This window comes from Maylandia zebra, linkage group LG16 (genome assembly GCF_041146795.1).
Source record: "Maylandia zebra isolate NMK-2024a linkage group LG16, Mzebra_GT3a, whole genome shotgun sequence".
In the NCBI taxonomy this organism is placed as follows: Eukaryota; Metazoa; Chordata; class Actinopteri; order Cichliformes; family Cichlidae; genus Maylandia; species Maylandia zebra.
This window is the reverse complement of record NC_135182.1, coordinates 19,044,160-19,115,542: the sequence shown is the minus strand read 5'-3', so window position 1 is coordinate 19,115,542 and position 71,383 is coordinate 19,044,160. Positions and strand designations below refer to the sequence as shown.

General features: G+C 39.5%; 4 protein-coding genes and 1 long non-coding RNA gene across 7 annotated transcripts; 3 read left to right on the top strand and 2 right to left on the bottom strand.

Annotated features, from left to right (window-relative positions):
- The first annotated feature begins 18,709 nt into the window (after window positions 1–18,709).
- On the top strand, window positions 18,710–22,630 carry pcdh8.2 (protocadherin 8, tandem duplication 2). 2 transcript variants are annotated; one of them, XM_004557829.2, is made up of 3 exons: window positions 18,710–21,315; window positions 21,422–21,620; window positions 21,915–22,630. In XM_004557829.2, exons 1-3 carry the CDS (start codon window positions 18,850–18,852, stop codon window positions 22,226–22,228), a joined length of 2,979 nt encoding a protein of 992 aa, XP_004557886.1. In that variant the 5' UTR covers window positions 18,710–18,849; the 3' UTR covers window positions 22,229–22,630. The 2 variants fall into 2 exon arrangements, with proteins under 2 accessions (XP_004557886.1, XP_076731070.1); XM_076874955.1 differs by lacking the exon at window positions 21,915–22,630 and having other exon boundaries at window positions 18,710–21,332; window positions 21,422–21,601.
- A 2,594-nt stretch (window positions 22,631–25,224) lies between these two features.
- Window positions 25,225–28,442, top strand: cnmd (chondromodulin). The gene is made up of 5 exons (XM_004557906.2): window positions 25,225–25,317; window positions 25,435–25,548; window positions 25,681–25,834; window positions 26,246–26,436; window positions 26,995–28,442. The coding sequence occupies exons 1-5, from the start codon at window positions 25,231–25,233 to the stop codon at window positions 27,220–27,222; spliced, it is 774 nt and encodes a 257-aa protein (XP_004557963.2). The 5' UTR covers window positions 25,225–25,230; the 3' UTR covers window positions 27,223–28,442.
- An 8,095-nt stretch (window positions 28,443–36,537) lies between these two features.
- Window positions 36,538–41,673, bottom strand: ednrbb (endothelin receptor type Bb). The gene is made up of 8 exons (XM_004557907.3): window positions 40,527–41,673; window positions 39,923–40,374; window positions 39,685–39,797; window positions 39,294–39,498; window positions 38,946–39,086; window positions 38,724–38,857; window positions 38,405–38,513; window positions 36,538–37,694 (listed from the first exon to the last, which is right to left on the bottom strand). Exons 1-8 carry the CDS (start codon window positions 40,681–40,683, stop codon window positions 37,527–37,529), a joined length of 1,479 nt encoding a protein of 492 aa, XP_004557964.2. The 5' UTR covers window positions 40,684–41,673; the 3' UTR covers window positions 36,538–37,526.
- An 8,767-nt stretch (window positions 41,674–50,440) lies between these two features.
- LOC143412966 (uncharacterized) lies at window positions 50,441–54,083 on the top strand. Its single transcript, XR_013093500.1, has 4 exons — window positions 50,441–50,655; window positions 51,335–51,472; window positions 51,696–51,889; window positions 53,754–54,083. It is a non-coding gene; the product is annotated as an uncharacterized LOC143412966 (long non-coding RNA).
- A 1,445-nt stretch (window positions 54,084–55,528) lies between these two features.
- Window positions 55,529–71,004, bottom strand: cog3 (component of oligomeric golgi complex 3). Of its 2 annotated transcripts, XM_004557835.3 has the most exons (23): window positions 70,776–71,004; window positions 70,386–70,532; window positions 70,223–70,284; window positions 68,227–68,392; window positions 67,113–67,187; window positions 66,700–66,792; window positions 65,574–65,699; window positions 65,392–65,472; window positions 65,262–65,305; window positions 65,014–65,140; window positions 64,290–64,381; window positions 63,878–64,017; window positions 61,682–61,842; window positions 59,693–59,801; window positions 59,482–59,600; window positions 59,279–59,368; window positions 58,544–58,664; window positions 58,156–58,244; window positions 57,896–58,030; window positions 57,380–57,455; window positions 57,143–57,270; window positions 56,560–56,658; window positions 55,529–56,393 (listed from the first exon to the last, which is right to left on the bottom strand). In XM_004557835.3, exons 1-23 carry the CDS (start codon window positions 70,941–70,943, stop codon window positions 56,364–56,366), a joined length of 2,478 nt encoding a protein of 825 aa, XP_004557892.1. In that variant the 5' UTR covers window positions 70,944–71,004; the 3' UTR covers window positions 55,529–56,363. The 2 variants fall into 2 exon arrangements, with proteins under 2 accessions (XP_004557892.1, XP_012776358.1); XM_012920904.3 differs by lacking the exon at window positions 70,386–70,532.
- Between the last annotated feature and the right edge of the window lie 379 nt (window positions 71,005–71,383).

Genomic DNA, 71,383 nt, shown 5'->3' with positions numbered 1-71,383 from the left:
CACTGTTTCACAAATCCGGAAATGTAGGTATATTCATGATTTGTTTTTCTGAAATCTGATTTAAACGTCGGACATGTTTACATTTCAAATACCGCACGAGAGCAATATCTGCATCGCATCGTTTTCCTCCAAGCAATCAATGTGCCTGCCATACAGAAGCTGAATGTGGAGGCTTTGAGGCTGTGAGTTATAGATGTTACTACCATACAGGGTAAAGTACGGGCCATGGACAAACAGCAGAGCCGGTTTACAATTTTCATGTGTAAACCCAGAAACAGTGCAGTAGATAAACATTGGAGTACATTTTTGGTGCTTCAGGAGCAGGAAATGAACTATTGTTAGCTTTTCCATTGTGAGTTATGCAACGGAAAATAAACTAGAGGAGCTTGCGAGAGCAAAACTGAAACGAGCATCTTTGCAAAGCACAATAAATATTTAATTCAACCCTAAGATTAGGTTAACACTGAATGTTTTGTCCTTGGCCATAAACTGAGCCCTGAAGATATTTGTTCAAAAGAAAGAACCATAAGCTGTGCGTGAGCTAATTCTGTTCACCTTATCAAGGAGAACTCTGAACCGTGCCCCTCTCTTCAATCATAAACTTTAGATTTTTATGCACCTGCTATCAGCACAGTCAGCCAGCCCACATGAATATATTCAACATCGCACAGAGACAGTGAACAGAGGGAGATCTGTTTTATGTTTTGAGTACAGGCAGAAATGTACTTTAATATTTAAACCACCTTCCACAGTCGGTAGCTCTCAGTATACTACTCACCCTGCCTTGTCGACTCCTCCTTGGTTTCAATGACACCCAGTAAGTTGAATGGTCATGACATGACAATCAATTGGACAGACACATGAGAAAGGCTATTGACTTCCATACATAATGCATATAAATCCTGCTTCGATTATCCAGTGTTTTATACTTGAAACAGAATGCATGCATTGTAGAATTTATAATCCTCATTTATTCTGGTTTTGCTGCACATACCGTGTAAATCTTAATCCAATAACCCCAGCTAGAGATACAGAGATAGGTTAACAGCAACATGCATGAACGAACAAAAGAATTACTTAGATTTTAGAGTACTATTAAATCAGTTGTGCAGTGGAGAACAGCATGGTTCATATTTCTGGAGAAAATCTGACATTTGGAGGCTGCCTCAATCTTTGCTGGGAGATGGTGGTCTTGGGTTAAAGCTGTATGGCCAGCAGGGCACAGACTGTGCTAAGGAAAGAGCCACCAGCAATCCAGCAGGTCAGCAAAGCACACCTGTGCCTAATTATGTTTTGTGCATGTGTGTCTGTTTGTGTAGAAACACACACAGAGACCTATATATCACCACTAACACAAAATATTAAACCCTAAGATCTGCAAGAGTAATTTTTTAAGTAATTCAGTAATTTAAGATACAATGGTATAATTAGTACTAGTTAGGAACCATTAGTGGCCAGAGAACCATTAGCCTTTTTGCAATTAAAAATACCAATTGGAGGGTTGCTACAAGCAAATTTACTGATTAGTTGAAAGTAAAAAATGTACTTCGAGAAAACTGGTTTAAAAAGAGTGACTCTGACAGGGAGTGTACCTACCACTACAAATCAAAACACTCATCTGTATGTGACCCATATTTACTACCAAACACTTCTCAGTAAATGCATGTGCAAGACATAAAATGGAAGCTGTCTCTAGAGCAACCACAATCTGCCACCAGGAAACCTAACAGAAGAACTGGCCTTAAAATATTAAAAACCACAGTGCCAAAAAACAATCTAGCAGATAATGATCTGCGCCTGACTGGAAATAAAAGACACTGACAGTTAGACAGAAGTACAGCATGAAAGTAAATTATTTCGCATGCCCTCTGGCTTGTACATACTGTCTGTTTCACAGATATTCACCCAGCAGAGGCAGCCACAGGTCTGCATGTCCTCAAGGCACAGCTCCGGTCTTCACAAATCACTATAGAAGAAGCAAAATAGTAAACCAACCAACACTTCATATTTGCAACATACTTCCGCGTATAGGCTAGATTGATTTTAGATTTTTATTACGGGTTAACACAGCCTGTTAAACAGCTATTATTATCTTTAAGAAGCTGCTGCAGGGATAATTAGCTTTTAATTCAGTTCAGTTTTAATTTTGTTTATGGCATCAATTCACAGCAACAATTGTCTTGAGGCACTATATTGTAAAGTAAAGCTCCTACAGTAATAGAGCGAAAACAAATACAAGTACAGAAAATTCCCTAAGAGAAACAGTGGGGAGGAAGAACTCTAGTTTAACAGGAAGAAACTAGACCACAAAAAACAAACAAGAAAACACAAACTATGTGAAAAAGTAAAAAGTCCATGACATGCAGTAATGGCATTTACAGTAAGTGAAAATACAGAAGTAGAAGAAGCAGCCCGAGCCTATGACAGGAGGGGAGTTTGATAAGCTCACGGCTCTGCCCTCCAGTCTGCTTTCGGAAAGTGCTGGAAAGCCTCTTTCTGAGAGCAAAGTGCTCTACTAGGATAACAGGTTGCTATGAGATCTTTAAGGTTTTATGAGGCCTCATCACTCTGAATTCTTTATGTTAGAAGAAATATTTGAAACCAAATTCTGCAAAGTCAATGCAGAGTACTTAATATGGAATAAATAGGATGTCTCTTTCTTGAGGCACCATCAATAATTACTTGGGACTCACTATGTGAAATCGGCAGCTTTCCTGTTGGGAATATGATACAAAGGATTTCTACTCATGCAGCATCATTTTTCTTGACTTGCAAGAAAACAGGTCTTCTTGACCTAAGCTTTGCTTTTACAGCTGTACTGAATCACTACCTCACTTCATCTTGTAGGTCTTGGATTGGTATTGATGTTTTTTTAATCTTTGGATAGTTATGGGTTGGCCTGAATAACATGCAAAGGGCACCAAAAATGCTCTAAAGGTGCTGTTGATATGAAATTCTCACCAGATGGTTGGTAACAACACTTCAATCCACACAAAGAAATCAAAACTGTAGATGTACATAAATTAGTTACTGATTACTGATCTTAGTTATGTGTAATAATGAGACAGGGTGAACGTATTGAACACTCTTGTTGAAATTGATCTAAAACTTCGTACAAAGGCCTTTGTTGGTGAGGACAACTTCAAGACACTTCCTCCATGGAAAAAAATAGTCACATGTGTTGCTCAGGTGTGATTTTGGTCCATTCTTCCACACAAACAGTCTTCAAATCCTGAAGATTTTCTGGGTCCCTTCGACGAACTCTGACTTTTAGTTCTTTCCCTGAACTTTCAATTGGATTCAGGTCAGGTGATTGGCTGGGCCATTTCCAGCAACTTTATTTTTCCTTCTCTGAAACCAAATGAGCATTTCCTGTGGGTTTGGGATCATTGCTGAAACTTCCACCTTTGTTTCATCATCATGGTAAATGGCAGCCATTTTTTCCATCAATCCTTCCTCCAATTATACAAAGCATACCAGTGCAATATGCTGAAAAAAAGAGCCTCACACCATGATGTTCCCACCTCCACACTTCAGTGTTGGTCTGGTGTTTTTGGGGTGATATGCAGCACCTTTTGACCTCAAAACACAGTGTGCATTATGGCATCCAAAAATTTCAACTTTGCCCTCATCTGTCCCGACTATGTTCTCCCAGTATTTCATGGGCTTGTCTAAATGTTGGTGTTACGACCCGGCTCAAAAGCCGCAACATAAAAAAAAAGGAGATGAATAACAGAGTGTGGGTGAGAAGAGGTTTCATCCTAAAATGGAAAACCAGGTTGGCTAGAATGGCTGGTGCCACCAAGGCAAAGACTAGTGCACTGCCGGAAAGCTTGCCTCAGGTATGCTTTTATCCACACCTGACTAGGTGTGGCCAATTAGCACCAGCTGAAAACACTGAGACGATTAAAAGCTGCAGAGGGACGTAACACCTCCTCCCTTAAAAGGGTTCCTCTAGGACCCTTAAATTTATTAAAAGCCCCTCTGAAGCCTTCAGTTCCTTGACCCACAAACCTGGAATAAAAGTTAAAGCTAACAGAAGCAGTGTTCACGTTATAGTTGGCATCTAAGCATGGATGGGCATGAGGATTTGAAGTTGCCACACTGAACAGACAAAAAGTAACATGTGACCAACACAAAGGAGCACAACAGTCAAACCCAAAATGATTACCTGATCTGCTACGACACACAACCAAAAGTAGCAACAAATAATCACAACTAAGTGATCTGTTGTCTCCACCACACAAACAGTCACATACAAGTGGCCCTATACCACAACAAGTTACTTTAATCCAAAAAGTTCAGTAAATCAAGCGTACTAGTGACCAACCACAAACTGGAGAGCTATGGCCACACAATGATCACATCAAGGGTGGCTCAGCACCCCACAGTGTTATTGCCATCACCTGGCCAACAACACTCACAAGTGATCCAACAAAATAGCCATATTCCCCACAACACTAAAGGTCACAGCACAAAACACTCACCTCACAAGGATCTCATTAGCATCCATCCACACTGACATATGCACACACAGGGTGTGCACACAATGCCAACTTAAAAACAGCCTACCTGCCTCAGCTACAGACCATAATCAAGAATGGTCTCAAACCTCCTACCAAGTTTGGTGCCACTGATTTACTATGTGCAACTCCCAGCCTAAAACACTAAAAACAACAAAACCCTTACTTTTCCTACCCTAGTCTTCAGTGGTGTACCAGGCTCGAGGCAACTTTAAACGCAAACTCAAGGATAGGCAGCAGACCGGGGTACAGTCTCCCACCAAACCCTGAAGCGTACCCCCACCCAGGATAGCCACCAAACACAATAAACTAAAACAATAAAGCAAAACAACAAACAAGTGCTTCGATGGAAGGGCAGCACAGCCACCCAGCTGAAACACACTAAAGGGAGTTTGCTCAATTACAGTGAACACCATCACTCACCCACTTAAAAGCAAAACAAACTGACATTCAGTCTCCACTAAAATGTCCAAATATCCCGGACGAGCCACCACTTATGTTACGACCTGGCTCAAAAGCCGCAACATAAAAAAAAGGAGATGAATAACAGAGTGTGGGTGAGAAGAGGTTTCATCCTAAAATGGAAACCAGGTTGGCTAAAATGGCTGGTGCCACCAAGGCAAAGACTAGTGCACTGCCAGAAAGCTTGCCTCAGGTATGCTTTTATCCACACCTGACTAGGTGTGGCCAATTAGCACCAGCTGAAAACACTGAGACGATTAAAAGCTGCAGAGGGACGTAACAGTTGGTCAGCAAATATAAAATGTTCTTCAGAAATGGAGTCTTGAACGTGCATCCAGGTCACTGCAGTTAAATGCATTACTCATTGTTTTCTTTGACACAATTGTACCTGCTGAATCCAAGTCTTTCTGTAGCTCTCCACAAGTAGTCCTTGGCTTTTGGACAAGTCTTCAGATAATTCTTTTCAGCTCTGTCTGAAGACTTGTGGGGAGCACCTGGTCGAGGCCTCTTTATAGTGAAATGATATTCTTTCCACTTCTGGATTATGGTCCTTAAACTGTTCACTGGCACCTTCGATTGTTTATAAATTCTTGGGCAACCAATGGCATCAGTATGTTTTACAACAACAATAAGGTTGGACAGGTCCTGAGAGAGCTCATTGGTTTTACCCATCATGAGATTGTTGTGTTGTTGTGTGACACCTTGGTAATAACATCTTTTAATGGGCTATGAGTTCAGTCTGAACCAGCTGATATTATTTTGCACTAAGTGCCAAGATTGCTTTCTAATTAATTAAACAAATGAATGGCATGGCTGACAACTCCAAACAGTGTTTGGTTTTGCTCTTTCCACATGGTTGACTGACAAAAAAAAAAAAAAACAGCAACATAATCAGCCTCAAAGTAAGAAAATGTATTTATGAGGCGAACTAACCCTTTAAAGCACCACATAGTCTGCTCATGTTTATATTTGGCAAGGAGAGCGCTTTGTACAAATAGTCAAAGCAAATTTCTCCACAATTGTTTCCTGTACACTGTGAGCACTGTCACAGCCTGTCACCAAAAAATCAAGCAGAAAACGCTCTTGTCAACCTAAATCACTTTCTCCGATGCTCCCTCATGTTCAGCATCTCTCTCGGTTGCATGTTTCCATACAAACTGCTGTGCGCAGCTAGACACGATAAAATCTGTGTAGTTTGCTTAGGCTATGTGGACAAACTGTCAACAGTGATGCGCTGCATCAAAGTGACAGTTCAGACATTAAAAAAATACCCCAAGATTATATGGATGAAGGGCTGATCATCTTCGGTTCTAGTTGGCATAAACGTTGATAAAGAGCTCAATTCAGGCTGGAAGACTAGTTGTATAAACTCATATCTATGTGCTTCTCTCCAGTGTTTCAGATTTTTGAAGAGCATGCAAATCTTCTCAACACCACAAGACATTTCAAATAAATTCTTCATTGGCCTGTCAAAATCCCTTTTCCTCTCCCTTCAACACCAGCAAGAGACTACCGCGAACTACTATGAAATGGCCTCATTGTGCAGGGCATCAAGGATTCTAAGGCTCCATCTCCGGGTGTGCTCTGAACTGTGAATTTCAGATTCAGACATCTCAAGGCCCAAGGCCATGAGCCGCCAGCGCTGGTGAAGCACTCTGTTGCTTCACACATTGGAAATTGGCTGACATGTTTAAATTTGCCATACCTTTGCTCAAAGTTAGTGTGATTGCTCTGTGGAAAAGCCAAGTGACTCAAGACCTACATGTGTCAGAGCAATGAAGTTCTCCCTTCTCTTATTTTAGTCTGCATTTCCTGAACTGCCATACATGCACATTTTGATGAGATTTATGGTATATGCAGAGGGACTGTTAGTTACATCCGCATGTGACACGGTAATCTGAGAGAGGATATTTGACAGAATGTTTTCCATTCGGTCACAGGATCCCACAGTGCTGTAATCCTTTAATATCTCACCAATAACTATTAAGGATTTAATGTCACTTGCTCTCTGCCGGAGTGTTACTTGATTCACTCTCAGTTTTCCTGAACTCGGGACGCAGCTGAGATTGACTGAGCCCATGAAATCTTTAAAGTCTCCTCTCACGGGTCACAGACTCACTCTCTGCAGGAACAGGATGTTCAGAGCCCGAGTGAAAGGAAGTCAAGGTGACCATTTCGGCTCGAGTCGGTAGTGCATCCATGTCAAGTTAACCTTTTTCGACATGCTTTAATGGAACACGCGTCAATATTACAAAGCAAATAAAAAAAAAATGTCACAAAGCACATCAAAAGGATGACCTTAATATCTTGTGTGGAATAAGTGTCTTTTTTAACTCACTTTGCTGCAGATGCGCTGATTAAAGCAATGTCAGCCAAATTGTTTGTATTCATGCTCAGACTCACAGCAGCCAAGATAGATGAAAAAATACTCCATATTTTAAGTCTTCTCAAAAATCTTCCACTTAATTTTTCATGGCTGTACCTTTTAAGAGACATGTCAGTTTGATTTAATGTTCGGCTGACAGTTATTGGTTTTTGGTGTTTACCTCTTATCACTTCAGCAAACTGGAGAGGCCAATTTATACTCTGGATGCACATAAAGCAGCATCAAAAATTAAGATCTTGACGCCCAGGAAACATTATAAAAGCTTTCTATAATGCTGCTCTGTGTGTAATTGGCTCTTTTTGTGAGAGTGCATTAAGAGGATAGCAGGCTTTTTTTTTAAATTTATCACTATTTTCTCTATTCTGTGTTTAGACTGACATACTGTTACATACTGTAGAGCCATTTCTAAAACCACTCTTTTCCTTTTCTTCCAACAGCCTCATCTGCAGCTTCACTGTCTTCACTCTCTTGACTCTGGACAGCGTGCATCTGAATGATGGAAATGGAGCTTGGAAGTTGTTTCACTCTATTTACTGATTTTCCTCTGTCGAGTTGGAATTTTTTCACCGATAAAGAAAGCGGCCTGCGATAAGTGATCATTGACACATATGCTGCCCCATTTGATGAAGAAAATCTTTCAAAGGAGGGGCTTACATTTAAGAAATTGTCTCAAAAGATTCAAGGAATTTGAAGCGGAAGAAGAGAGGATTGATGTTTACGCTGCAAGCTCCTGAGTAGAACTGGCCCAGGGTCTAATCAGAGACCAACAACATACCCCTCCCCGGGCCCCCGCCTTCCACAGTGCCATAGGATTTTCTCTCACTATTCAGGGGCTGATAGATGAGCCTCTCTCTGTATTTCAGCCATGCACTTTCTTAAATCTGAAAAGCCAATTCATCTTGGGCAAACACATAAGAAGGAGGGAGAAAAAGAAAAATTTCAAAACTCTTTTTTTTTTCACTCCTTGCCAGCACTCGATTGTCATTCACAAGCTTTCAGAGCACTCCTTCATTAATTGTCTCAGGGCTTCACATATGTCACGTGCCTTGACGACAACCAAAGCTGAGGCGCAATGGTACCTTGGTTGTGCCCCACTGCACCATTCTCCGTGTTGATAAGTTCACAAAGATAAGTAATAGGTGGGTGAGATATCGCACAAAAAGGGGAGAAAATGTGTTTCTGTTTCCTTATAGACTGGATTAATCTTTCCCTTTCAGGTACACTGCTTTTCAGACATTCAAGCAAAGTAGTTTATCTACACATGCTGTCAAATAGAATTCAGGCATTTAGTGGGCCAGACAAATAACCAGTGTAATAAATCATCCATTTTTGTGTAGCAGGGCATCAGAGAGACTGCCTCACGGACAGGCTTTTTGAAGTTTAGGCACTTTCATTACACACATGTCAACAGCATGTACAAAGTTTAATGGTCCTGCCGTGAACTGGAGGGCAATTTTTTTTACACTTCAAGTAGCAAAATGAAAGCCTATTTTAGGGAGAAGATCATTTTTCAGACAGCAATACAATATACACCCCGGTATTTTTTTAATCCCACCGCGTCTCTCCGTGCCCATGTGTTGAAAGAGAAATGGTGTCAAGTTTAATTAGCAAATTCTCACAGCGAATGTGGACACCTTGTTGACACATCCATTCCACATGAGCTATTGCTGATTCCTTTGAATGCAATTTACATAATTATACCTCATCCAGGCCTGTGAAGCACATGCCTTAAACACTATGTTGCTCGCAGAAAAATTGCACGAGGAAATAAAGACATATTAACGCTTTTGGCAAGAAAACACTGAACGCCGAAGCGCCTTCCTTCATCTGCATTGTATGAGACATGATGGTTTTGTTACATTAAAGATGTGACCCCCCACCATCAGCGCTCTCCTCCCCATATGCGCACACACATGTGTAACCCCATCCTCTTAAAACATACACACACAAAGAGAGAGAAAAAAATTCACAATGCCCGGGAAAGATGACCTACATTTCTACAAAGCTTTGCAGTTAGTGTACATATTTAAGTTGATCCGTCTTCAATATGCAAAACCCAAAGAGCACCACCTCATTCCAAAACATAAATTCTCATTTAGATGCACAATATTGCAAAAAGAGACACGCCACCGGTGAGTCCATAAGCTCTCTGGTAATATTCAAAGTCAAACAACACCCATCTTCCCCAAAGAACAATGAAGCATGACAGTCTGAATTGCCAAAAGGTACTGTCAGAGGGCTCCTCCAAAGCTCCCAGCATTGAATCTCCCCAGAATCATGTCTTGCTCATCTAATAACTTTGTTTATGTCTGCTATGGGACATGTCTAGAGAGACACCTTGAACACTGGGATACAGCTCTCAGTCTAAACATAAAGATAGAAATGAAATATTCACTTGCCTTATTGTCTCCAAACTCTAGGAGAGGAATCAATAAAACATAAAACCGTCTCCACTCTGAGTTTAAGACTTCCAGTGGGGTTTGAAACCCCCATGTGACTTTGGAGGCTTTATTCTCGCATATGAAAACACTGGAGTTTTATTTTGATGTTTGAATTAATCAGCAGAGAGCATCTTCAGAACAAAAAGATCTGATGTTGCCTGTGGGATCTGCGGCCATCAGAGATTTCAAAGCCTGTATTTAAAAGCGTGTTTTGAAGAAACGCATTGAAGAAACAGCCCATAATAACCTAAGATGATCCATTGTGCCTCTCGCATGTGGTGTGCCAAACTCAGCCTGTCTTTTTTTCCCCCCGATTTTACATGCCACGTGTTTTAAATGTACTGATCTATTCCCTTGGTGGACAGAACTGACTGACCTCAGAGACTTAAAAAATTAGTGTTGACTGAAATAGCCTCACTGCATAGCATGTTAAAACATCACTTTCATGTGAAGGTTAAACTGTGAAGTGTGTCACTTCTTGTAATAGAATGAGGCCGATCAGGTCAACATATGTAGCTACTACTAGAAGACAAAGGGAAGAGCTCAATGGGAGGGGAGCGTGACCCCATTGCCAGTGTTATCTCAAGGCTATATAAAAAATATATATATAAGTTCGAGGAACAAAAAGGGTAAAGGAAAGAAAGAACTCAGGCTTCAGTCAGCAAAGTGTCAATTAAAATATTGTAAAGTGATAAATTGTCATGTTGGTAGACTTGTTTTTTTTTTTAAAGCTGTCTTACAGAGAATTAGTTTGGATGATTGATACCAGTCTCATTCTCAAACTGTGAAGCTACAGAAAAAAATACAGGAAAACTAGCCTTGCTCTAAAAAAAGATTCTTCAGCCAGCACATCTTAAGATCATGAATTTCTAATCTGCAGAAAAAAAAACAGTTTCTTGAGAGCTCATCCATCCATACATTCATTCCCAAACCTTTATCCAATTGTGGATGGACTAGGGTGACAGGGTGGGGTACTTCCTGGACAGGTCACCACCTGATCACAGAGCCAACAAACGAATGAGGTCAGACAGTATCTGTTTTTGCTCTTACGTGTGGAGTTGTTCATAACTGGATTTGGTATGGACAGAGCCTGGCTAGCTGTCTCCCCCAGCCTTTTTTTTCTGCCAAGATAAGCTAACCAGCTGCTGGCAATAGTGGTATCATCTTATGAGTTCCTTGGCAGGGAAATGAATTAGTGTATTTCCCAAAATGTCAAATGATTCTTTAAGCAAAAGGAGTTGGAGAAAGAGACATATTCAGAGGCAGAATAGAGTCTGGTTCTCAAAGACTTTGAATATTGAGTTCTTTAAGGCAAGCGATCTCCCACCAGAGCAATATTCAGTTGAAGCTGAGCTCCACCACAGTGTAATTTGCCTCTGATTTCTAATCTTTGTGAAAGAATGCGAAGCTAAACGCCTTCACAAAAATGCACGCTATCATGGCATTTCTTCGGGCACATTATGGACCAGAGTGATTAGAGAACTTAAAATGCACAGGCATCCCTTGAAACTGAATGCATTTACAATCCCATTAAATATGGAATTGTGTCTGTGGGCCAACAGTAATTTTGAAATATCTTTGCCTGCAACAGTTTTTTTTAATGCATTTTTCAGTTTGCTGCTTGCTTCCTTCACTCTCTTGGTGAATCTGTTTGAGGCTGTGAATAATCCGTCAGTAACTTTAATGGAAATAGCTACGCCCGACATAATTATATAACATCAATCACAAAATTGCTATCACGATTTTCCAATCAGCATCGTGCAGACATTTGTTATTACTGATGATTCTTGACACTTGAATTGCTTTTACTATGGATAAAAACAGAGCCATTTGTACAAAGAAGTAAAGTCAAATATTAATATAAAATGCAACAAGAATTCAGAGCCTTTCAGTGCAATCTTTCTGCAGCACTGACCTTTTACTCATGTATTAGGATATACTGTAAAATCTCATTCTGCTGCCTGGGTTATTAATATCTAACCCTAAGGCAGAAACTCACATATCAAGCTTGAACCAGTGACAGGTCATAATTAGCAGAAAAGCTAGCACTAAAAAGAATTTAACAAACTATATGTTGTCTTTTATGTTCCCTAGGAAATTCAATTAAATATAATATGCAAATGAAACAACAACAAACTGCAGAATATTCAAATCACAATGAATAACAACCATCTGCTAAATAACCTTTCACAGACGTAAACAACCAATTACTTATATAGTCACATAAACTCCTCCGCACGCCACTTCAAATAATGCTGTATTGTCGTGAAATAATCCATCTATCACAACAACAATTTGAACTGGTTTAATGAAATCCAAAGAGAATCGCCCACACTGAATCCACGGTCACCTCTGTTCTCATTAGAGTAAAAATCAGCCTGTCCAACATGTGCCTCTGAATTGAGCTGAGAGATGGAACGACTTTATCAGCAAGTTCAGTGAACAGTTTGTAGTTTTTCACTCTTTCCTTTCTTGTATTAAAAATGCATTACAATGTTATTTTTTGACAGTTAACATTAAAACTGTGGCATTCAAAGTAAGAGACTAAGATTTGATAGATAATGAAATATTGTAAAGGCTCCAGAGAGGATAATGTGAGTCCAGCGCTCTGTCAGTCAGTTTACCGTATTGGTCTAAACTTATAGGTCAGGTAATTATGGATTACAATTCATAACAATTACAATATTTATGCAAGTGTTTGTGGTGGATGCGTGGTGGTAGAGGATTACAAACTTGTAATCTATTGCAAAGAGGCTACGGCACTAAAAACCTCATTGTGTTTGCTTTGGTTGTTTGTAGATTGCTGTGGTCGTCCATAGTTTGCATCGAAGTTTCCAACTTGTCTACACACTTGTTAACTAACCACCAAGCAGTAGTAAAACTTGAAAAAGAAAAAAAAATAGCCTCAGTACTGCATCCCAGCATGTTTAAAAATTTGAAGGTGAACATTCTCCAGTTTGCATTGCACTTTTCTAAGTTTTACTAGCACTCTGTTATTAGTTAGTGAATAATATTTTTTTCTGAACAATTACTTCTATCACCAACCAACAACATCGTACAACTACAGGAGTGGAGCAGGTCATTTCTTTGGTGTTGGTGGTTCGATTCCTCATTGCTCCAGTCTGTCTGCCAAAGCATCCTTGGATGAGATACTGACTCCTAAGTTGCTTTCTGATGTGAATGTTAGATATAAAGCACTTAGGTAGGAGAAGGATAGAAAAAAGTGGGTGCATGATTGGATGTGAACGGGTTAATGAGGTATGTGATATAAAGTGCTTTGAGTGTTCAAGTAGAGTATGATCAGTCCATTTACCACTGACCATTTAATTGCCAGTTGGTCGGGGAAAACACATACACGGGGGTTATCAGTGGGTCACTGACTGGTATATTTGTCTGCGTGACTGGGGCTTTAATCAAGTAATCATTAAGGAATAAGTGATTGTGAGCAACCTCCAGCAAGCACTTGCATCTGGTTGGGAAATTTTTCTAAAACAACCAATGGTTGCCAACCACCAATTCATATACATTCAAGTAAATTCAAGCTAATTTAATCCTCTAAGCAAACATACACAGATTAGCCATTTTTCAACCTTCTTATGCAACTTAGTGCATGCAAAAAAAATTGTTTTTGTTTGTTTGTTTTTTTGCTTTTGTTCAATGAATTAAAAACATACATTGCAAAGGTGTGGGCACCTTACCCACTTGTGAAGTCTCAGACACCCTTTCTGCTTTAACAGACTCGACTAAAAAGAGGTGTCATCCTGGACATGTTGTGGCAAAGCGGAGCCTGAATATTGTACTGCCAGCTGTTGGAATGTTTCCATATTACTCACGGAAGGAATTCGTCATTGTTGTTACTGTCTGAAACCAGTGTAAATCAACACAGTGTTTGGTGTCCTCTATTATCACATGAAAAGGTTAACCAAATGACTGTGGCTGTTGTGAAGGGATGTGGAGCCCTACACCATACCATTTACTGGACATGCAGCTGAACCCTTTCTCTGACATGGTCTCTAACATATTTTTTTTTATAATAGTTTTTATAATAAATAGTTTTATAATATATAAATTAATCACTTTTTTCACTTTATTGGTTGCTGTAACACAGTAATTTCTTCTGCTTTAACTGACTTGTTATGACTTATAAAGCAAATCGAGAATTGAGGTTAGGAGCTGTCAATTACTGAAAACATATATTACAAAATTCATACATTTATGGAGTTGACTGAGCGTCTAAAAATATAGCTAACTGATGTCTCCAAAGCAGAGAAAGTCACTAAAAAAGCTTTCAAAGTTCTTCCAGGTAGCAATTTCCACTGTGCAAAATGTCATAAACAAATACCGGTTAAGGGCAAGTGTGGAAGCAAAGAAAGGACCTGGAAAGACCTTTAAAACTGCATGCATGTCTGTTGGGCAAGCAAACCTCCATAAAACCATGAAGGACCTGAGGGAAGGTTTAGCCAGTACAGAAGTAATGGTGCATCATGTAAGATTGGCCAGAAGAAAGCCTTACCTGTGACCTCATCAAAAAACTCAATGTATGAAGTCTGCAAAGCAACATCTGGATCAGCCAGTGTTGTTTAAAAGTAGCAAGGCAACAATGCGCTGTTGAAAAAACAAGGTAAAATTAGTTTTGGACCATATCCACGGCACAGGCAGGTTTATAGAAAAGAAGAAGAAGAAACAGCATTTCAAAATGAGGACCTTCCAATTGCTCAGCATTGTAGTTTAAAAAATCTATTTTGAGTCATTTTAACTGCTAATAATACAAAAAAAAAACCATTATGTATCTAGGAGGAAGAATAACTTCTATAAATTCTCACAGATTCTGGATTCAAATTTAATGGAGTGAGTCAATAAAAAGGACAGGACTGTCCTACAAGAGGACAGTTAACAAATGCACACCTCATAGTCATAGCCTTGCATTAATATCACTTCAGCAACCTATTGCATTAACACCATACAAAACTAATATGGCTAACTTGCCACATCCTGTCAAGAAAATAGTTGTGACCTTTCTTGTTTTCTGTTATCTTGTTTCCCACCATGACAAATATAAGGCCACATGCACTTCCCTTTTAAATCTAATTTTGTCTCTTCCTGAAGGAAGTATCTGCCTTGTTTAGGGGTGGTCGTGGCTCAAGAGTTGGGCGTTCGTCTTGTAATCGGAAGGTTGCCGGTTCGAGCCCCGGCTCCGACAGTCTCGGTCGTTGTGTCCTTGGGCGAGACACTTCACCCGTTGCCTACTGGTGGTGGTCAGAGGGCCCGGTGGCGCCAGTGTCCGGCAGCCTCGCCTCTGTCAGTGCGCCCCAGGGCGACTGTGGCTACATGTAGCTTGCCATCACCAGTGTGTGAATGTGTGTGTGTGTGAATGGGTTGTGTATAGTGTAAAGCGCTTTGGGGTCCTTAGGACCAAGTAAAGCGCTATACAAATACAGACCATTTACCATTTGTTGGGGGCGGTCTTAAAGATCGTCTCTAACGTTGGCTGTTCATTGTGTGTGTGTGTGTATTGTTTGTTAGTAAAAACTATTACCTGATGTGTGTAGAAATGACATTATGATGTCAGGTTAAAAAGAATACTGGCAGCCTTGGAGTGAATCTGATTAGAGGATGGAGAAGTAAATCAGCATCTGCATTTACTGCGGTCTTAATAGAACATCTACACCAAAGCATGATATAAGCCTGGTTTATTTTCCAGTGCCATCTGCCTTAAGAGCGAAAAACATTCTGTCACACTTGTTCTCCCTGTGTTGCAAAGCGTATAGTATGAAATTGCCCATCTATCATTATTATTTACTATAGCCGCAACTATTTAACTGTGTCTGTGTGGGCTCTTTGCAATGTCTCTGATCATTATTCACACTTTTAGCATTACTGTATAAGATTATATTATAAGGAGTTCAACCATAGCCACTTGTGGACTCCGTAGCTGACTGATGATTTGTTATAAGCATGAAGTGCTATAAATTGTCAGAGACTAATTGTAGTTGGATGTCTATCCAGATGCTGGATAATAGAACAGTTGCACTGTGTTTCCAAGGGATCCTCCAATCAATGTATCCTCTAAAGAAATGCAAGAACATAATTATACTGCAAAAATGCACTCTATCATTCTAATAATTAATAAGGTCCCACGGGAGCTGGGCAGAACACTGAAAAACAGTTAATATGGTTGCACACATACTTAATGGAAACTAAATCAAAGTCATAGTTTACAGACTCAATCATAAAAGCTGACGTTTGGGGTTAAACATTAAAGTGTTGTTGTACTGTGCAAAACATTAGCACTTAAAATACTTACATAGTTCACTTCATGTTTAAAAATATGTGGATACCTAAAGAAAGCATGTGAACATCATATCAACAAGTTACTCACGAACAGTGGGGAGGGGCACATTGATTTTAATATCATGCCTTTATCTCCCTCTGCTCATCTGGAAAGGCTATTCACAAGGCTTATGGATTTGTTCTCATTCAGCCACAAAGTTATCGCTGAGATGCGACACAGATAGTGAGTGATAAGGTCTGTCTCACACTCGGCATTCCACATTCACCCCGAAGATACTGGAAGGGTTTGAGATAAGGGCTCTGTGCAGTCCACTCAAGTGCTTCCATTTCAGACATAGAGAAACACTTGCTTAATGGTCAGAAATTTGTGCAGTCATCTTGAAAAATGGAAGTCCTTTTCCCAAATTGTGGCCATAATGTTTGTATTGCCTTGTGGTCTAAAATACCAGTGTATGCTATAGCAATAAAATTTCCATTAAGTAGAACTAAGGAGCTGCAGCCTGTGCCATGAAGAGCCACAAACCTAAATTGCACAGAAAGTACTGTCTACAGTTAACTCTGTCTTTGTGTTATTAGAGGGAAAGAAATGAATTTCAAACGATTATAGAAGCAGTAAAAAAAAAAGAAGAAGAAAATTGAAGCCCTATCTAAATTGTTTTCTCTGCTTTGTTTATGACTTTGTGGTTATGTCCACTAAAATGTTGTGTACCAGCTGAAAATGACAGCCACTCTTCTAAAAGCATCCAACTGGAAGCACATGAGGCTGAAATGCTTTAGTTGCAATTTTAAGGAACATCTGCAGAGGTAATGTGACGCAAGTACCTGAATGTAGCTGCTGGCTGCCTGCAGGGGAGACAAATGGAAAAATAAATATTCCCTCCAAAATTATTTTTTCATAGATGCAGACATCAGAAGTATTAACATTATGCTTTGTTGTTCAGCACTTACTTAAGTTTTAATATTTTATATAATCTCACTAATCACAAAAATAAATGATAATAGCTAGCTAACTAGATGCAGAATAGATGCTCATCTGGGCCGTTGCTGCTTTTAGCATAGTGTAAAGTAAAAATAGGTCTGTATAACTAAACAGTGTTCCCATACCAAACAACTTAACAGTTATGTTTGCCATTATTGTTTCTAATATTGTGTGGGATTACTGTAATGTTCAGTTTCGACAAATCCCTGAAAGCACTGGCAAAAATTCAACTCCGAGCCACGACAGAGCCTCCACTATGTTTTACAGATAGCAGTAGAAACTCATTATTGTATCTCTTTTCTGACCTCCTCTGTACATATTGATGATGTTTCAAAGCAAGACTTTCAAACTTGAATCCATCACTCAATAAAACTTGTTAACACTGATTTTCAGCCCAGTTGTTGTATAATTTGGCATATCTAAAGATTTTCTCTCTGGTTCCATTGCTTTAAAATGGCTTGTTGACAGCTGCCTTTCCACTGAGAACATTTCTGATGAGCTTTCAGGGAACAATAGATGGATCAACTAAAGGGGCAGATGCATCTCTCGAGTATTATGTCAGGTTTTTTAAGGACATGACTTTAGATATTGCTCATCTCTGTAGATATTTTTAGATGCGATGCAGATATGCTTTTATTTCCCATTTGTCCAGTTTCCTCTGTTTTTTTTTTATACACAGTGCACACCATGTTGATATATGCCCAAGATATGCCGCGTTTTGACCTAGCAGATCCTTGGGAGTCACCTTGTTGGTGCAAAAATAAAATTTTATCCCTGTCAAACGGTGCTATCTTTGGCATTTTTGTAGATCCAATTAAAGAAATTGGAACAAATGATGTGTTTTTCTGCTAGCAACAAAGTGCCTGTAGATACAATTTAAAATGCTTTTGTTTGTTTGTTTTTTTTTGCTAAGATGTCTTTCTGAAGCAACAGAAAGAAGACTAAAGACCCCTAAAATGTATACTGGTATCTTTTTATTGATTGATTTGACAAATTTGAGGGGTGCAGGCGGTTGTATATTCCTCTTTTCTTATTTTCCCTTATACAAGTAAGATATAAGAAAAAGATATTTCAGCTCCTGCCACACCAAGAGATCAATATAGCGCCACCCTTTACTCAGAGGGGAGACGTAGACAATTTAATGCGGATTTGTTTCTAGATAATTAAACTGTTCTCGTGTTAACTGAGCCCCGAAGAAAAACCTTGCTCAGTTCACCAAAAACAATTGAGCTGGTCTTGTGAGTGTATGCAGACATTTGTGTAAGAGCGCGCACACTTGCACATATCTGCTCGCGCACAGGCACGCTCAACAGAAATACACTAGACATCAAAAGAAAAAGAAATAGGCTTTCGCTGAATAAAACCATCACTCGGTAATGGCTGTAATAAGACGATAAACACTACAGGAACTATCTTCAAGGACTGCCATATCTCTCTGCCCTTATTTCTGTTTTGCAACTTCCTTCAGTGTGCACTCTGAAGAAGAAAAAAAGAAAAGGCTCAGAGCTTTTTTTTTTTTCCTTTTTCATAAGGGGGTATTTTTAATTCTAAAGCGAGGGATTGGTCACACTTCGTCTCATTAGCATCAGCAGCTGTATAAACCCCGCCACTGCAGAATTTTGAGCTGTTGAAGGCGAGGCAACAAGCGTATCTGACTGGCTGCGCGCAAGGAGCAAGCAACTTTCACTTTCAGCACACTTCAGTTCATAAAAGCGGGAGCTGTATGGAGAGCTCGCTCCAGAGGTGAACTGCTCTCTCCTGCACACAATGAGGCTGCTTACCGAGAGGAAGATTACTACGAAGATGATAGGGGGCAAATTTAAAACTTATTGGCACCGGTGGATTTTAATATTCTCAATCCATCAATTTTTATTTGCCTCGTGGGTTCGGTCCGAGGGAAATACTATCAGATATCAGACCAATGAGGAGAACGCACCAGGTACGGTCATCGGAAACCTTGCCAAGGACATGTCCTTGAGTCTGTCTCATTCCTCCAAGAGCAATTTCAGGATGATGAAACAATTCAACGATTCATTCATCAGGGTGAGAGAAAGCGACGGGGAACTCACTGTCGGAGAACGAGTTGACAGGGAGAGAATCTGCAGACATTCTCTACAGTGTCTGATTACTTTTGACGTGGTTAATTTCTCAAAAGATCGCTACAAATTGATTCACGTTGAGGTGGAAATAAAGGACATCAATGACAACTCTCCGGAGTTTCCAAGCAAGGAGTCTATAGTGGAAATCTCAGAGAATGCAGCTGTTGGGTCCCGCATCCCTTTAGACCCGGCTGTGGACGCTGATGTCGGGTCAAACTACATCCAAAGCTATCAAATTTCCGTAAACAGTCATTTTACCATTGATGTGCTCCTGAGAGCGGATGGGGTTAAATATGCGGAATTGGTACTAATGAAAGAGCTAGACAGGGAGACTCAATCATCATACACTGTAGAGCTGGTCGCCACAGACGGAGGAAATCCGTACCGATCGGGGTCAACAAAGATAACTATAAAAGTGACCGACTTTAATGACAACAGTCCAGTTTTCGACCAAAATAGTTTCTCAGTCAGTTTGCCAGAGGACGCGCCTGTCGGCACTGTTATACTGGACTTAAACGCAGTTGATGCTGATGAGGGCTTAAACGGAGAGGTCGTTTACGGGTTCGGAAAACAGGTTTCTCATGAGATCCGACAACTTTTCCAAGTGGATAACAAATCAGGTCGCCTCACTCTCAGGGGCCCCGTGGATTTTGAGGACAAAAGCACCTATGAGCTAGACGTGCAGGCGACTGATCTGGGACCCAACCCCACCCCCTCCGTGTGCAAAATCATAATTCACGTCACCGACGTTAATGACAATGCCCCAGAAATCAGCATCACCCCTATGACCTCCATTACAACTGGCATTGCATACATCAGCGAGGCGGCAGACAAGGACAGTCTGGTGGCGCTCATCAGCACCATGGACAGAGACTCTGGAGTTAACAGCCAAGTCTACTGCACGTTATACGGCCACGACCATTTCAAACTCCGACAGGCGTACGAGGACAGCTACATGATAGTTACAGCAGTAGCCCTAGACAGAGAGCGGATTAGTGAGTATAACTTGACAGTCATGGCTGAGGATTTCGGGTCACCCCCACTGAGAAAAATCACTCAGTACACCATAAGACTCACGGACGAGAATGACAACGCCCCTCACTTCGCTAAAGCTGTCTATGAAGTTTCAGTGGTAGAAAACAACGCTCCGGGTGCTTACATCACCACAGTTGAGGCCACCGACGCGGATCTGGGCAACAATGGGAAAATTACTTACAGGCTTGTGGAGAGCGTTATCATGGGATCCCCAGTGAACACATTTGTGTCTCTTAACTCAGTGTCTGGCTCTATATATGCACTCAGAAGCTTTAATTACGAAGTTATGAAACAGCTAGATGTACACATTCAAGCAAGTGATGGGGGGTCACCACAGCTTCAGAGCAGAGCTGTCATCAGATTAAAAATAGTTGATCAGAATGACAACCAGCCTTCTATCATAGAGCCCCCCCTTTACAAAGGATCTGCTGAAGTTTTCCTGCCTAAAGATGCACCTGCAGGTTATGTGGTAACCCAGATAAAGGCAACAGATGCTGATGAAGGCATAAATGCACAGCTGTCCTATAAAATCACCGAGGGGGGACACCTGGGTTTCTCTATCAACAAAGACACAGGCAAGGTGCATGTGAGTCGACAGCTGACGTATGATATCGCAGACAATGTCAAAGTCACAGTGTCAGTCGCTGACAATGGATCCCCCGCACTTACCTCCACAGCTACAATACATTTCAGTTTCGTAGAAGGTGCTCTACCAAGTTTACCTTCCTCAGCTCAAAATGGCAATGAGGAGCCCTTTGAATGGGACATGTCCGTAGCCATAATCATTGTCCTGGCAGGCAGTTGCTCTGTTCTCCTGGTGGCTATCATTCTCATCACAACCATTTGCAGCCGCCGGAAAAAGGAGACAGGGGATGGGGGAAGTGATGATAAAGAAGAAATTCCAAATGTGGAGAAAGTTGAAAGTGGACACATTGATTCATTAAATCAAAACCACAAAGGCAAAGTGTTTGATGCCCATCCATTTCCAGAGAATCCTCCATTGGCCAGCAGCAACACAATGGAGACAGGCTGCGAGGATGGCAGACAGACAGCAGGGATGTTTGATTCAAACAACAGGGTTATGGAGGGTAAATTAAAGGTATGTCCATTTAAAAGGTAATCTAATTTGTTTTCTTGTTTTGTTTTCTTTTGTTTTCTTTGTATTTAGACTCAAAATCTCCATGAATGTGTTTAAATCTCTGCAGGGATATTCTACACTACCAGGATATGGGAAAGAAACTGTCAGGCCGATAACAATATGGAAGGGCAATTCATTCACAACAATCTCAGCAAGAGATCCCCACATCAGCGGCAAGGACAGTGGAAAAGGAGACAGTGACTTCAATGACAGCGATTCTGATATAAGTGGAGATGTGCACAAAAAAGAGTCACCCCCAACGAACAGTAAGTGAAACATATATCTAGAGAGAAAATAAGTCAAATAACAGCATATGAGAGCAGTTTCTTGAGGTACAAAGAAAAAAAAGGAGATTATGTGGTTTATAACTGGATATAATAAAAACATAACCTCTCTACCACTTCACTGGTAACATTTTGACTGATTTAACTGTACACTGGATGCATTGTGACGAATCATTTGGACTTGAGCTGAGATCTTTCATTTATCAAACACACTCAACTAGGTGAGCCAGCAACTGTATTCATATCACATCCTGACAGCACCACTGTTTTTCACAGGTCTCTGGGCATGTACGAATGAGTGCAAAGTGCTGGGACACTCGGACCGATGCTGGAGCCCTTCAGCTACAAGACCAAACACGAGCCTGGCCTGCGGTCCCCATCTGTCAACATTTTCCAAAACAGCTTCACTTCCCAGGGACACCAGAAGGGAAAACTACTACCCACCTCACATGCCCAAAACCAGCGGTCTTCAGAGTGTGTATGAAAAAGTTCAACACCAGGAATTTGATTACATTCTCGTTGGTCCACCGACACCAGCGAGAATACAGGAAACAGACGAAATTTCCATCCCAGAGTATACAAAAACTTAAGAAAGCTTAAATGACAGATCAAACAGTCACTAAGGGAGATTTTTTTTTCCTCTGTGCTGTCTCTATACTGTATAATACTTCTTAATCTTAATAGACTCTATGTTGGATTGTTGCAGTGTTTTGTAGTAAGTCATGTGTCTTTTGACTCATATAAGACTGTTCATTGTATCATGTGTAATATGCAAGATTTTTTTACATTATTAATAATATATTTTTCATAATGATTCAATGTAAAAAGGAATTTTATTATGAATTTTTAAAAGCATGTGTTAATATTTAAGGGGCATGACCTGTGGACATTTAGGCTGAGAAGGGCCTTTCTGCTGTGGAAAACAATCAACGTGAAAGATTACCATGTTTGTGGTAGATTTTATCACATTGTTGCACAAATAAACAGTTTCAATTTAATAAAGAGAAGTTGTTTTTTGTTTTATTTTTTTTGTTCAGTACTATTAAAAAAATCCTGGGCTTGTAGGGCCTAGCTGTAATCTTACAGGCAGAGTACAACCTTTTGTCCTATTCACAAAGCATACAGAATAACCTCAATTAGCCAACTGAATGCATTTAATTTCCCTTAAAGGCTTATAGGCTGCAATAAATAAAATGAGGTTCTCCAACCATCACAGCAAAATTGATGACAAGCACAAGCCAATGTCACTGTCTTGTCATTGTACACAATATACTTACTGTGCTGCCTCAATTAGCATGCAAATAATGCATTGCCAGTCAAATGTACTTACAGTCACTCGGGGAATTAAAAAAGCAACACCCCCATTATTCAGGTTGTTTTTTTAAAAATAAAAGTGTTATATAACAAACAATATTTGTTTTTGTGTAGATATTGTCAACTATTGTAAAGAACACAGTGATTTATCATTGTTTCTAAAGTAATAAGAGTATTTTTTCTATTCCGTGAGCGCATTATTTTAATGGTCAAATATTCCCCTCACCTTTTGTGATTGCCCCTCAGCTTATGTGGTTTTAAAACTGTGATTTTATCTTTTTCTAAGAAACAGCAGCACTTTACATTTAAATCTCTTTTCATGCAATTTTCTTTAAGCTGTGATAAAGACTACATCACCGCAAAATGTCCTTTCTCCTCTAGTCAGATGAAACAATTCATAATTCAGCAAAGGTTCTGTCTATGTGTGTGCGTGCATGAATGTGTACATTACTTCCAGTCTGTGTGCTCTTGTATCATCTCGTAATATAAAGACTTACAAAGAGCATGAAAGCTTCTCTATCCAAGTTTTACTAGAATTATAGTGCATTACTTTAATCTGGAATCTCTAACAGCCAAGCAAATGCAGAAAATCGGCAGCAAACACATACAAGAACACAGAACGGTGAGAAAAGGGGAGAAATTAAAGCTAAGACATTGTTCGGATATAAATTTCATCATTTCCATCCTGGGTGGTCTCTTCCAAAATGGCAATATGTCAGTGAATCGTTTGATGATTATAATATATTCATAGCATCTAAAAATAATTCTGCTATTTAGGAAGCAATAAATCATCAATGTGTTCTTGTTATGGCCAGTGTAATCACCAGATTTCAACTCAAATGAGCACACAAAGGAATTCTGATGCAACTGTGGTGTCACACAGTGTACCAACACCCGACTGAGTGACTTTAAGGCATTTTTCCCTCCTTTAATCTGTCCCTCATCTGTAGCTGTCGTGACAGGTTATATATTCTTTTCCAAACAATCACTGACTCAAAGGTCACATAACATCCCTTTGACCAACAATTGCATCCCTGTCCATAAAACACGGCACCAGTCCGTCTGTCGTGAACTCAGAGCTGCTTAAGCCTTGTTTTAGCTTGATACCACAGGGTGGCCACCTTGCTTTGAGCAATATGGAAATACAGGTAACATTCAGATGAAGAATTTTGCTCAAGTGAAGTAAATTAACTCTACGTCATTCACACCTAAGGGCTAGAAAAAACTCTTCTGGTGGACAAACCTATTCTCGGAGGAGAAGCAAGCAGAGAACGGTTCATACAAGACACAATAAGAGAGATTATGGAAAAAGTGCAAAATACAACTTGTGGATCTTGGTGTTTTGAGCACTGCAGGCCTCCGGTAAGGAAACCTTATTAGCTTTTTATTAGAAATAGAACTGACATCTGTGACATGTTAATAAAGCTGTCGACTCAGGAAAACCTAAAGCTTTCCAGGGATGTTTCTCTTGTCCTGGCTCAGTGTGTGTGTCACTTCTTACTTTGCTTACTCTGAACTTTCAGGGACAAAGCACCTGCAGCACACCAACCTCTGCTACACTCAGCCGTCCCCTGAGATTTGGAGCCGTGGTTGTCATTGTTGGTGCAGTTTTAATGTTGTGTGCATCCGTGGCTACTCTCTATCTGCAGAAGGGGAGCGATAAAAATGTAAGCGTTGAAAAAAAGGTAGTTATTGCATTGCCCCTTCAATAACAAATATCTGTGAGTGAATGTGACAGGGATGCTTTTGGTGAGGAGCACGCCGCGAGTACTTTTCAGAATCCTTTAATGATGGAAATTTAAATGGGCATGGTTGTTTTCAGCTCTGTGATATGTATATTAATCTCTTGGAAGCGCCGTCAACAACCATCACAATTCGGACTGTAAAAATGCATCTTTAATTTTGTTTGCAACACATAGAAACTACATAAATTGATCCTGGAATTCATTTCCATCTTATAAGAAATAGTGTAATGTTTATTTGTGTACTAATGAGCTCACCTGTAGGGCAAACATCCCCATCAAGGTCTGTAACAGCATCTCCTGTGGTGCTTTACTCAAATTCTCAGTGTGGTAAAACTACAGAGGATTTTGTGACTGATGACTGTGCTGGGGAATAACACAAGCAACGTGAAGCTTGTTTTCTATCTCTCGTGTTCGCTACTGTGTCATTTACATAACTCGACTAATCAGTCATTTTAACATCCCACTTTGAATGCTGCCAGGTTTATAATGTTCATTACAGTATGAACATCAACGGGGAGGTGAGGGAGGGCTCCATGGAAATTGATTCTGACAACAATCTTGAGAGATTTAAAACCGGGAGTGGAGCTGAGGAAGCTGTGGAAATTCATGACTTTCAAATTGTGAGTAAGTTTGTCCTTGTTCTCGCTTCCCAAGGTAGCTCAGCTGAGACCTTCTGTGTGCTTAGCAAAGTCGCAAAGCCTTGAGTGTAAACATGGCATCTCTGTGATTTGGTGCAGGGAGTGACTGGAATCCGCTTCTTTGGAGGAGACAAGTGCTATATAAAATCCCAAATCAAAGCCAAACTTCCTCCCATGGGAGCTCACGACAAAGAGATGGTGATGTTTGACCTGGTACGTGCAAACTACTTGATACAGACCGTTGTATATTGAAAAGAAAAAAAAGGAGAGAGATTACAGCTTAAATTTCTTTTTCCTTCTAAGTAATTCAAGGACATTGTCTGTCTTTTTTTCGCCCTCTGTCAGACAGATGAATTAATGCCAGTGAGCTTTGATGAGGAGTTCCTTATTTGGGTTGCAGCAGAGCAGCCGCTGAAGGACACCAGGTTTCTGAGCAAGAAAATTCTGGATCTTTGTGGGGAGCTTCCCATTTACTGGCTCAGACCGACATATCTAAAAGGTTTCCTTCTGTTCTGTTTAGTTGCTGTACACAGCATCATAATCTAGGAAGACTGGCCTTCGATCAATCTGCATGTTGCTCATTGCTTATTAAAACCTTAGTTATGTTTGCCCTGCTTATCTGCTGACACACTTGTAAAATTTACAGTCTTGTCTTAGAAGTTGGAAAAGCACTCGAACATCTTGAACATACACCACATTCAGAGCCCAACACCAAAAAAAGACTCGCAGAGTCTTGTATTAAAAAAGAATGATCTTGAAATATGCAAGACTGCTTGATATCACTGCTGCTAATTTAATTATTCAAGACATCTGAGACAGCTCCAGCTATGTAGGATTGAGCTCTGAGGACATGTATGGCTTCCTGTGTATGTTGACCCAATACTCTTGCCTCTTGCGACTGCTCTAACAGATGGGGAGAGGAAAAAGAGAGACACGCATCGAGCCAAGCGGCAGTTTAACATGGAGGAGGTTGAGGCAGCTGCCGAGGAGGGGGACCTGGTGAGTCACGCAGAGAATGACACCTCCAGAGTTGTGGAAGAAGAGGAGGAGGGGGCGCAGTCAGCTGTGGGGTCAGCAGACAACCCCGAAAACCCCTATCAAGTGAGTCTCTTCATCCACAGTGCTGTTTATGGTAAACAAGTCTCAAGAGTTGGTGAATTTTTGATCAAGAAGCTTATATAGAGCCTTGAAGCAACCCTTTAAGGCTCATTATGAATTTACGTCACTCTGTTTTGTCAACACTTTAATAGAGGACTACATCAGGACTCTGAAGATGGCAGCCTTGTTAAATGTATTTTCACACTGATAGAAGTTCAAGGCGTGGAAATGTGTTTAAGTGGTTCCTGTATTTCTGCTGGCTGTAGGAGGTACATACTTACTGCTGCTGTTGTTAAGGTGTCATACTGGCAGCTGTAATTACAGGTCACTTGGGTAATATCTGCCGTTCCAACTTGATGAACTTATGAACTGAAGTGAAAACTCCCACCGGTTATAAAAATTCATGCTGCCTTCAAGAACTGCAGTCACATACTTGAGAGGATGAGAAGTTCTTCAAAACATTTGAATTGCAAATGAATATTAAAAAAATATATATATATATATTTTTTTTTCTTAAACACGATTGCTATTAAAAATCAACATTGGTTCCTTTAAATGCAGCGCAGCAGAGGGGCCGGAGAGGAAAGCGCCCTGACCTTTGACACCATGTTAGACCACCAGGGGATCTGCTGCTCCGAATGCCAACGCAGCTACACTCACTGCCAGAAAGTGTGTGAGCCTCTGCGGGGCTACTGGCCTTGGCCTTACAACTACAGAGGGTGCCAGGTAGCTTGTCGAGTCATCATGCCTTGTCGCTGGTGGGTGGCACGCATTTTTGGAGTTGTGTAAAAGAACACACAACATATGTGAGCAAATGTGTGTGCACATGTGTGCTTTGCAGCTCAGCTTCTTTTTCAGATCTGCACACAAATATCAGATTTCTCTTTTTATTAGCATCTACCAGAAAGCTATGCCTGCTAGCGTGATATGCAAAGTGTTTCAATGTGACCATTTTTATTGTAGCATATATACCATCACCAGCCACTTTATTAGGTACACCTTACTAGTACATGGTTGACCCTTCTTTTGCCCTCAGAGGTGCCTTAATTCTTCATGGCATAGATTCCTAAAATATTTTTGGTCATATTGACATGACAACATCATACAGTTTGTGCAGATTTGTTGGCTGCACATCCGTGATCCCTTCTGTTACACCACATCCCAAAGTTGCTCTATTGCATTGAGATTTGGTAACTGTGGAGACCATTTGAGTAAACGTACTGTTCAGTTAAAAAAAAAAAAGAAAACATATTGAGATGATTTTGACCTTGCGACATTGGGTGTTATACTATTGGAAGCAGCTATTAAAAGATAAAGAAAGATAAAGATAAAGAGATTGGCATTTAAAGACCAGGTAGGCTCTGGTCTTTAATTGATCAGTTAAGCTCATTTGATACTACAGGGCCCAAAGTGTGTGAAAAAAACATCCCCCACACCATTACATCACCAGCAGCAACAGCCTGAACCATTGATTCAAGGCAATATAGATCCATGCTTTCATGTGTGCTTACACCTGACCCTATGATCCGAATGTATCAGCAGAAACAGAGACTCAGGTTGTGCATTTTCACCCAGAGAATTGATGCTCACTGGACATTTTCGCTTTTAAAAAAAAAATCCCTTCTCTGTAAATCCTAAAGATGATTGTGTAGGAAATTCCCAGTAGATCAACAGTTCCAGCCAACCTGTAACCAGCAACCATACCACATTCAAAGTCACTGCTCAGTTTAAACTTCATCAGGTCATCTTGACCATTGTTGCCATACTATTGGCTGATTAGAAATTTTCTTTAGGACAAAGCAGCTGAATGCATGTACCTAAGTGGCCAATGATCGTATACTATACATGACAAGTTTTTCATCTTGATAGGAATGCTACATTTTTTTTTAGATACAATTATTCGGAAATGCATACATGTAATGTTCTTATTTGCAGATGCGGATTCAGAAATCAGTGCATTCATTTTTGTATCGTGTCATGGCCAGGCTTAATGCACTGTACTGTGTTTGGAAGGCACTGGACTGAATCCAAAGGCTCAGCAGATCATGTACCTTTTCTGACAGGCTTCAATAAATTCTAATTACAGTATATGCTGGCTTTGATGTAGATGCTTTTTGTGTCACATGTTGTTACCATGGTTCCACTGCATGTTTTCCTGATAAAACTGAAGTGACAGCAATGGTTGCCATAACTTCCATTCACAGCTCAGAATCAGTTTGAGGGCAATACAATTTGTGCACACTGACATCTGCATTGATGTGAACTAATGTGAGATGAGTGTCATGGCAATGATGGAAAATGTTTCCATAAAAGTGACATTTTTTCTTTATTAAATATTTTTTTTCTATGAAAAAAGGCAGAATGCAAAGCTTCCAGAAAACATGATCACAGAAACTGTTTTTTTAGTACCTCTTTCTGGGACTTGTGGTGTAGTATCCTATTCCGAATACCTCAAAAATCAAAAGAAATGAGATTAGTATCTCTAAAGCCATATACCCACTTTCTAAATAATTGAGAGGAGCCATGTTGTGATCAAGACGATTTCACAGAGGTTGATCCAGGCACATCAAATTACAACAGATGTGAAATTACACCATATCTGCCACTAAAGCTGCATTGAAACTCAGAAGCGGTGTGCGGAAACAACACAAAGAGATGCTTGTCTTTTTGCTTGGAGATTTTTTTCCTTCTTTTTGGTTTTCATGGGGGTAGAGGTGCTTATCACATCTGCAGTGCTGATAAGACGGCCTCTGTGCTTCCGTAGGCAATATAATATTAATCCCTCTCCCACGTCTACAGATACACTTAAAGGAAGGTGACAAGCATGACATATCCAGGACCTCCTGATGGCTCGTGCTCTGGAGTGCAGCCGCTAAAAGAGCCCCAACTACCCTCAAGTGATGTAAATTTGCAGGGGGAGTCCAATTTCCATCACAGTGCTGTCACTGCCATGGTCATTAAACTAAATCATCCCGCTGTGTGTCACACAGCTCCCATTTTAAAGTCCCCTCAATAATGGAGTTATACTTGGACTGCAGATTGCTGCACAACAGTAATGTCTGACCTGACGGCAGCTGTAAGACTATCCTGCACATTATTTCATCCTTCGAAATCACAGGCAGACAGCACATACGGGTGTAAAAGACACCTTGAAATTATTAATCAAAGGAGGAACCTTTTTGTGTACTGTTTCCACCTGCTATAGTTCAATGCGGCAATAGATAATACGTATAGGCTTTCTACAGACAGAGGTACAGCAGGCGATGTGCATGGTATTTTTGTCATTTTCCACTGGTTTCACTCAGAATGTGTTGATACTGTAGCTCAATAAAAAGCTAGACAAATAGAAATGACAACCAAAGAAAACACACACACACATATATATATATATATATATATATATATATATATATATATATATATATATACATATATATGTATGTATCACACACACACACACACATATATATATATATATTACAAGCAACAACTCAAAATGGCATTTAAACTGAGAAAAATACATAGCTCAGAACAACAGCAGTTTTGTTATCCTCAGGCCCTGTTTCTAAAGAACTTGTTTCCTTTTGCCATTCCTCTCCTAAGAAGAGAAATGTACCCCTGTTGTGAAGAAAAGACGAATGTGTTGGAGATCACTTCAGTGTGCGAGACAGTGGTGCCTTTTTGTTTGTCTCCCCTCTGGAGCCAAGCTTACCCTGGGAGCCCTGCAGGCCAGGGAACAAACAGAGCTTTGTGAGCACTGACCCACTGTGCCCAGCAGCCAGACTGCAAACCTCCACTCCTGTGCTAATAGGAAACCACAGAGATGAGGAGTTGGTAGCTGACGAGGGAGGGGAGCTTTCTCGCGTCCACCTGCGCTTTCATCATTGCCCATCAAAACAAGTATAGGCAGGTGGGGTGCTGTGGTGCGCTGGTGATCACCGAATCAAAAGCTTTTTTTCTCCAACATCCTCTTGGCACCAAAATTGAACTGAAAAAAAAAATCACTTTGGGAAACCCAGCTAGTAATTTAGTTTGCTGCATGGATTTGTACTAATCAAGCCCGTGCGCTCACTAGAGCCCCCTATAAATATGTCAATAGCCTGTCATAAATTGCCAGTTGTTACCCAAGAGGCATTAGAAGTGTGAACAGGAGTGTGAAGTGAACCACTCTAGTCAACGTGTCCTACATTTGATTGCATGTTTTTTCATTACATGCAGACACGAATGAAATAAACAGTAGTGACAGCCCATTTTGCACCTTAACCAGAACACAGAAACCCTTTTAGGCTGGCTCATTATGTTTTTTCTCCAAGAAGGCACCGCAATACATTTATAGATGCTGGCGTTGTGAAAAACCTGTAACCCACAGTTTTGCACCAGGCTCCAAACATTTGTCTTTTCTTTTTTCCTGAATGGTCAGATATACACGGCTGGATGAAGTGGGGGTTGGGGTGTCCTGGTACAAGGCTTAAATGCTTTTTAATCCCATGGTTGAGTGACCACTTGCAGTTCTGCCCAGTAGGTCTCTCTGAAGTTTCCTTGCCATTGGCTACACTGTCTGCTTGCCTCTCTCCCTCTCTTTCAAGACACTCTCCTATGCAACTCCCGAATGGCTATTAATTAAATGCCTGCTAATATTGTCTAAAGAAGTCTGTCTTGCTTATTTCAGTAAGTTAATGTCTGTAAATAATGTCTGCAGACTTGCCTGCATTCCACAAATTGCTTTCTATGTAATGAAACATTACGGCAATTCTCCTGGGTCACTCGAGTACTCTGCACACATTGCAGGGATTTTCTTTTTTTCTGTGTATTGCACTTGGTTGCATGGTGTCCCTGTTACACTCAAATAGAAAACCTGTAGTGTGCTGTAGGTCTAAATTGGACACAGTGCTGGAGTTTGCACCAATGGTTTCCTGGGGACACGCTGTATATATGTGACAGTTAGTGCGGTGGTGGAGGCATCCAACCTGCAGTGGATGTTTCTCACAAGAGGTGGGCAGGTATCATTAAATCACAGCAGGCACGGGCTCCCTGAGAGGATCCTGTATAATCAACAATATAAATTAAACCACCTCACCCATATCACATTTTTTACCTTGTCAGTAAATTTTAATTTGAAATGCCATGCCAATGTAATAAATATTAAAAAGATTCTCAATTGAAATATGCCGTTTGTCTCAACTTCAGTCACCGTAGGATGTACCCCAGAACATTCACATTCTCTGGTGGGGTGCTTAAAAAGAGCTATAGATAGCTCAAAGCAGAATCAAATCAAGACTTCACATCTACAAACCACAAAAAAAAAGAAAAAGAAAAAAAAGCTCCTCCACAAAGCAATGTCAAGAGGCTTTCCACATGAAAGCAGAAGTTGTCTAAAGAGTTGCAGGAAGTACTGACAAAGTTTATGAAGAAAAAAGTAAATGTGTTTCTAATCCTCAGCAGCACGTGCAACAATGAAGAAGCCTGAGCACTTAGATATGCCACCCCGGGGGCAGGCTCTATACTTAAGGCTTACAACAGCCTCATTATCTCCCTCAACTCACATCAGATCCTAGCAGCAGTTTGTCACAGGCAGGCTCCTCTCTGCCAGTAGGCATCAGACCAATCCTCCTGCAACACTACTGTACATAATTGCCATATGGACAGCATTTTGAGCCAGACTGAAGACTAAAAAGCCCTCCAGGCAGATTCCCCAGATAACTAAATGAATATTTTATCTCATTTCCATCTAATTTGCACCACATTATTATACAGAACTGAAATTTTTAATTAATTGATAGAACAGATCAAACACAGGTTTACACTTTGATTTTCGGGAGCTGTTATTTTGATAATTTGCATGACTTTTTTTTCCCATGCCAAGCTCTTTTAATCTCTCGGAATTTCAGCATCTCTATATAGAAACATTATAATCAAACATACAGCAAATTAATAACTGTCAGCACACATGAAATGCCTGTCTTGGTTGCGTGAGCAGTTCCAGTGAGAAGTCCTTTTACCTGCCACCCCACTGATTAATTAATTTCACACTGTTTAATTAAATTCACAGTCTGGGGAGTCTGGGAAGCACTGTGGGGAGCCATATTTGAGCCGTGTGTGCACAGAGATTACTAAAGAAGGTCTGAGACTCGTGCTCTCCGGTTGATGTTGACACTGACGTCACCCTCCTCTGGATACCGGAGCCTGATTGTGTCAGTGTCATCTGGCAGTTGTGAGCGTTTACTGCTGGGAAATGATAGTAATGGCCCATTTGTTAATTATCTGCTGGCGTTTACATTAACAAAAGAGAGTTGAGCATTTGACAGCTTTGGACACAAATTAGCATTTGACAGGAGCATCTGATTGAGTGTGCTACTGCATATATGCAAACCTCATCGCCCTAAAGTTAGCTACCAGTACAAATAATGATGAATTATAATGGCAAATCCATTGCTATAGAAAGGTATGTGGAATTGAGGGGGTCATAAAACATAAAGTAAGAAGAAACAGGAGACCCAGACAGGAGTGATTTAAAAATGTGGGCCATAGATCAAAAACTGTACAAATTGGCTTCAGTATAAATGAGCATATTGAACTCCTGTGTCCTGTCCAATGCTGTTGCATCCAACAGTCAAAGCCTCAGAGACACGGTCTCTCTTATGTCAGAACAGAAAGAGATGCATGAGTGTATGAGCACAGCAGACACTGTGACTGTGTGGGCTGAAAAGCGTGTACGTTACTTTCTCTGTTCTCTTGAAGCATATTTTTGGCATCTCTAATCACAAACAAACACATTTTGAGTCAGATGGTTCTAATAAAGTGCAATTTAAAAATGAGGTGATCTTCAAAGATTACAAGAAATAAGTCTAAATAAGCATTTTTCTGATGCTCTATGTTTTTGCACACAGACAACAGAAAATATTATAGAAGTTAATCGGCTTTAAAATCGAAACCTGATTCTAATTTTTGATTGATTTATTCTAGTATTCATAGTTATTTGATTAGACACATAATGATGACAGCCTGCTGGTTTGAATGTATGTGGTGTGGGAATAAATAGTTGCTTGTGTTCTGTATATGATGTATTAAGAAATATTAAAGGAACACACTGTTAAAAAAATATTTTTTTTCTATTTTCAAAGTTCTGTGTGTAAGGATGTCAAACCTTTATGTTTTAACTTTTATATTGTGCTAATGGATTTTTAAAAAGAAGTACTTTCCCGACTTACATGGCTTTTTCTGACAGCCTGTAGACTGATTTCCTCAGACGGATAAAGAAAAAGTAAATAGAGAAAAAATAGTCAGACGGCATTTTGCTCGGAATAAACGTTAGGGAGCAGTTGTTCTACAGTGCACAGATCTGGCTTCGGTTAGCTGGCAATAAAAATTAGCACAAACAGGAGGATGCTGACCTCAGTTAATTGGTACCAGTGCCAATGTAATTAAGTTTTCAGAATTTTAAACAGAAATTTTAGAGTAAATGCCGAAACTTTTCATTTGTCTCTTGCCTGACTACAAAACAAACACAAAGCTTTAAACTGCAGGCTTTCACAAAAGTGTAAATATATAAGATACTCGATGATCAACATTAAACTCAGTTTTGAGCCATTGTGGTGTGGACAGGTGACCTCTGGTGGTGTCTCGTATTGTCTGAAATCAGGGCATTGGCAACTTATCCTTTGGGTCCTTTGGGTAGCTGCTCCATTCACATTCCAAGGATGCTTAAAAGGACTGTGATCTGGGGACTTTTGAGACCAGTTCAGTGGATTAATTGGTAAGTATGCAACAAAGTTCAGGTGAGTGACACATATCAAAGTAAGGGCCGTATGAATGTCTTGTCACTGTCCAAGAATGGTCAGGGTTGTTGTCCTTTGTTGCTCTCTCTCTCTCTCTCTCTCTCCCTCTCTCTCTCTCGTCACGCTCTTTCCTCTTCTCTCAGGTGGAGGGGGGCAGAGTAAACTCTGGGCTCCTGCTGGCAGTGCCTACTGGTTTCCTGCTCTTCAGCCAATGTGCTTGCTTCTTATCTGATCATCACTCAACAGTATTTAAGGACCACCTCAGGATTTGATTCTTTGCCAGACTATCATTGTTTGATTGTTAAAATCAGGCTTTCTGATGTCCAGGTTCCACCCCATCCACCCATCTTTATTTATAGAGCACTTTAAAACAACCACAGCTGACACAAAGTACTGTACATTGAAACTAAATAATAAAAACACATAGGATATAAATAATAAACAAATAGAAAAAGTCAAATAATTAAAAGGAAAACTGAGAGAAAAAACTAAAAGTTGCCTGAGCTAACATCATCATGCTGACTAAAGAGCTCTCCCCCTGTGGAAAATACTTACCTGATATTCTGGACTTGTCCGCTCCTGCACAAAGGAATTGTGGAATTACTCACCTGCCTCTCAACCCTCCACCAACACCTGCCTCCTGGCCGGTCACTTCCCTCACTGCCTCTTTGCTTAGAATACTCAAGTAAGAATCCAATTCAGTTCAAACATTAAAGGCTTCAGAACTTACCAGCAACACGGATTAACCTCCTTCGTCTTTCTGACAGAAGTCACTTCCTGTGTGGAGAACCATAATCCCCCAGCTGCAAGTCTTTGTTGTTATATTTGAATTCCTGTCAAATAAACCTTTTAAACTGCACACTGAGAGTTTGGGGTCTTGCTTCAGTCCACAATAATTGCTATCACCATTGGTTCTGACATGCAAGGACACACGGTTTTCAAGCAGAGCTTTGCATTATAACAACAGAATTTAAAAAAACAATAAATTAAAACAGATGCAGCTTCCAGTGGTTAACCCCAGTGATAAGTGGAGGTAAAAATATTGGTGGGGGTGCAGTTGGGTCAGACAGGACAATGTAAAGCATCTTACAGATAAGGGGAAAAAAACACAAATCTGACACCAATAGTAATATTTCTTAAACCGTTGCTATAAAAAAAACCTTTAAAAACACAAATCTTAAATAAACATGAACACTTCAACACAAGCAGCACTCGAAATTGCCATCCTAGCTAGCTAGCGAGTGCCTCTTCTTCCTCTACAAGACAAGAGTGCCTGTGCTGTCAGGATGTGTGATGTTAAATTGTCCAATCAAATTCTCAAACAAGGCAATAAACAAGGAAATCCATAAACGCCAATTGGTCACGGATGCACAAAATTGCGCCCCGACGGCTGAACTCCAAGCTTCAAATAAAACTCACCCTCAGACCCTTATTACTGAAAAACTTTCAGTCTGTCCTTTTTGACCACTGTCCGTACAAGCAAGTCGATACATAATTATATTATTCATAACACATAACGTGGTGAAGTTTGAGTAGAAAATCGATTCTGGCAGACACGTGAAGGCAACCACACATGTTATATAAACAAAATGTACTTATTTGTATTGCAAGTTATATTTTTGCAAATTATTAATTATTTGTGATGCGTTTTTTTCCTGGCAATATTTTTACAGGGGTGGCACTGTAGCAAAGGTCTGAAAGGAGATTTGACTTAAGCCAGCATTCTTCTTCATGTCCAGCAAGGGGCGACTCCTTTGTTTACAAAAACAAGACGAGCTGGATAGATATTGGAAAACAGCACAGCTCTATGACCTCAGTGAACACTTTCCAATGACTTTATTGGCTCAGTCACTAGTTTCAGGTCATATTGAATAAAACATGAAGTTCATTTTGTAATGCCATTGTTAGAATCAGACAGGAGGATAATCCAGGAAATGCTCTTTCGCTAAGGACTTGTGATTGACAAGCCCTTAGCCAAAGAGGACTTGTCAGTCACTTGTGATTGTGATTGACAAGTCCTTAACCAATAAGCGCGTCGTGTCCTCGGTTTAACACTGATTTTACCCATCACCTGTCACGTCCTGTTCAAAACACCAACATGGCAACTGCAAAAACACTCAGCCTGTGGCTTCATAACTCCAGTTATGGACAGTTTAAAAAATATTGCTTATGATTATATAGGATAATCACTGTAATTCATTTAACCTGTCACTGTTTTTATTATTTTTGCTGGTGTATACAACAGTTCAAAAAAATAAAAAGCATTCAGATAAAGGCTTTCTTTGATCAGTATGCACCTCTCTTTTGTATAAGCGTCACAAAGCATAACAAGAAGTCAGAAGCTTTTATTCAAACAAACGACTCCATTTTTGCAAACAGTCAAGTTTACTTACACGAGATAAACTTTTAATAGGCATTCCAGCACACAGCGTCGAGACACTTCTGCAGACTGATACAGCATTAGCTGGGAGAGCAGCACTCTATTTGTGCTTGCCTTGTCCTGTGACAGGAAGACCTATCAGGTGCCCCCCTCAGACTCCCCCCAATCCCTCTCTCTTCCTGACCTCATTCTGTCATCTTCGTTTTTCTTCTCCCCCACTCACAGGTCTTTCATAAAGTGTCTCCATGCATTACACATTTAACAATGCATTAAAAATAGGCCACCATCAATCAGTCATTCAGTAGTGGAGACGAAATCTACTTGTGGCACCAATTTGATATATTTCTCAAGGTTCATGCAGGAAAAGAATGCCATAAACTCTTGAAATGATGTGCGGCATATGAAAGTTAACAGATATGTAAATAGTATGAGATAATAATACACCGTACCTCATAAAACCCACCATGATAATTCTGAATTCCCCTTCGCTTAATTTCCTCTGGCATAGTGTCTTTCCAGAATCCAGAAACAGAATTAAGATAATATATATATGCAGGCGCTAAGCCGTGACAAGATTTCTGTTGATGGGTGCCAGGTTAACATCGTGCCCAAAACAGTGATTTGAGAACTGTGATGCATGATACAAGATAGGTACTAGGTAAAATCTGATGTAATGTTAGGGAGTGAGTCAAGCCTCGAGGGCAAATAGTCTGAACAGTCTGACTCCAGGTTGCTCATGCCAAAGCAGATGTTCAACTGACGACAGCATTACAAAAGACAGGGCTCCATGTTATTCAGAAGGTATTTTATATTATTAGGATGGCATGTCAAGGTTGCCGAGCTGCCGATAGAGCTGCCTTTGTAGCTGTTTTGATGGCCATGTATATTTAATAAAGATATATCGACAATCTCACAAAGTGTTTTCAAAGTGAGTTTTGTTAGCACAGTAAGGTGTTCTCCTGCTCAGGTTCAGGTACAGGAGTCTGCTTGTGAGCTTTGATGTTGCAGCTCTGCTCTGAGGCTTGATCCTGCATTCTGGACTTCAAAACAGACTGCATCTCGTCATGGGCAACAGCTTGAAGAGGTAGACACCTGCACAGACATGCCTGAAGGACCACCCGGAAAATTTGGTCAGAGGACAACAAACATTTCCCATCAGCTTCACCTGGCAAAAACTGCCTATTATGACGTTTTTATGTGAAGTATTTCCTGTCCAAATCTACAGTAAAGCAATCGCTAATGATCCACAGATTGAGTTTTCATTAATTCAGAGAGCGCAAACCTTATCGGGAATAGAAATGTAGTCTGGAAAGACAGTTGTTTAAAGCAAGCTTCAGCTTTGGGTGTTTCATAAATATTACATTAAACAAAATATGTTGCTATGAAGAAAGAAATCCATGTATTGTGCAGTGCAAAAAAATGTAAGTATAGATAAAATAAATGAAAGAATGTTTTAGGTATCTTCTTCTGAACTTGTGGTACAATAAAGGCTCTTGATTTTTTTTTCCCTTAAAAATTGCCTTGAAGCGATGTTTTCTTCTTCTTTTATAGCACGTCACTTTGATTCAGTGACCAACTGTCTGGTAGATTGCCAAGTGTCTGATGATGTGTTTTTTTCTCAGACCATTTTCACTTATTACCCCCTCAGGTTATTACTTGCTGCAGTCTGGCTATTTTACAGACATGACTCCATATGTCCTTAATGACACCCCTGATAGCTCATACAATGTGGACCAATATGTTTTCAAGATATACCCAATTTATTTAAACTAAATAGTGCCATCTATAAGAATAACAATAAGAGCATGACGCTTACCTTAAAGCATCTCTTGAATCTTTTGCTGACAATGTACAATGCAATAGGGTTGATGCATGAGTTCAGGGATGCCATATTTATGCCAAAATAGTCAAGGACAAGAAAGACGCTGAAAAAGAGTTGTCAGAAAATGTCAGGAAAGCTCATAGGCTGGCCAGTGAACAGCAGAAAAGAAAAAAAAAAAAAAAAAAAAAAAAAAAAATATATATATATATATATATATATATATATATATATATATATATATATATATATATATATATATATATATATATGTATATAAACTTTAAATTAAAGGTTCTTAGTACTTTGTGCTCACCTCAGCAGCTGACACCTATTAGGATCTTTTTCATCATAAATTGTTAATTTCAAGATTCTGCTGAGGTACAGAGGCAACCAGCAGAGTGCAAACACAATCACCAGGCAGAAGACAGTTTTTGCAACTTCTCTTCTCTTCAAAAGAAAGGACATGATCAAAATAAGCTTTAAAAAGGAAACATTGCCAGAATGATGCAAAATCTGCCAAAAACCACAATGCTACCTGCTTGATGTGTTCGCATAATGTAGTCTCAGTTTTTCTCAGCATTTTCCTGGTCATCAGCGTGTAGAACACTGCAGTCCAAACTAGTGGCATGCAAAAGTAGAAGCCAAAGAGCCACCAGTCTTTCACTGCTTTATAAATCTGTTGGTTGAACACGACAAGGCTATCAGTCGTGGATGCGAGAGCACCATTCAAGAAACAATATTTGACACACGTGTAGGTTGAAAACAAGCGTACTTTGCATCTGCTGGCTGAAGACAGAAGAAAAACTATGATAATTGTTACATTTTTTAGTTATCTTTGACAATTGACATGAAAACTTAAATGTTATGAAGACAATTACATTACCTGCATGAACCCCGTGGTTTGCATTGGGTGTAGTAGACATATCGTGAGACGCTTCTCTTTATAGTCCATTGTTATCATATCAAAGCCCACAACTTCAGGGACAGCCAGCAGGATAGAAATAACCCATATCAGACCTATTTCAATTGCTGTCCACACTGAAACCCAGATGCCTTTGATTTGATTCCAGGACACAACAGCTCTGTATCTGTAAAATCAATGAGAAAATGTTATGGCTTGAGGAACTTTTTGTCTGTAACAATGATGCATTTTCAGCTCAAGAACATTTCAAGGGCTAATGCTAAATAAATCTGTCTGCCTGATGAAATACAGATAGGAGGCACGGAACACTATTTTCTTGGAGGGCACAGGACAGTGCTGTTTATCTCCTTACCTGTCAACACTCAAGGCACATAAGCTCAACACAGTAATTCCAACAGAGGTTTTTTGTATGAAGGGAATGAGTTTGCAAAGTACTAAACCGAAGGGCCAATTTTCTGCCATGAGCTGCAACAAAAACAAAAGGGCATTTTTGGCAATTTAAAAAAAGAAAAACACCCACAATCAATTCCAGCTGAAATTAAGTGCAGAAAAGAAAACAATAATTGCACACCATGTGGTAAATAACTCACCCTGTAAGCATTGATTGGAATGTCTATCACAATGTGGATTAGATCTCCCAAAGCAAGGCTCGCAATGAGAATGTTAGGGCCACTTCTCATGCGTTTGTTTACGTAGATAATTCGAAGTAAGGCGGAATTCCCGACTATTCCAACAACGAAAACAACCAGGGAAACTATAATATTGACATATTTGAAGGTGACTCTGATTCCAGCTGACTCTGAACACATAGGAGGGTGTGATGTTTTTGGTCCTGCTACTTGAGGTGGATGAATTGAGCTGTTGGATTTCTCCTTTTCCAGTATTAAAAAACCAGGGGAGGTTGTTGCAGAGAGCTCAATTACAGGAGATGGTTCTGAGTCCTGGTTGTTGGCCGTTTCACCGACAAGAAGATTTCCCAAAAACAGAACCAGAGTGAAAATCCACATTGTTGTAAAATTCCTCAAAAACGCCTTTTTGCCAACTGTGGAATGGAAAAAAATGAAAGCTGTTATAATCAGCACAGCTAATTAGCTTTACGATTTAGTGCAATGTAAATGATTCATTTAACTTATTTTTATTTATTTAAAAGGGAAAAAATATTAATAATAGCATTGATTATGATTGCCAACTTACCTTCAGATGAACACATACACACTGCCTGCAGATAGTCTCTGTAATAATAAACAGGCTGTATGTTTAATACAAAGGACGGTTCTTTGTTGCCTGCTATAACCCGGCTGAGGAAAATCAGGGTTTTATAGACTAAGGTACTGTTGTCAGCATTAGTCATCGATCTGTCAGTAGTGACTGTAATTACTTCCCTTGATGCATCACCCTGAATGAAAGGATGGTGTTGAAGTGTATTGTCTGCTATCGCAGAGTGAGATCATTTTATAGGCTTCAGTAGGGATATTGTGTTACAGTTTTTCCCTCTGTTACTAAAACTTGTCCATTATCTTATTTGACATATCCTCACAAAATCTAAATGTAGCAAAATGTCTATTTTAGTGAAGCAAGAGATTTTCTTTGCTTAGAGCCACAAAGCCTTTATCACTAAGTCACACTCTATCGAGTCATCATTAATGAATGCAATGGGAACTGGAAAAATATCTTCTGCAGCTATATTACATTTTGGATGTACATGAGCTTGATGCACAAATACTGACAGGCAAACGCACTTGAATAATAACGAAAATGATGCAAATTTTAACTACAACATTTAGAGAGTTTCAGCTGACATTTTTTTGCCTCAGTTGACACATATCAATTTGAAAACATGACTCGGTCTCAGTCCTACCAGAGTTACTGCTTCTGCCTCTCCTGAGGGTCCCGGTGAAGGTGACTTCTCCCCCTCGACAGTCTAACGACAACCTGAAGAGCCTGGAGGAGCAGGAGACGTGACGACAAGAAAGATCCCACTGTTAATAACATACTTGACAACTACTCATTTCAACATTGAAATCTGTGCCTCGCTGCTCACAGATGACCTTGGGAAACTACATGCTGGCATGTTTTTTTGCAAGAAGTACAGATTATGAGAAGTGAATTGAGAATAAAAGACTGTGACAACTGTTCGCAGCTAAGTTTTCGGTATATTCCAAATAAATACAACATTTTTTTTGGTATCTTTTTCATGCAGGACCCATAGAAGTAATTATGGTAATATGTAAAGACTTCTAAACACAGCACCTTGCATTTCTGTTTCATTTGTCACTTTAATTAACTCCATTTTGAGTCAAACTGCTGGTAAAACTGATCTGAAACCAGCTGTTTTTTGGTCTTTGGCCTCAGTTGTGCTTTAATGGATATGACGGTTATCTTGGTGGTCGGTTTGGCTAAAGAGCTTTTTACCTGACAAACCCTACCACTGCTGTCAGATGTAATGACTCGCCAAACCCACCATTACCGCAGCTGCATATCTGCACTGGACACAGTTTAATTTGGAAACCAAAATGCTTGGGTTTATTACAGATTGCAGCCTCGGTATTTGCAACGATTATGGTCTAAGCTGTGAAATGTGTCCACGCTTACATGGCTTATCACAGCAGGTAAGTCATGTGAGCAAGAAGCTCTTTTGTAGCTTATCCACCAAAAATACTGAATAAAATTGCTCTCGTGAAGCATTTTTTTTTGTCTCCCATCGCTGTTTTCTTCAGTTCCACCAGAGTTCATGAAGGTTTGTTTGTTGGATGGAAGATTTATTACTCTGATGAGTACTCAAACACACACAGATTGGGAGTGGGTGGAGCAGAGCCCCTCTTTCAGCTGTCAAGGTAAGCTGTGTCATCAGTATGGCTAAGATTGGGTCACCTGTTCCAGCCCCCTCTTGGATCTCATGACTTAGACAGCTGTCAAAATCCTAATTATTTCTCTCTTGTGTAGTTCAAAAGGAAATTGAAGAATCCCGTTGATGCATGCAGAGGTGAACGTGGACAGTGTCCCCAATTAGCTGCTGTTGTTAATGCAGTTCTGGCTGATGGCTCTAACAGCAAAGCCATTCAGTATTGTGGTTTTGTGGATATTTTAAGCATTCCTGAAATCTTGAAATAAAATTATGAACCTAGATGGTAACTACTGACATTTTTAAACTGAGAAATTATGTTCTTAAAATGAACTAATTGCCAACACAGTCTTTCAAAGACAGTTGTACATTTTTCACCTTTTGTTGTTACCCAACTTTTCTTTTCTAGCACTTTTTTCACCAACACCATTTTTTATAATAATAATCATAAAAAAAAAAAAAAAACGTTGACATTTGATATGATATCTTATACAATTTTCTTCATATTTGCTTTAAGACACTGTAAACGTAATGAGATTATTGCATTTTATTTATAAACTGCAAATCTCTCTATATATAGAGCCTTTTTTTTTCTTTTTCGAAAAGTGCCCACCAGCATTAAAGCACTGCTTACATTGTATATTAATGCATCAGATATCACCACTGTCACCACTGCCAGATTCCTCTGCAAGGGCAGAGTTAGGAGACAGATGATGAAAAGCGTGTGGGTCATTCTTGTTTCCTAGCATACAGGCCAAAACAAACTTGGTAATGACAGTGATGGCTTTTTCCCCACAGTAATAGCTGCATGTGGTGGCTATAATATCAGAGGTGCAGAGGTGATTATCAATCAGTTTTTTTGCTGCTGGTTCCAGGTGTTGAATCTAAAAAAGATGGCCCTTTTCCCCCTCAGTCTGTCTATTGCCAGCACTTCTATTAGCCCTTCACATGCACTCACCAGCCACTTTGTTAGGTACACCTGTTCAACTGCTCGTTAACACAAATATGTAATCTGCTATTCATGTGGCAGCAACTCAGTGCTTTTAGGCACGTAGACAGGATCAAGATGACCTGCTCAAAATCAAACTGAGCGTCAGAATGGGGAAGAAAGTTGATTTAGGTGACTTTGAATGTGTCATTGTTGTTGGTGCCAGACAGGCTGGTATAAATATTTCACAAACTGTTGATCTACTGGGAATTTCTTACACAATCATCTCTAAGGTTTACAGAGAATGAGAAAACATCCAGGGAGCGACAATACTCTGGAGGAAAATGTTTTGGTGACGTTAGAGGTCAGAGGAGACTGGCCAGAATGTTTGTGAGCTAGTAGGAAGTAACTCAACTGTATCTCAATTAAACCGTCAACACAACCAAGATATATGGAAGATTATCTCTGATTACACAACACCTTAAACTATGAAGGAGACTGACTACATAAGCAAAAGACTCACCAAAGCTGGGCAAGCCTCAGTTTCTCCTGCAACATTCAGATGGTAGGGTCAGAATTAGACAAAGATCCAGGCTTGTATCAACATTTCAGGCTTTTGCTGGGCACACTATTATGTCCCTTGGTACCATCATTTAAATAAAACAGCCTGAGTGTTGCTTCTGATCACGTCCATCCCTTTATGACAACAGTGTACCCGTCTTCTGCTTCCAGCAAGACAAACGCCATGTCACAAATCATCTTAAACTAGTTTCTTGAACATGATGGTGAGTTGATCATGGTGGGCTCCACCTCACCAGTCTCAAATACAATATAGCATCTTTAGGATGTGGTGAGACAGGAGGTTTGCATCATTGATGTGATGTAAACAAGTCTGCAGAAATTGTACAATGCTATGACGTCAATACAATACCCTGTTGAATCTATGCCATGAAAAAAGTTTTAAAAAAAAAACTACTGGCAACTGCTAGAAAAAGAGGCATATTCTTAGAGTGTGGATGTAGTTTTGTTAATTAAAAGTCAATGAAATGGGAAGCACTCCGGTTCTGATAATATTTACAGAATGACTGACTCACCTGGTAAGAAAGGGTTCATGCCCACTGTACGAGTGGCTGTAGGAAGCTTTCAGAGCATAACCAAAACCTCCCCAATTGTTGGGGCAGGTTACAGTTCTTACACAAAAATAGGGTAAATTAATTTCACAATCACCACGTTGTGGTTATTCCACTCTAACAGTGCTTTACTCAAAAAGTAAGCTGCACATTCCTCGTTCTATAACTGCACCACTACGGCCTCTGGATGTTAACAGAATGGACGTGACTACAATCTGAGGGAGCTCTCTCGCCCTCCCCAACTCATCCCAACTCATTTCATTACAGATATTTTTGTCAGCGGACACATGAACCCACAGCAACCAGAGATGAAGACAAGTCTTGTAATTATTATTGAATATGATGTTGTCCAACTGTTGCCGGAAAAACGCCCATTAAAATCAAATAACCTTATTTCCGCACCTCAGTATCGCACAGTATTTGTCTAAAGAGTAATTTGAACAAAGAAACAAAACAAGAGCTTAACAAAATGTGACGTACGACCTCTTTAACTAAATGGTTCTGTCACTGCTGAGAGTGATGATGGCAAAGCGATTAGTCAAAAGGAAGACAAGACAGGCAGCATACCAATATAAACAATAAGAAATAAAGTTTTTGCACAAAATCCAGATGTTCAGTAGCATTTGGTGTTTAATTTATATTTTAAGAGGAAAACAAAACTCTATATAAATTAAAACAACATTAATTGGCATCTAGTAAGCTGCCCAGTACATTTCAGTGTGTTAAATAAAATAATAAGACCGTTGTTAAATCAGTGGCTGCTTTGACTGTCTTGTGTTGTCTGTGCTAAGCTACTTGATATCTTTCATTGACGACAAGTCTGATGGTGGTAGAAGGCAAAAGAGAAAGGAACACAGTGTCCCATGAGACAAAAGCACCCCAGCAGTTTCCTGAACCTTTAGTGCCACCGAGGACTGATGGACAGAGTGACAGACAGATGGAGAGACATCCATCTATCCAGTTCCACATATTCAACTCAGGGTTCAGGGTTATCTATGGCCAGCTAGCTCTACCTAGCGATAGGTTCTAGCTGTCTTGGTCCAGCCACCCCCTTCAGCTCTGGGTCCAAACATGTGGGAGAGGTAGCGGCAGATACAACATAAGTTTTTTATTATTATGTATTTGTTTCGCATATTTGTCACGCTTACATGTTTCAGATCATAAAACATCAATATTAGACAACCAGATAACCAGAGTAAATTTAAAAAGCTCTTTTCCAAGTTATCCAAGCCTACAGTACTGTAGGTTTTTCTCGCAGAAGAAGTGATTGCCTGTTACATGCCTCAGCGCACCAGCACATCTATCATCACTGATAGATAGATTGATATCATCATTGATTTTCTGTCATCCTTATTAAGGTGCTCTCTCCTCTTTGAGTCATCCCAAGTAATGATTGGCAGCAGAAAGCTGACTGCACTCTTATATGTAGTCAGAGAAGCTGGTGCATGAAGGTGGGCAAGGTTCACTCTCTCTTTCTCTTTCTCCCTTAAGTCCATCAACGGTGTTATCCCTCAGTTGCTTTTTCATTGTTGTTTATTAATTATTAGTTAATTTGGGAGTTTCTGGCAGTGCTGTTTTTGGCAGTCCTATTTTGGTTCTATTAGTCGAGTTTACTAATATTTATTTAGTGGAGAAGCTTGAATTGTGTAGCTGGCAAATTGTCTTCTTCCGCATATTTTTTTTTGTTTTGGTATGGATTGCTATCGCCACTATTTGTGTTCAGCTGTTGTAAGTAAAAATCATATGTAAAGTCCTTTTGGGATACTGAAGCAGTCATTTAAAAACATTTAATTTAAAAAAAAGACATCAGTGTTTACCCAACTACCAGAACCAACCAATTTGATCATGAAATTATAGGCCATAGGAATGTAGGACATAGGGAGAGGTAAAACTGTTTAAGAAGCTTTGAAAGCATTATCTATAGAATTAATTGTAGTTCTTGCAATTTCCTTCCCATTAGAATCTATCTGAGAAAGAAATTGGCACTTAATAGCTCCAAACTCGCAATATGATAAGATGTAACAGATTGTTGCCAGGTCCACACAGATTTAGCTGGACTACATTAAACCCTACTCATTTGGCCCTGCACTTAGCAACACTAGACCTGAAAGGTTCCTTAATAATTCTAATTGGTACAGTTTTCTGGCAACACCAGAGTACTATTTCCCCCTATCTGCAGATTTTTTTGTATTTTTTTTTAAGTAGGCTGAAACATTTGAAGCTCCATAGAAAACCCAAGACTTGTACAAAGGTATAATTATGTATTCAACCTCGAGACTTCTCAAGATAAATTACAGCAATATTAAGCATGTGGTCTTTTATGCTTCCCATGGAGATGATACGAATACATAGATAGTATCCTTTGTTTCTTAAGGTTGTATTAAGATCAAACAAACTCTTCAAATGGATGTCAAAAAAGATCATTGATGAGCCTCATCCCTGGGGTAATATTTAAAAACAAAAATTACTACTAGCATGTTTACATTGTGTCTACAAGAACAGACAGATGATGATGATCCAAAGGTATGCTCATGCATTTGTAATGACATTGCTGTTGTTGTGTTCCATCTTAAAGCATATGTGTTTGATCATCTGTGGCAAAATCGAGAAGAAAAAAAAAAAGGACATCACTGCAGAATTCAAAAAGCTCTGTACGCTTCGGAAAAGGAGGGCAGACCAAAGTGTTGAGCCGATTGTGTTTATTTGGCTTCGTGTCACAGCTAAAGGAGGCAGGCTAATTAAGAAGTTCCACAAAAGTGGGAAATGTTTTCTGACCTTATGCGTGAATGGAACGGATAATGTTTTGCATCCTTTTAAGCAGTGCTGAAAGTGGACGATCGAGGACAAGGTCAAAGTACAAATGAGAGACTACATTTGTTCCCTTTGATAAAAGGTTTGCACAGTGTTAATGATCCTTAATAGACAAAGCTGTCCTTCTGGGAAAGCAGCCATTATAATATCTTCCGCAGAAGCTGCTGACTTCACTTACATAATCCTGGTAGAAAGGACGTAGCGCCCAGCATCAAAGGCATTTTTGCAAAATAAAAGCTGTTCCACATGCTATCATCCCAGTGGAATGATATGGTAATTGTTACTCTATAAGGGTTATGAAATGGATTTAAACAGAGGGCTTTCTAAAAATGAGGCCTTGAGGTAATGGTTTGACATTTTAAGAAACATATTTGCTTTGTGGTGGAGAATTAGAAGAAGATGTGCAGATGGATACCACTCTCCTGTCTTTATAGCAAATATGCAGCTTCTTAGCTCATCTCAGTAAAATACTAGTTGCAACTTGCCTCCTGTCTCCAAATGTAGTAAAACTTCCTCCCACATAAATAGTCTGGTATATGACCTCAGTAAAAGATTACCTAAGCTTTCATCTAATTTATTTTATTAGAGGAGAAGTGCGATCTCCAAAATGTAAAACTATTCCTTTTAACCAAATATAAAATTAATGTTGAAAACCAATTCAAACCTGCAGTTTTTTTGATAGGTTTCTTTAAAGACCTTTGGACCAGCTGCCTCACTAATCTCTGTGGTATGTTTAAAGGTTGAATCTGACCCCTGGTAGAGGTCTCTGCTTTGGTGAGACCGGAGATCTGAGGAGGTGCAGGAATTGGCTGTATTTTTATCCACAAGTATGCAACCTTCCCTTCAAGCTTCTCACCTTCACTCTTGGGCTGCACATCAGTTTGTGTGTGTGCATATCCCCCTAAAAATGCACGTAACCTATTTCACCTTCGCACATCATGGAAATATTAAGCTTCATCTGAGGTCAAAGCTTAAAGTTGTTAATGGTAAATTTATGCACTACAAACTGTGCTTGCGATGATTTGATATGCCGCTCTTATACGTGAAAAATATACAGCGGGAGCCTCCATTATAAACCACGCAGTATATCAGAGCAGCCATTCATGATAATCATTAGTTGTAAAGAAAAGAAAAATAAATTTGAAAAGGGATAATGTGTCATTTTGATTTTAATGAAGCATTTTTTGTCTTTCGTTTCTAAAGAATCATAAAAAGCCAGAGCACAGTGTTCCAAATGACAAGCACAGAGACTTACTTTCTGCTTGGCCTGATGCAGACCTGCAAGTTCCACCACTCTGCAAATCTGCACCACATTAAGCCACATTACATTTTCCTTCCCCAGATGCAGTGGTTTAACAAACAAATGGAGAAGGAGAAGTGACCCGGAAAGATAAAGGCCGATGTAAATTAAGAGAGAAATACAGAATTGGCAAAAAGCTCGCCTCTTTTATGGCAGCGATGGCGTTTTACAGCATTGCATTATTTCAGATTTGTTTGAATAATATGATGCAAAGTCATTCACGGTTGCATTCAGATTGTAAAAGATTTGATCAGCAGCTACACACACACACACACACACACACACACACACACATTAAATGGTAAACACAGTCCATTCTGTCTTTCCTCGTTCTTCCTAGCGCTATGAATTATTCGCCATTTATACGAAATCTTTTAAACATAACAGATAACAACCGGTCATCTTGCAATAAATTGTTGACTGCTAATACGTTACCATTCAGCCGGACACATCGCAATACTATTTTTTTCACATTCTGTATGCTATTTCTAATTTATATGAAATGGTTAAACTGCATGCACTCTTGCTCTGTCTGCCCAGCTGTAGTGAGTCAGTCTGAATTAATTCTTAATAGGTCATACTTGCCAGTCTTGTGCAATTTCTTTAAAGTTAATAAACAAAAAAATACTAAAGATTTTATTTTCATCATAATTGCTATCCACTTAGGTTCCTCTCTGACATTTTTTTCATCTCATTTGTTATCTAGGAGTCTTTCTAGAAAGGTATAAGGGATGGCTGTTTTTGGTGCAGAGCATATAAAAATCAAACTTGTAGAAATCCTTTCATAAATTAATCATGTCCGTAGCATCCCAATACATACATTGTGAGGCAACTATAAACTTTTCAGTCTCCATACTACCATACATGTTGTGTCAAAACATTCCTGTAAATGTACACTGAAAATAGATGAGTCTCAAATTCGTTGCATTTTTTTCACTCTGTTAAAATGAAACTTATTTTTTCAGTAATTGAAGATTGATTTTGACCATTTCTTCTTTCGGCTGTTCCCTTTTGGTGTCGCCACAGTGGATCTTCTGCCTGTATTTCCTGCTATCACTAGCATTTTCTTCTGCCACCCCAGAAATCGCCATTTCGTCTCTCACAACATCCATAAACCTTCTCTGTGCTCGTCCCCTTTTACTCCTGGCTGGCAGCTCCATATTCAACAGCCTTTGCCCAATATATCCACTATCCCTCCTCTGCATATGTCCAACCCATCTCAACATTACCGCTCTTACTTTGTCACCAATCCACTCAACCTGAGCTGTCAGAAGGACAAGTTGTAGGGAAATTGTCAGATCCCACGTCTAATCCACGTCTAATCCTGTCCCTCCAGGTCACTCCCAGTGAAAAGCTCAGCATCATCAATTCTGCCACGTCCATCTCAACCTCCTGTTCCCGCTAATAAAAATGGCCCATAAGAAGACTGTCAATTAACACATTCCCCAGAGATTTAAATGGCATGTACTAACCATGACCATAACGCCGTGTTAACTTGTCCAAGTTGTACGGATCATGACACACAACACAGCGCTGAGGCAAAAATGTTGGTAGCAATGTCTTTTTCTTTTGGCTCTTCCCTCCTCTGCTTTGTTGGCATGAGCGTGATTAAGTACAGTAGTGTAAAGTATATTTAACAAGGTTTTCAGTGTCATTGGAAATGCACAACAAACTGGATCCATACTATCACATGTTATATTTAAATATACAGTATATATAAATAACTGGAAAAGTGTTCAGCATGTAGTGAAACTGGCATATCCTGTGCAAATCACTGAAATTGTAAATGAAAAATGTATCACTGTAGAAAAATCTTACACACTGACATGCCAGGCAGTGTATTCTAACTAAAATGTTAGCTTTTAATTACACATAAGACACTACTAATTATCTTAATTTAAGAATAATGCAGTTGTTGTGCTTTAGTTGTATATGCACATGGTTTTTGAAGACGGTAGGCCCACTCAGACTGACTCGGTTGCTTAGTTTCTTTGTGTTCTTTCCTACTAAGTAGATATTAAGATCAGACTTCTGAGAGGATCATACCATCTGTTGCATGCTTCGTTGTTTTGCTTGTCACTGACGATAGTCTTTTATGTCTCTGGCTGCGTGTTTGCCTTGTTGTCATGCAGCAGGATGAATTTGGAACCAATCAAATATACCAAGCTAATGGTACCTGTTTGATGGATAAGACTCTAAACATCTAAAGTCCGTAAAGCTTTTGATTTTGCTTTTATCCACACCATATACTGTGCACAGTCCTGTACACTAATGGCTGTGGCGAGAACAGGAGAGATCAAACAGAAGATGAGGTAGGATTTAAAGAACTTGAGGTAAAGTTTTTTCCCTGTTGTGGTGTCTTATAGACACAATTGCTTACACTAGCGGTGAAAATTGTTGTTTTTATCCGTCCATTCTGTGTCTGCTTCTTCCTTTTTTTGTGGTTTCTCTGCGCATCTCCAAAAGTATCACAGTAATGATGCAAAAACCTGACTCGCTAGGCAAATCAAGTGAGATGGAGACAACAAAAGAAAGAAGAAAAAAAAAAAATCAACATTTGTACAAAAAGGAAGGTTATAATCAGGATATATACTACGGAGAATGTTTACAACAATAATCTCTCGAGGAATTGTCTAATTTGCCTAGTGTAGCTAGATTCTAGTGTTTTATGCTATTAAACCAACATTTAAAAACACCCTTTTTTTCTGGAGAGTCGAGAAATAAATGGTGAATTGATACAATTAGCATACACGGAGGCTTTTTTGTGTTTTTCAGAGATCTTTTTCCTATTGCCAAAGAAATACTGAATGTGGGTTTTCAGAGCCTTGTCTATCCTTGTCACAGTGTAAGTTTTATCTTGTGAAAGATGATATGACATGGTATCCAGAGACCGAGTTTCACGGTTTTGATTTATTCATGAAGCACAAGTTAAAGACCTCAAAGAATTTAATAAATTATGAAGTGTCTTTGTTTTTTTTTTTTTCTCCTCAGAGTGTTCCTAAAAACACGAAATCTGAGGTGGAGATATCCCCAGATAATGAAGTGTTGGATTTGCTCAGCACGGAAACTCCCCCAGCTCCTCCAGCCTGCCAACGAGAAACGAATGAGCTGCTAACTAGTCTGGACAAGGTATGCAAGAAAGTACTACTTTTAAACTGCTGGTTTTCATCCCCTGCTATAAATGTGAATTCATTTATGGACCATGCAATTAGTGTGCATTTCTTTCTTTTTCTTTTTTGCATCAAAGCTTGCCTGTAGGGGCTTTTGCTTGTTTTAAAATGTGTCCGTCTCTGACCCTGTCTTTGAATACCTCATTAGCTGCTGGGATATTTAGATGCTGTGTTTCTGACAGTGTCTTTTAGAGACAAAGACAGAGAGAAGAGAATGAAAAGCATCTATTCAAATAATGTCTTCAGACCCCCAACGTCAAGTGGATCAGAGGCATTGCCGCAGACCGTGCTGAACATTTGATGTGAGTGCTGCCAGCCGCTGAAGAAACCCCCGGTGACCAGCGATCTGATAGTCAACAGCAATGACCCAAAAGAGGTAAGAATGTGTGTGTGTGTGAGTGTGTGTGTGTGCAGCTCATGATAAATAAAAACTGACTGAAGTGAAAATAAGTGATTTTGCTCACAGAAGTCACTGTGTGCAGCAGTGAGTTACGATTACTGGGGATATCAAACAAACCGAGGTAATTTAAAACATCAAATATCCAATTCTGATATATGAGCACTACTTTGTTTAGAACCTAGTGAATTTGTGACTTAACAATGAGCCTCAGTTGAGCTTCACACAGTAAACTGGGTTGGATAAGTCTTTCAGCTTTAATCCATCGGGTTTAACCTAAGTAAATGCATTAGCCATTTAGAAAAGACAACCATTTTTATACATCGTGCACTATTTCAGAGCCTCAAAGATGATCGGACAACTGACTAACAGTTTTATAGCCAGGTGAAGCCTGTTCCCCCATTATTCAGTGATACATTAAGCAGATCTGGAGTTTACTCCAAGTTTTGAATTTGGATTTGGCAGCTTTCGATTGGAGCACTCTTATGTAAGCTACAATGCCAATAGCCTGTGATTCAGGTTCAGAAGTAAGCTATCAAGGCTGAATAAGTCAAATTTTAGTGCTTTTGCGGTGTGAGCATGTCCTCTCAGTCATTCTCTGTGACCCAACCATCCAAATTCACTAAAAGACATGAGGTATCCCAAGAAGTTCTGTTTGAGTCTGCTTTAACCAAACAATGATTGTTAGATTAGAATTAAATCACCTCCATTTGTTTATCTTTTGGAATAATTTGGATTTGTCTGCCTGGATAAATAAAATCTTAAATCAAGCACCATTTGAAATTACTCTTAAAAGACAAGAGCTCAAAAAACATCAATCCAGATTCGTGGCCTTTAAAATAAAAACATTTCCGCTTAGATTTTTACCAAAACGCTCTTCTCTGCCTCTCTAACAAACAAATGATAATAAAAATGAGTGAATGAATAAATAATGACTGCTTCTGTGAAGAAGGCAGCTTGTGAGATATCAGAGGATTTCCTGAAGCCTGCGGTAGTTATTGCTGAAGAAAATGTGGCTGATGGGGACCCAGCGGTGTAGATAGATCAAAGGTCAGTACTGCTAACAATTCTGGTGGCTTCCAACATTACATTTTTGTATTACCTTTCTATGCATGAGGTGATTACCTCGACACTGCAAAGGAAGCACACACAGGTCCAACTCCTCCAAGAACGCACATCAATATGAACCATTGCCAGAAGGTTGTGTTGTGACTTCCAGCGATCCCAAAACCATGGAGGAGATTCCACAAGACAGTTACTCTAGCTCCTTAACCCATCAGCAGTCTTTGGTGCAAGGAGGAACAAAGTGAGCACTGCCAGAGGCACAAAATGTCTCTGACCAAACAATGAGAAACAGACTTCATGAAGGTGGCCTGAGGGCCTGACCTCCTCTTGTGGCTCCTGTGCTCACTGCCCAGCACTGTGGAGCCCAATTAGCATTTCCTATAGAATACCAGAATTGGCAGGTTCACCACTGGCACCCTGTGCTATTCACAGATGAGAGCAGGTTCACCCTGAATATGTGACTGACGTGAAAGGCTCCAAGGAAGCCGTGGAGAACATTATGCTGTCTGTAATATCGATCAGCATGACCAGTGTGATGGCTGGAGGGATGCATAGACCTCTATGTCCTGATTGCATGTATAAAAATTCTCCATATGCTTAGAACCTGGTGCAGAAGGTCCTGGGTTTCTCCAAGTGCATAACAAAGCCCAGTCTTATGCGAAGAGAGTATGGAGAAAGTTCCAGTTGGATAAAGGATTAGATACTGTTGACTGGCATCCATGCTTGCAAAATCTAAAGAACACAAAGCACCTCTGTGACATTATGTTTTACCATCCAGCAGCTGGAATGACTCTCCAGGAGCTCAGTGGTCCCCTGGTCCAGACCTGGGAGGAGATCCCCCAAGACACCATCTGTTTTCTCTTTAGGAGCACGTCCCGACGCTGTCAGGCATGCACACAATACACATACAATGAATGTGGGGCCATACAAACTACTGAGTTCCATTTTGTAACATGGAGTAGACTACTACATCGTTTTTTCACTTTGAATTTTTTGGGTGTGTTTGATTTCTGCTCTCTGTAGAAATCAAACACACCCATTTTCATTTTCATTCCCATCAGATGATGTGGCATCCTTTTGTTCCTAACACATTACCCAGTCAATATTGTTTTTTCTCCCCATTAAGATCTGATGTGTTTTCTGTGTGTTCCTTTAATTTTGTTCTTCTTTGATGAATAAATTTGGCTCATCAGGGGTTGCACCACTTACGAAACATTTTAAAAAAAATTTTTCAGATAGAAAATTCATGTGAGTCTTTAGTGTATATCTAATTGAAGATCAGAGATTCACCAAACAATCGCACATCCTTTTGATTACCAGCCTTAACTATATAAATACATATAAAATCAGCTATTCTGACAGCTGAATGGTCTTCTATGTGTGATCCTCTAAAGACAAAAATTAGCAGCTTCACACTGAAGCAACTTAGGACAGGTTACTGGTTACCAAGGAGATGGCTATAATTGGTTCTATAATATTTTTCCTATTTTTCTTCATAGTGGAAATGTAATTGGTATAAAATGAGCATTTTACTATATAATTAAATTCTGTTTTGTTCTCAGCATGTTTCTGTTGAAGAATTTCAAGTTTCACTGTTCAATTATTGACAAACTTGGCAGCAGAAGGAAATGACAAACGATCTGGAAGAGACAGTAAGACCCCTGAGGGGTTTATTGTTCAGCCGCTGCTTCTCTTTATAAGGGTAAATCTGACTTCATGTGGAGGCACGTACTGTAGTAACTCAAAACATTTTAAGGAAAACAAAACAAAAGCAAAACACCGGAGCTGTCTTGACAATAAGCATCATGTAGTGTTTCACAGTGACAGCACTTCTGCCCAACACAACTGCATTCAATCCAAAACACTGATAAAGTCAGTGTAAAGTTTGGACAAAACTGAAAGTAAGTTAGTGTGGCTTGTGTTATTATTATAGTTTTTTAGGAATTGCAGGAATACAAGATACGAAGAGCAAACCTAATTTTAGACCAAAGCATTGATTCTCCTTTCTACTGCCTTGCTGTCGCAGCTGAATCAAGGCAAAGGTCTAATGCTGCCAGAGCCTGACATGCTTCAGAGGTATCTGCAGCAGAAGAGTGCAGAGATCAATGTCCTGCTCCAGAACATCCAGTCCCTCATCACCTATCAAAAGCCTGTCAGTCCACAGAAGGTCAAGCCCCAGCAAAGCTTCATCTCTCACATGGAAAGACGGCAGCTGCCAGTGAAACAGCAACGGTCTGCCAAGAAGACCCCCTAAAGCCGATGATGTCCTTGAATGGCAGTTTCTCATTTGTTTGAAGTGACTAAAGCTGCAGTGTGCTCCGAATTTGAATTCAGTGACAAAGAGCTTTATAAAACGAGCCGAAGATCATCAACTTTTTTTTTTTTTTTTTTAAATCAGAATGTCCTTAAATATAATAACTGTACACATCATTTTACATCGGACAGAGCTACGCAAAAGTTACATGTATAATGTCCTGTTACTTTTGTTACCTTGCAGGAAACATACCCACAAGTCATGTGCAGGGCACAGCTCCCAACAGTCTATTATTGTGATAGAGTAGAAGTATATTTGTTTTAATAAACTTAGTTATAAAAGGAAAAAGTATAAAACATAACATTCCATTGTCTTTACACACTTGCAATAGAAATAAGAAAACAATTTGTAAGGAGGTGAAAAAACAGCTGCTTGGATTTTGCGTTGATTAGAGGGGAAAACTTTGTTGGATCTGAGACACACGTACTACAGGTCATCATATTTCTGTTAACTGTGTTACAAAGACTCTTACAGTTTAAAATAGATGAATAAAACATTTTGCAGCATTTTTTCTTACCCTTCCAAACCACTCAAGGGAGCTCTGAATGTGAGCCCCTTTTACTGGCTGTTAGCTACCTGCGCTGATGAGCGACTGCTTAGTGGCTCCATTCGTGCACCTGAAGCGCCGCTGCCTGCACCCCACCATCACAGAGTGTGCAAATTCAATTTGGTGTACAGAGAGATGCAACTGTAATCACAAATCCGCCCTTTTCAAAGTGGATTTGTTCTACAACAAAGCAACCTTAAAACCCCCAACACCACATTTAATTTTAGTCAAACAAAATGATCAACTCAGTAACCCACAGGATAATCTCCACTTCCCAGTTTGTGTGTAGACTTCACCTGAACCCCCTTCATACTTGTAGCTACTTGAGTTTCTATAGGAAATTCTTTGGCCCTGTGCTGATTTTTCTTTTTTTTGCTGTTGGTTCAGTTCTCCTGGTCCAGCATGCAGCTCAGGTGCAGTCATCTGGTCATCTCGCCCACTCAACCTCAAAGCTCCTGGTCATGGCCGGCGCTGGAGCAGCCCATCACTATCCAGAGGCAGTTAAATCAGAATCCTTACACCCCACATTACTTATTCACAGACAGCAGCAGGTTAATCTGAAAGAGAGCCGTGAAAAATGATGAGTGCTCACCGTGCCTTAGCTGATATACCTTATTTAATGTTTCTTCACTCAAGTTGCTTTCAGCAGTTTTGGATGCTGCAGCAGTGTTATTAAAACTAAGTCAGATGCCTTTAGGCAGTGCTAATCCCACAGTGCTGTACCTGCTCCATAGATGGACATGCAATGATTTGAAGGTCTTCTCCACTGTATTCCTCCTGAAGCAAAGCGTGCAGTCTTTGGAATACCTGCTGGATGTTATTCTGTGGAAAAAGCCATCCTATTACTGAGTGCTGGAAGGAAATTAAAACCGCATTTCCATCTGGCCTATGTCCCCTCGCTATCTTGTTTCCATGTCAACCGCTGAATTTTGTTTCTCTCTCATTCAGCCTCACCTGGCACCTTGACGCATAGTACACAGGCAGCACAAAGATTTCTCTATTAGAGTTCAATCTCACTAACAATTTACAGCTAAAGGCACAATCTAAAAGCCAAAATTTAAACAAGAGTCATTCCAAAAGTAGATTTCAAACGTGACCTTTTTCTATAGCTCTCGAAAAATGATACATGCAAATACAGTGTTATTTATATTATTAAAAACTGCTGATTGGACCTTGGGGAGCATAATATCCCTGCTTTGTAAAGACAGTCTTAAAGGATTCTTGGATTCCTCGAGCTTTAACAATGGCTTAAAAAGAAAGTGACTCATGTAGTAACATGCTATATCCTTGGTTTGCTGCCACCCACCCGGACAGGCTTGAAAAGGATGAACTCTGTGTCTCTATTGGCCAAGTACAAGGACATGCTCTGTAAAGTGCTTGGCAGCTTGCTCTTCATCACGCGGTAGGTAGCCATCACTATATCGTTGATCTTTGCTGAAAAGAGAGAAAGAAAAAAAACACTGACATGCCCTCTAGCATTTACTATACAGGTTTTGATGAATTACAGTACGATGCTTATGGCATTTCCTGAGACAAATCTTACCTGGCTGTGCCCAAGGTTGCTGAGACATACTGTACGTGGGACCACCTTGGATGGCCATAGTTTTAAGAGCTGCAACCTGAAAGCAGACGCAGCCAAGGTAAAACATGAAAATTTGAAAAGGCTTAAATTGTGTCATTTATGGTAAGAAAACAAGCACAAGAGGGTCTGCTGCCATTTAAACTAATTCAATCACAGCGGTATTTACATAAATAATAGCACAAAACAGAGTCTGGTAGGTAGAAAGAAGGCATAGGCAGTGTGTGACCTGGTAGAATTATTGCAGTTAAAGAACACAAAGCACAAGAACACATATATACACACGCTGAATTAGATTCTCTCGATGAAGAAAAAAAACCAAACTGTCATTTTATCTTCGCTTGTCAGTTAAGTACCGAGACCTTCAGTGATCACTGAATAAGCAAATAATGTTTGTAAAAGGTAAAAGCTGAAAAAAAATGAAGGTCAGGATGAGCCTTTGCTGCCTGAGGCTAACTCTGCCTTCGCTCTAACAGTTACCTTGGTGAGAAACTCCTCAAGGTTCCCCACAAAGATCTGAGTCTGCTGCTGAATAAACTGCTCACAGCTGAACTTCAGGTGTCGGTCCACATCCTTCTTAGAGTCAATGTAGTGCTCCTTTATCTCTGGTGTTCCCTGGGGGCCACAGAGAAAAAGGCTTTAGGACTATCAAGTGGCATTTCCCTCAGGCAGGGTGCTATCAAAGTACATAAAGTGTATGGTATATTTAGTCAAAAAAGGTGAAGAAAAAAAAACACTACCTCCAACAGGAATTCAAGTATGGCGTTGTGACTGTTAAGTCGGAAGAATTTGGGAACAGCCTTAGGGTTCAGGATTTTGAAGGCAGCATCTTAACCAAAAAAAAAGAAGAAAAAACAGAAGAGACGCTAAATCTGTGCTGGTGCAGAATTAGATTGCCCTCTAGTGGCCACATGTAATACTTTACTGACTATGAGAAGGGTGATGGGGGAGCAAATCTGCCCTGTGTGCCACTGGTTAATGTACATTATAGTGTTGGATTACAATTTCCACATTAATTGTTGCCACCGGTGCATGTGATAGGCACAAGTTGCTTAATGAGCATGAAAATGTAATGAGTGGCTTTATGGAGCTGAACGTCAATGTTCCCTCCACCTTTAATTATCTTACCTCGCGTTTTTTTCAGGTCCAGTGAGATTTCCTTGATGGCAAAATCGGTGTGAAATGGGGCAATCTGTTCACGCATTATCAGCAGGTGCTTGATCAGGAAAAGTTGCCCATCTATTTGTGTCTACAGAACGTAAAAGGCACACGGTAAAATCCACACTGCAGGCAGCCAAGAACAAAAGGACATCTGATGACTATCCAAACTACAGAGAACATAAAAAGCATGGGCTCAGTGACGATAAGGGAATATGCCTAATTAATAACTGCTGATTAACCATAGCCAGAAAGAGACATATTACTGTGAGGGGGGGAAAAAGGCATCTGAAATCATTTATTGCTCAACTAGCAACTAAAACATTGGAAAAAGACATCAACAAGGGGTGGGAATGTGTCCTCTGAGACTGATGCTGCTGCTTTAATTTAAAGCGTTAGGTTGAAATGGGCCAGTTAGCACAGATATTGACAGCAAATTTGAAGGTGAGAGAAGCCCATAAATAAGGGATGGTCTGCTGAACACTCTGTGGAGCATAATAAAGTACCGATTAAAATAAACTTTAAATGACATCCCAGCTGCTTTAGTTAAGGATCTTGTAGCCTGAAGGAATTTTTCATTAGCGGGGACCACATCTTATTTACTACGTAAAAAGAAAGGCACTTTCCAGACTATTTTTTTTAATAAAAATGCAATTTTAAAAGCTCAGAAGAAATACAAAGGCATACTCTACGCTGCATGCCAACCTTGTTTTTAAGGATGATATCAGAAGCTTTAAGCAGGGACTGGATGCAGGCAGATAAGGCTTCTTGAGATAAACCCTGGAAGACTGCTTTCTGGAAAAAGACCAAGAGTTGGAAATGCACGAATAAGAAATTTAAAAGCGTTAAAATAAACGCTGTACACGTTTCCATACAAAAAACAACAACTAATAACACAAAGAACTCACATCAATACATCTGTAGAGCTTGGACAGACAAACCAGTGTTCGTCTGACGGTAGGGTACCACATGCCATGCAGATCTGCAGGAGAGACGGATGTCTGGAGGCGAGATGCTTCTACTTTGCCTATATTCAAAAGAGGAGAAGCCATTGGGCAATAAATGACAGCAACACCAAACACTGTCAGGAAGCTAGTGTCACAATCTGGAAACACAGACCAGCGCTGCTGTTTCTTCTTCCACTAGAATCGTCAAGCTGTACATCAGAAAAAACGGACTCCTGTGACATCTGCTTCATCTGCTCTTCCTTCAAGCTCTGAGCAATTTTCTATTGAAGACAGGGAAAGTAAAACGCGAGAGTTGGTAGGCAGGAACATTTTAAGATTCTGGAAAGTCATGTTCTTCCACTTTTGCTTCAACGGGAGGCCCACGGGTTTCGAAAAGGCTAAATGAATATAAAATTTTACTTGCAAAACAAGTTTGTATACAAACAGGAAGTCAGATAAACATCTAAGAAATACTAAGAACATCAGGGTGATCTGATGTTAATGGGGGAAAAAAGTGTAGGTGCAAAACATTTAAAAGTCATTAAATAAAAGTTAGGACTCAAAGGCATATCTAACGGCATTTGAGTATTCACAAGACCAAAGAAATTCCACAGTAATAAATTTGCATAATTCAGCTTAAAACATTCAAACTTATTATGAAGCTGCAGACAGAAAGCGTTAGATGTCTCTTCTACAGAAGAAATCTATGGGTCTTTGAAAGTTTAACATAAAATAAAACTTAAAAAGTCAAAGAAGCGAGACAAAAAGACTCATAAATATCAGAGGAAATATCAGAGAATGTGTGAGTTTGAGAAAGTGTATGTATGCAAGACATTAGAAGATTTTAAGACATTAGTAACAATTCAAAGGCATATTTAACAACACGTTCAGACATTCATGAAACTTAAGTTTTCTAAGGCTTAAATTCACACTTAAAATATATTTTCATGGACCTGCAGACAGTGCTAATGGTGCGTATGAAAAAACACTTACGTGGGAGCTTGTGATCACCACTTTTCCTTTCTACTGACATATAATTTAAACTAGTGTATCAACAATAAAAAAAGAAATAAATAAAATACATACACAGTATATGAAAATACTATTTTTGCAGCACTAATTACATCGAGGTTGCATAGCAGCTAACTGCATAGAAGCTGAAAGTATTACAGCAGTATTTATTTATTTAAAAAAAGCATATGTAGAGGGACAAGTATATACTATGACACCACAGCACATAACAGAATTTATAAGTTAGAATGACAGTTCTGGTTCTTTGAAAGGACGTTGTATGAGGAACTCATTCACAGCGTATTCCCTACAAAAAAAAGGAAGCAAAAGCACTTTACTGCTGTGAAAGACATCAGCAGCAAAATGTGCTTCAGCCAGCTAACCCAAAAATTGTATCAGTTAAAGTGCATGCCGTATTCAGGAATACTTTCACCTCTACACCTCTTTTTGTTAGACAGGCCTTTCCAATCAGCAGCTAAAACAGCTGCCTCAGCTGTGATGTTTTAAAGGGTAACTCCTATGTTCTGCAAGGTGAAATGACTGTTTCTGACTGGTGGTTTTGAGGAGGGCACAGATGGTTAATGACTAATAATGACTTCAGTTCCACCAAAACCTTTTTAAAAATAGACCTTTAATGGAAAATTAAGTGGCAAAAATATCATAAATTATAGGGAGAGATACATTTAGCTTTATGCCAAAGGTTAGCACTGTGTTTAAAAAAAAAAGTCCCCACTCAGCAAGATGTTACCCAGACATCAAAGCACCAACTAGGTGAGCTCCAGAAGATTTAGACAAAGTTATACAAACACAAAGGAACCAATTTAACCTCAAGTTATTGTTATTTCTCAAGTATCTTTACTCTTAAGACAAAAAAAGTATAAAGTCCCAAACCAACAACAGTATATAACATGTTTGGTCACTACAAAAGTAATAAGACATGTCAAAAGTCTTATTTACTCCTACTCGTAATATTTTGAGCAATTGCATCTTTTAACACTCAATCACATACTAGGTGAACTGTTTAGGTCTTAGGGCACATATTTGGATTGGACCACTGCCTTTGAATAAGAACCAAACCAAATTATCCCTTAAAGCTTGCCTGCAAAACTACATAACAGAGATCTTAAAAAGGAACATATAAAAACCTTACCTCCATCATCTCCAGTTTTTCAGGGTAAGCCAGATCCCCTGGAGCTGGTTTGTAGCCTATGATATCGGTCTGGATATAAATGTGAGTCCTATAGACCAGCCTCTCCTGAACGTCCTCCAGCATCTGCTTCACAACGGCATCAAAGGCCCCCAGCTGAGCAGCTGCATGAAAGCACGCAGGTCAGTTTACAGTTCAACCACTACTTTGCTGTGAAAAGATTCAACAAATACAAGTCCCTTTAGGGTCTGAACTATAACCTGAATATTATGTAAAAAGATTTAAAATGTGTTGGTCTCGCACAAAGGGAAAATCAGTTGTTCTTTGCCCCATAAGCTTCAAATAAATCCTATCTTCTCTTGCAGCTCCTCCATGGGATGATAAACTTATTGGAGCGATAGCTGATTATTGCTCTGAAATGTATTTGCTATGATTCATTAATCCATTCGAGAAAGTGTGCTGTGCCTCCGTTCGCCTACACATCCATGTGCAGTGCCTCGATAGCGCAACAAATACAATCGAGCTCTGTGAGGAACAATACATCTCATTTAATAAATGCACCTAATTTGGTGTCTAATTTTAAAATAATTTACCGTTTTTAACAATGTGGATTTTCATTAAAGGGGATCTTTAATACTTTTAATTATTGTCTGTAAGATAGATACACAGTATGCAGCTGGAATGATGCAGGCGCTCATATTAAAACGTCAAATAGTTTTTAATATTTCAAATATTAAAAAGTTTAAAATACTAATATAGTAAGTTCAGGATGTAGAGTTGTGGTCAGATGTTTCCATACTCTCACCATGGGCATTACTCTCATGGTAATTTATTTGGGGCTTTTATTGATTTCTTTGAAGTGTGGTGGAGGTGGGGTGGAGTGATTTTACAGCAAACACCTTTATTTGGATTTTCTGTCATTCACACAGGTTCAAAACTAAACATAAGTGTCTTTTAATAGGTAGTACTGAAGGTTCTACAATGTCTTTTAACTTATCAAGGCCAAGTGATATTAATTTCTTATTTGGGATCATGACTGACTACAACTGTCAGTTTCTTTTTAACACTATAAAAAGAATTTATTTGACACTTCTCACTGGGCTGACAGATATAACAAAAAACCCCCGAAACAAAATGGAAAGGTCCAGTGAAACCCAGTGACGATCTAAGAAAGTGAATTATAGATTTATACAAGTTGGAAAGTTTCAAACTTCAACTTCACACCTCAAATCAAAAGCTAGATGACTGAAGCTTGGACAAAGTTGGGTGTTCCCACAGGACAATGATCCCAAACACACATCAAAACTGGGATCAGAATGGATAGAGCAGCCTAGACTTGAGCTTCTGGATTGGCCTTCCAAAAGCCCTGAATTCAACCCTATTGAAAACTTGCTGACTATGTTTAAAAGCTGGGTCGGTGTCAGGAAACTAAACAATATCAATCAACTCTACAAATCCAGCCAGAATTATCCCAGAATTTTGCAGACCTGGGAGTTTATCAAACTCACCACAAAATGAAGAAAATCAGGTCTGTTGCTACTCTACCTAGGAGTGGGTGTCTGGCAAAAATCAAGCCAAAAGCACAATGTGAAAAAGGACCCAAGGACCCTCACTCACAGCTCGCTTTGTCTCTGATCACATGTCCATAAGAAGAAAAGCAGTAAATGAAAATGACGGTAATGAAAGAACACTACAAAAAAAAAAATACCACTGCTCTCAAGAGTTTTTAAAAAAAGAAACATGTCTCAAGTTTGCCTCGGTGCTGCACAACATTTCTGCTGTGTTAGGACAGAAAAAAGGCACTCCACACCAATATCAAAACCTCATCCCAACTGTGGAGTGTGATTGAGCAGGAGCCAAGAGGCTTTGCAATTATTTGAAAGAAATTTTAAATTTTATGGGAGAATTTCAGCCAAGCAATACAAGAACTCTAGCTTAAGAAATATTGGGTGATGCAACAAAAACATCGATCCACAAGATACAAGTCTATCAATCAACAACACAGAACAGTGGCTGAAAAAGAGTCCTGACAATAACTCAGCTGACATGTTGTGATATGAGATGTGGCACTGAAGAAGACTGTCAGAAATATTGATGAGCTGGCAGAATTTAGAATTTATTTTTTAACTTCTCTTCATGACTGTGCAAGTCAAATAATCGCCTACAGAAAGAAGAAAAAGGAACCAAGTTCCAACATACCATTATTTTGAACATGATCTTCCAACATCTCATTCTTGAGGATGCTACAGAGCTCAGACAGGGTTTCCAGGTGGATGATGTGAATTATCAGAGGCCGGAGGACATCATACAGGGACAAACACAGCTTCTCCAGCAGCTCACTGTCAGATATTAAAAACTGTTTCAATGCATTGTAAGAAACATATGCGATACTTTCTGTCTAAGCTTCCATTGGCAGAATCAAAGACTTAAGTAATGGCATTTCGATATTTAAATATGCAAAAAAAGCCCTTAAACTACAATACAAACTGTCATAACACTGCACATAATAAGCAAAACTGGAAATGCCTATTGTTCTGTTTAAAATGCCACACCTTAAACAAACACACATTTCCTGCATGAGCTACTAAACACTAATGTGAATACCGCTCACTCTAGTTTAGGTGTAGGTTTGGAGAAGAACTCATTGTACAGCTGGTGTTCATCCTGACACACGTGAACCATAAAGGCACAGCCACTGCGAACCTGTACAAATACACATAATGATCACATGCTGTATTGCCTGCAAATACTTTGGCTTCACCTCAAACAAGCAAACACACATAAATGATACAGCCACCTATTACAGCAGTCATTAACAAGATGCATAACCTGAGCAGATGGTGCGGCTGTTATGACGTTCTGTTGCATGAAATGCTTTAATTATAGCATCCCCATCAAGCCAATTAGAGAAGTGCTTCAAATGCCATGATAGTGTCAAAATACTGAACCTTTGCAGGCTTCAAAACTGGATCGGGTTTGTCGGAAGTATGAAATTGGAGATGACTAAAAGAAAAAAGTTTTACTTTTATTGTGCCAATTTTTGGGTCTATTAAAATTTCAGACACAAAGCGTAATAATCAGCACTGTTATGGATGACTAGGGATACACTGACAACACCTAGTCTCCAAAGCAATCCACTTCTGAATAAAACAGGAGAAATCTCTGGACCCCTGCTGTTCACAACTTCAAGTTAAGGTCATTTATAATGTGCACAGCTTTGTGCTTCAACACAGTGCAGAAAATATCCCAGAGGGCCCCAAGCTGTCCATTCTTAGCAAACTCAAATGTCACCTTACTATATCTAAAGAGCCATTCCAGCCTTTAAGTAGACTTACCAAAGCACAGTGGTCTTTGCTGTTCTGGCTGGTCAAGTCAGTAATGGTGGATGTAATGCAGGGACTTAAGAGCTGCTCTCTTTGATCAAGATAACACTGATGAACTTCATCAAGAAGCTGATGGTATCTGTTTGCATAAATATAAATATAGAAGACTTCATTTAGCACATTAACTATAACAAAATATACATTTATAAAAGGTTAATGCTACCGCTGCCACTACTGCCTTTTTCTAAAGAAATACTCACTCTGGAATCTTCTCTGCTCGCTGCTCTATCTGTTCAATCAATGACTGAAGAGGGGAAAAAAGAAATTTTGATTTTTACTGTAGAAAATTATGATCTGCATAAATAGCAGGCAACAGAACGTTAAACTCACCCGAACTTTTGGTGAAGCTGCTCTGAACTTTACATAGTAAAGGGTAAAGGCGTTGTCTGCATTAGTTAAACCCATTGGATCCTGTGGGAGTCAAAAAGAAATCAAAATTAAACTCCACTAAACGCATACAGTGTGTGTACCAGTGGTCAATAGCACTAAAGAAAAACAGAATGCTTACTTACCCTTTTTGTTAACTGGCTTGTGAGGTTTTGCATAGTGTTTACAATGTGAATCTTCATGAAATGCATAGCTTTAGAGAGACATTGTTTAAATTTGGCCAAATAAACAGGATAGTCCTTGAAACTTGGCTGGAATGAAAAGAGATAAGCAAGTGTTAAACATCATTCATTCTGGAGTTATCACAGGTTATCATTTTGGTCTGCGTTTCCCTGATCCCCACCCCCTTGTCTACATCCCTGATTACTCACCGGTGCCCGATTACTCACTGTAAATGTACACTGAGCATATGAGGTGTGATTAAAGTGTTCTGAGAGCACCTCCATGATAATCAAAAGATTTGACGCGCTCAAGGTCACCTTGCTGGTCGTGTCCATGGTGCTATTTCTAGACTGTAAATCCTGTTCTGACCACATGCACTGTGCACTCTGCAATTTCACTTTGGACCTCAAACTCACACAGAGAGGAAGCACAAATTCCTGTTTCAACATGATTTCATCTGGAGGCTCATCAAGACATCTGGATCTCTGGGTATGAGCAAGCATTTTTTTAAGTTGATGACTCCTGAGTGTCCAAGCCTGAAGGCAGCTTATTGCTCAACATAAATTTTATCAATGCCGAGTTCTACTGTAACATCCTGAGGTGTCTGACGGAGAACATTTTGAGGAAACAATCTAAAGTATTGTGCACGGCGGGATGGCTCACAGTGCACTTTTTTGGAGGTATACCAAAACAATTTTCCCTCACCATCAGAACCACTCATGAGATTTGTCTCCCAGCAACAATGTCTGCAGTTTTGACACGCTGGTAGAGATCCAGATCACAAGTGCAAGGGACAATAACAAGACTTCCACTAAAAGTTGTAAAAAATACCATCTGCACTAAAAATGCTTTAGAGGTGTAAAAGAATATGACCTTTAACACAATATAGGGCATGTTTTTGATTTTAATGGATCTTTTTACAGAACTTTTCCATCACACGCTGTAAATGTGCATTCACTACATAAAAGGAAATTCGCTTCCAACAAAAATGTCACATCCTTCTGATTACTGATTACTCTATCCCTGATATTCCTACAAAAAGGTAAAACGAGATCTTCAAAGGCAAAACTGACAGCACAATGTACTTACATGTGATGAAACATATTCAATGCAGTCATCCAACTTAGACAGCATTGGTATAAAACCTTCACTATTTACAGACAAGGTTGGCGAGTTCAGTTTCTGCAAAGGCAAAGACATTCGATTTTAATTAATTAATACTTTTTTATAATTTAAAAAAAATGTTTTTGGTAAACACTGCTATGTGTGTTATTCATAATTTCAGATCAGTAAAAATTAAATCTATATCTAGAAAAAAAACAAGAAACTACAGATTTTACTTCGTCTTATTTTTCAAGATGTAAAAATTGAGAATAATTTCTTATTTAAAATTACAGCAACTGAGTGCGAAAATAAAATCTATATCTAATAACCAGTTAAACATATTTCAGTGCATAGTTTTAGTCATTTAACAAACGAACAAACAAACAGACACAGCCTACCGTGTTTATGTTTTCTAACTCATTAAAATATGACAGTTTCTGCTGTATGCTTTCTGCCAGGTCAACAAGTTCTGCCTGCAAACAGAGAGAAAACAAAACACCATTGTTAAAACAAGCAAAAATAGATAATAAAAATCATGCTATAAGAAGCTTAATAATTTCAGTTCAGCTTCTAACAACAGTCCAGTCTCTACGAGCCTGAGCACAAATCTCCAACACTTGTGGGGGGAAAAAAAAAAGAACAAAAAGCAAAAAGCTCGAGTTTATAACACATTTATAAGACATTTAACAGCAGACTCAACAATGTACTAATTTATTCCTCAGAGAACGGCGAAACAATTATTACCATCCCTGGTTTGGTATAGTCCATAATTTCATTTTCTTCTTTGTAGACCTTGACAATGATACATCCACCACCTTAAGAGTGTTGTTGACTTGGTTAGATATTTTGAAGTAGTTTTTCTTAATCATGGAAATAATTCTGTCATCACGCACTTAGTTCTCTGTGGTCTTTCAGGCTCTTTGGCATAGCTGAGCTGGCCAGTGCATTCATTATCTTTAAGAATGCACCAGTTTGCTGATTTGACCACTTCCAAAGATGATGTTATTTTTCTGGAAGGTTCATTTGTTTTGTTTTTTACCCTAACGATGATCTCCCTCCCTTGAATCATCATCATCTCTCTGACACCCTCATATTCCTTTGAAAAGCTTTTAATTACAAATTTAAAACAGCTTTTTTCATCTTCTTCATTTGTCATGAAATAACGAGGGAACAGGCTTCATCTTGCCATGAAATTACTTCTCAGGCAGTTGTGAGTGTTCAATTAATGTTGAAAACTGGGGACTTCATATAAATTTGACTTGAATTCATAAACAGTTAATACAATTTTATTGTAAAACAACTTGAATTAAAGCAGGAAATCAGTATTTCAAGCACATATTGATTAACTTAAAATAAGAATAATCTTTACAAAATGACACCAAAAATGGCTTTATTTAATAATTATATATGCTTTATATTGCATCAAAGTACATACAATTTCTGATTACCAGGGATCTTCTGATTTTAATAAAGGAAAGTGCTCACAGTCTGATGTGCCCGTGCGCATCTCACCTGTTCTTTAAGAAGCTGTTCACAGGCCTCATGTAGGGCGCCAGTCTTATTGGACACAAACAGGTACTGTTTCTGAAGGGAATCCAAGTGCTCAAGAGCTGTGTTGACATCTTTTAGTATAACATCACAGTGTTCCTGGTAGCAGTTTAGATCATCTCTGGTTTTCCTAAGTGGAAAGCAGACATTATCTTTTGCTTCCTTTCATTCAACTTTGACAGCATAGTGCACTGAAGCTAAATATTGGCTTCATGCTTTAGAAGATTTGACAACAGCAACAGTAAGGTGACACTTGATGGTTGCACTTTTTTGGCTGAGTGAAACTAACACAGCGGCGCATGCCTGATGATATGTGAAAGCAGCGCACACTGTGAGCTGTCATTTCTTACTTCATTCATTTTACTCTTGAAACAACTTTGCTGCAATTAAGAGATCTGAAAACTGAGTGAGTAGTGTATGATGGTGCATTTTATAAAGCACAGAGGTGGGAGAGAATGGTGATGCAGTGTTTAGCACCGTCACACATCTGTCTGCGTGGGTTCTCTCTGGATATTCCAGCTTCCTCCCGCATGGCGTTAGGCCAGTGATTCTAAACTGACAGTAGATGTGAATGTGAGCTTAAATGGCTATCTGTCTCTGTGTGTTACACCTGATTAATGACCTATCCACGGTGTACCCTGCCTCTAACAGTAGGATGGATCGACTCCAGCCCCCCACGACCCTCAACTGGATAAGCAGACGAAGGATGGATGCATCACAGAGCATCATGTTTGATTCTGATTTATTCTTTCAAAAACATGTAATTTGACCTTGTCCTCCTCTAAACAAACACCCAGTCAACGCACACACAATCTGGAAAACCTCTGGCTATTGTCTGCTGGCCTTCGCAGAGTTAGTGGATATCCGGGTCAAACCTTCCTGTTCAGTCTGCCAGTCATTGTTTAAAAATGCCAATGAGTTCTTTTATAAAAAGTGATTTTAAAAAACAAAACTGTTGGAGTATCTCCGATGGTTAGAAATCTCATTTCAATCGTTTCTTCTTTTGCTGCCCTCACCAACTATTAAGCTGCATGCAAATGTCTTCTCAAACATGACTGGTGAACATAAATCTGACTGTCTGACCGAACAGAAAGCTTGAACCTTGCAAATAGAATTATGCATGTTTAATAACGCCTTTAAATCAAAGCTGATGTGTTTCTCTGATTCAGAATGCAAACATCTGATACACTGTTCAACAAGCACTTTCACCAACACCTTTACAAATTTCACTTGCTGGTTCATGTATATGTTCTTTTTTTTAAGTTATTATTTTCCAAGTAGTCAACAACGAGAATGACTGGATAGAAAACTGAACGGATACTCGGTGACAAGTTCAAAAAGAAAAATGACACCAAATGAATCTGCAGCTTTGGAAGCACTGGTGCACATTGTCCAGAATTTTTGCAGAGCAGAGAATAACGCTGAGCTTATGGCCAACATGCTGGGTAGGGGGCCAGAATTTCACTGAAGATGCACGTTTTACATTTTCATCTCTAATTTTTTCCACCAAATTTAGGTTATGTCAGCGATGAGCAAGCAAAAAGATTTCATCTTGATATAAAAGTGATGGAAAACCGATATTAGGGAAAATTCAATCCAAGCATGATGGGTGACTAAAATTGTGATTTTAGACATGCAATGATGATTATTTAGATGAAGAGCTGGTTTGAAAACAAAAAAATGCCTGGTGTTCTGGAGCAGAGCAATACCAAATATTAAAATTTATGAAAAACACATGGCAGTGAAGCATATGCGAACCTCAGTGAGGTTATTTGTACTGTACACTTGAGACTAATACATAACTTGATTCATGACCTATTAAGGCCTATCTTTTTGGAAAGCTGATCAGGAATAAATTAGACAACTGGTAAAGGATCCAGCCTATAACTTGTATATAATCTTATCAATATCCAGCCCTACACACAGCATGACACTACAGAGGAGTATAAGATTTACATACCTGTATTTTGCATTCTCGTCCTGGCCCATGTTTGCCTGCAGCTTGGCAAACCAGGCAAAAAACTACAAAAAAAAAAAGGAATTATATTACACCCATGCATCTTATTAAGGTATGGTAAATCTGACTGGGTGCATAACTGCTTAAAGCTGACTGGGTCAGACACCTGTTGTGCAGTTTCTATTCTATTGTTTTCCATGTTGAGCATCTGAAATCCTTTGAGCAGGATGTTTTCTGTTGAATCGGGAACAGTCGCAGTGAAAGGGGACTGCAAGGATCTAGATGACAAGCTACACAAGTCTTCAATGGGTAGCTGCAAAACAAAACAAGGCTCCTTATTTCTAAGCTCCTTGATTTCAAGCTAACTACCTGGACATGTTGACGAGGTGGTGAAGCACAAATACATACATGCCAGATAAATTAACTTGTAACGTAATGAAAGGGGGAATTAAGGTCATACAGTGGCAGCCTCGACTTTTATTTGACATCACTTGCGTTTAGAAAGTAAGTTAGCAGCACTGCTAGCTAGCTAGCAGAGTCCAGAGCTCCAGCTCACCTCAGAGGGCACAGAGAGCTTTTCGGCCGCGGCTCGGATCTCCAGGACGGAGTCCATCTGTTTCTCCGTGAGGGGAGCCGTGGCATCGGCACGGCGGTCCCATAGCGACAGTTTCTCCCGGGTTTCCTTATCTGTTAAGTCCAAGAGGGACTGATCTGTGGACGCCATCGTTAGATTAGACAGCACCAACGTCAGCAGCAACGCGCTGGTACTTCCTGTTCCGGGAGTGTGGGCGGGGCTTGATAAAGAGGTCGGTGATCCCACTGCGATGGTGAGTTTCGCTCCGTGTCTTAAAACACTTTTGCAAATATATTTTAAAAGCATGAAAAGGATAATATACAGAACTTCTCTGTCTTCATTTTTTTAAATTACAAAATGACATTTTTTCAGTATTAAAAAAACGAGTTATTAAGCAAAATGGTACAATGGAAGATATTATCATATGAGTTTCCGCCCACAGTCCAAAGACATTCTCCTGAACTGGTTTAGATGTGGATTTGACAGTGAATTTGAGGTTTTCTGTCCGTAATGGATTCTGATAACCTACCCAGCCAGGATGCACCCCTGCTGCCAGGTGGGGATTAGCTGCTCCAGACATCCAGCTCCAC

Coding starts and splice junctions, on each gene's coding strand:
- pcdh8.2 (XM_004557829.2), top strand. CDS start 18,850: ATGAGGCTGCTTACCGAGAGGAAGATTACTACGAAGATGATAGGGGGC. Junction 21,316..21,421: donor TTATGGAGGGTAAATTAAAG/GTATGTCCATTT, acceptor AAATCTCTGCAG/GGATATTCTACACTACCAGG. Junction 21,621..21,914: donor AGAGTCACCCCCAACGAACA/GTAAGTGAAACA, acceptor TGTTTTTCACAG/GTCTCTGGGCATGTACGAAT.
- cnmd (XM_004557906.2), top strand. CDS start 25,231: ATGGAAATTGATTCTGACAACAATCTTGAGAGATTTAAAACCGGGAGT. Junction 25,835..26,245: donor CAGACCGACATATCTAAAAG/GTTTCCTTCTGT, acceptor CTGCTCTAACAG/ATGGGGAGAGGAAAAAGAGA. Junction 26,437..26,994: donor ACCCCGAAAACCCCTATCAA/GTGAGTCTCTTC, acceptor CTTTAAATGCAG/CGCAGCAGAGGGGCCGGAGA.
- ednrbb (XM_004557907.3), bottom strand. CDS start 40,683: ATGACTAATGCTGACAACAGTACCTTAGTCTATAAAACCCTGATTTTC. Junction 40,375..40,526: donor GTGTATGTGTTCATCTGAAG/GTAAGTTGGCAA, acceptor TCCATTCCACAG/TTGGCAAAAAGGCGTTTTTG. Junction 39,087..39,293: donor AAACCACGGGGTTCATGCAG/GTAATGTAATTG, acceptor TTCAACCAACAG/ATTTATAAAGCAGTGAAAGA.
- cog3 (XM_004557835.3), bottom strand. CDS start 70,943: ATGGCGTCCACAGATCAGTCCCTCTTGGACTTAACAGATAAGGAAACC. Junction 59,802..61,681: donor AAAAACTGGAGATGATGGAG/GTAAGGTTTTTA, acceptor TGTCTTCAATAG/AAAATTGCTCAGAGCTTGAA. Junction 59,369..59,481: donor AGCTCTACAGATGTATTGAT/GTGAGTTCTTTG, acceptor GTCTTTTTCCAG/AAAGCAGTCTTCCAGGGTTT.